Source organism: Python bivittatus, unplaced genomic scaffold (assembly GCF_059951505.1).
Source record: "Python bivittatus isolate LINGU-HERP-01145 unplaced genomic scaffold, Pbiv_v1 ctg000480_np1212, whole genome shotgun sequence".
Classification (NCBI taxonomy): Eukaryota; Metazoa; Chordata; class Lepidosauria; order Squamata; family Pythonidae; genus Python; species Python bivittatus.
The window spans coordinates 17,024,125-17,096,213 of record NW_028277075.1 but is presented as its reverse complement, the minus strand read 5'-3'; positions in this window follow the sequence as shown (position 1 = coordinate 17,096,213).

Below are 72,089 nucleotides of genomic sequence, written 5' to 3'. Positions count from 1 at the left end.
TAACTTTGGGCATTAGATTAGGGCTGTACGTGCAGCACTGAATCTGTTCTAGCAGCAGGGAGGAAATAGTTTTGCTACTAACAATTGGTTTCCAACAATACCAAAACTCTTCCTTATTTTCTGGAATTGAAACAAATGAAACTAGGAGGCGACTGTTCATATTCATTTCCAACTGTACCCAATCAGCATCCATGAGGCTGATAGAGTGCACCCTGCAGTTACAATGTCAGTAAATATGTAAAGTATTTTTCCAGATAAAAAAATTACATTGCTTTGACTGCTTTGAAAATGTGATATCCTAGAAGAAGCTGGGTTCTCTTGATTGAAGATGTGCAGACTGTACCCTCCAAATAAAAATAAACATATTTTAATGTGAAAAAGATACAGCCTGTCATTCTCAGCAGTGAAAAGTTTAAAGCTATTATCATGATGATGTGGCGAGAAAGGCATTTATTCACATTTTTCTTTAGGAAAAAAACATATCAATAAAGGAATAAGATAAAACTACAGCCTAATTATATTATACATGAAAGAAAGAAAAAAGAAAGAGAAGGAATATGGTAAACCTTTGAGATGAGATTAACCCCTTTTCTCATGACTTATCAGAACTGGTGAAGACTCGGTTATTTCCAAAAGTGTTTGGATACTGAAATATGAAATAAAGGACATTTGTAGTTTTGGAGGAGAAGTGGCTTTGTTGTATCTGACTTGTTATTGTTTCCTTATTCCTTGCTTTTGTAAGCCACTTCGACTCAGTCAGACTGAAGTGGCATAAAAGTCAATGAAACAAAATAAATAGGATGTATCATAGATTAGACAGTTCAACAAAGTTTGACCAGAATGCTTATAATTCTTTGGCACTGCCTCTCTGTCAGAAAGAGGGACTTACTGTATGCGTAGAAAAGAGACTTCTACTAATAAAGGGACTTATGTGCATGGAAAAAAAAAACTTTTACTAATTTCTTTTTGGCAATCCTCCAAGTTCTTCAGAGGTTCCCTCAACGCATGAGGAAGATCTTTGAAGAAGGAAAGAAAGAGTTTATTTTTGTTTATTGAAGAAAAAATGAAAAAAAATAATACTGATACAAATACACAATTAAAAGAATATAGAAAATATAGTAAGAAAGAAAAAAAGTGTAAGCAATAAAATACAGATGAATCTCAAATCTCAAAGAACTAGCAGACCTAAAATATCATATGGTTAATATATTCTAATAGACCATTAATAACTGAGTAGTATAAGACATTTCATATCCAATTTCTATCAAGTCATATATTTATTGAACTGTAAAAATATTTGGTTATCACAGTTGAAATAGAGAAGAGGAAAAATTAAAGCTTTAAATAATAAACAATGCACTGAAAGAATACTGTAAGTAAAGTATAAATTATATGTCAGATTAAAATATTATCTGTAAAACCAAATTTGGGGTGTGGCACAATTCCATGTATAGAATTGTAGTCCGGAAATGGTTTCCAAATAATTTACTCTTTAGAAATGAAATTTTTCTAGACATCAAAGCATATTTCCACAGTTTAATTAACCATTATTCCATAGAGTGGATCAGAGATTTTTTCCAATAAAAAAGCTTATAAATTCTCGCAGCTGTTATCATATACAGTACCAGTTCAGTACATATTGAAGAAATGCAAGATTTGGTGAAGTTTAATAAAAAATATCTCAGGTTGAAATGGAATTACAGCTTTCAAAATTTGTTAGATTCAAACTTAAAAGGGGGGCATTCATGAAAACAGCAATACCTTTTACTAATCTTATCCAATTTGAGTGGGTCAAACATAGAATGATACAGATGGAAAGAACCTCTTTAGGCATGGCACTTCCTGGATTTATGCACTGAACAGTGACTTGGACTAAATGGCCTAAATGGGCCCCTTCCAACTTTACAATTGTAATAATAAAATAAAGTACAATAAACTAATGAATGACAGCCAGTGTGGCGTACTGGTGAAGGTGCTGAACTAAGAACAATGAGAGTCAGATTCCAATCCACCCTTTGCTATGGAACCTCACTGAGTGATTTTGGGCAAAGCACATCAGCCCAACCTATCTTACATGGTTGTTGTTTTTGGAAAAAATAGGTATTTCACTGTGTTTCAACATAGGTGCTTACCAAATAAAAATACTACTACTGCTAAAACTAATACTAACGTAAAAATACAATGTGTATCTAATAAATATTCTTCACAATTCTCACCATAAATTACTTGGCTTAAATAATGGATGGACTGGAATCTGACAGACATACAGTAAGAATTATAGGACATTTGATATATGTATGTGCAATATGTTTTGATATGCATGATACAAGTATATGTGAGCATAATTTATATTTGCAAGCCAGAGAGAAATTTGAATTGTTACACTGATTGTAGCAGATTTGCATCTCAGCTTATAGCCTATTATATTCTACAAGTATTATGAAGGTTGGAGGGAGTTAAACTTTCCTCCCCAACTGGTTTGATTCTGAAAATCTTCCCCAGTGAAAAGGAACCTCCATTAGTGGCATGGCAGATTTTTTTTTTTTTAATGCTAAACAGGGAGGAAGGGAGATTTCAGAACCAAAGTGGCTAGAAAACTTTCATATCCCATGATCCCATTTTAAAGGGTTAATATTATATTAAGTAGTAATCCTTATAGTCAGCAATCAATTAAGACATATGAATTATTCTCAGATAGGGGCTTCCTTCCAGTTGAGGCCTTTGTTGATCCAAATTGGGTTGCTGTAGGTGCTTATTTCCAGGTGATTCTTACAGATATCCTCTGAAACATTAGCTAGTTTACTAGGCCATGCTTCATGTGAAAAGCTTTGCAGCTGTGATCCATTGATTGTATTTAAGTCAACATGAGTAGTACTGCAATTAAAGACGTTGATGTTAAGAAATAAAGACATTGCTCAGGCTGTTTCCCTGGCCAGTTTGCAATTTATTCAAGAGGTAGTTAAGATGAGTGGGGATGTTTTTGTCAGAAAGTCTTCAGCTGAGGTCAAAAGGCAAATACATTTTCTGTAAATGTTTCATCTCAGTGGAAATCAGTTTTTGTAATTGGTCCAGTTTTTGTGGTCCAGTGATTGGTTCAGTTAGGTCCAACAACTAAGGTTTTTGATCTTTTGGAGTAAATGTAATGCTTACCTACTTATTAAGGCCTTTGCTTAATTCAATTACTTACTATGAAGGTCCAAGTTTACAGTTCTTTTGATATCCTTTGTAGAAATGTTTCATGGTAAAGGTTAATTTATTAGTTATGGGCTTTCTAGCTTTCCTACTAACAGAACCTAGGAACCCTAAGACTGTAACATTTCAGGTAAGTAACGACTGTAGGGCTGTAAATGCTAATAGATACCATGAATATGCATTCATTTAACTTACATTTCACTTTGTTCATGTATATCTGATTTCATCTGCCCATTATAAATATGGAGTCCTGGAGTTGGTGTTCATGGATGCGCTCTGCCAGCCTTCTGCCTGTCTGTCCTACATAGTGTTTGTTGCAGTTCTTACACCAACTATCAGTCTTCTGACACGATGAAAACTCCTTAATCGCACAACACATTGACAGACTTAACCACAGCTTTAACTGGGAAACTGTCAGCATTTTAGACCAAGCTAAATCCAGAAATGCAAGGGAATTCTTGGAAGCTTGGTATTCAGACAAGGCAGCAATCAACAGACACATAGAGATAAATAGCATCTACACACTATTCAAAAGAGACAATAGAAAAGAAAACAAAGGACCAGAACATCTCCTCACCAGCAATCATCACCCAGATAAGCAGAGGTTGCCAACAGGCACACAATCAAGCAGTGAACAGTACCCTAATCAAGGGACTACCAGAGGAACAAAACAAAACCCTCACCAAAACTGACAGGAAACTGTCAGCATTTTAGACCAAGCTAAATCCAGAAATGCAAGGGAATTCTTGGAAGCTTGGTATTCAGACAAGGCAGCAATCAACAGACACATAGAGATAAATAGCATCTACACACTATTCAAAAGAGACAATAGAAAAGAAAACATCCACAGTATGGCATGCCACAGTATATAAACAGAGAGCAAACCCCATCCCATTCTAGCACTGAAGATGTTACCTAGCCAGGTAATGAAATGTTTGCAAGAAAAGAACCAAGCTCAGAGAACACCAGGGACTCCACAGTTCAACCTTGAGCTACACATATTCTCTTCCGTTATAAATATGTATATGTGTGTGTATACAATAATTATAGATCTAGTATATATACAATGACAACATGTGCAAGGGAATGCAAGTAGCATTTATGGAACCTAGGGCTATACAGCACTTCATATTCAAGGGAGAAAAGGTGCTCTGGAACCATAATCACACACATTCTGGAGTACCCTTTCCCCTTCAAATCCAAAACTTTGCACAGTCCTCATAGAAACCATTTTAATTCTGTCTTCAGCATGAATACCTGTTCATAGGGTAGAAGATGAGATCTCCTCATGCAATAACTGGATGCAATATATGCTTGCATTGTATGTGTCTTTTCAACAGAGCTCCAGGTTTTAATCCAAGATTGATATAGACATCCACAACTGCTAAAAAGGCCAGATGAGGGCTTTAATGAAGAAGACTAAATGTTGCTTTCTAGTGAATTGTAGATGAGTTAAGGATTATGTTTAAGCATATGTCTCTTGGTAATCTTGGTAAAAGCAACAACTCAGTTTTGCTAATATGGTTACAGATCTGGTATATCCAATTTGGATCAAACTGCCCTCATTTCTTAGCATTTCCATAAAGCTAGCTCAGCTGCCCTTCCCATCAAGAATAAAGTGAGATGGTAGTGTTATGATGTGAAGGTTGCTCCACTCTAGGATCTTACATCATCTTACAAGGATAGAATTCCTCTGGATACTGATAAATTAGTAACAGCAAAGCTAATTAATAAGATTGCAAATTCTTACAGCATACCTGCTACTGATATTTCTGTATTCCATCCTACAATGAGTTCTCAGGTTGACTTGCCAATAATCAAAATGATTATAAAAGCAATTTAAAAGTCCAAGATGTTTTGAAAAGAACAACACAAAAACAATCATGAGAGAACAGGTGAAAAAAATCAGGAATAATAAGGTCTTTTCCTGATCTCAAAATTACATTAAAGGAAGCACCTGCAGCTCTACCTTTTATAGATGGGAAGCCATATCTACCACTGAGAAGCTGGGAGTGTTCAAAACGCTTAACTCAAATAATTATAATAATATAATTAAATAATTCTAATAATTAAACTGCACTTTGGTTACACATGCATGAACACACGTGTGTAAATTTTAGATGGATAAAGTTAACTCAAAGTACCTTTAAATTACTGTCAAGGTGAACATCCATGTTTGGGATTACTGTATACGCTTGTTAATTTCAGAACTAGTGATTTCAGTCACAATGGAATAATTCTGTCTACAGATATTGTATTTAAATATATTACCTTTTGAGGAATATTACCAAGGTAGTATCTAACAAAAATAAAATTGGTTTACTCTTGTGATTTTCTTTTTCTTTATTGCTGTACGATGAATACAAAGAAAAAAGGATCTTTTATAGGCAAATACGGTGAGAGCCAAGTATTTTCCAATGTAAAAGATCTTAGCAATGATATGGCTTCCATCTATCACTAAAACTCAATTAAAAGAGTTTTCTACCTCCAACTAAAACAAACTGTTTACCTATATTTGTTCAATGTTTATTTCACAAGAGTTGAAGTCCCAGTTGTAAGAGTAACATAGCTTAGGATCTGGCATGGGTCAACAAATTTAACCTAAGGAAAAGAAACTAATCTTTAAGTTGCAACTTGATCCTCGCTTCCTACCCCCTCTCGTCAGTAAATGGATGCATTCTAAAGTTATTCATAGTTCACATTGTGTTTTAACAATTGCTGGATTGAGAATAAGAGGGATATGTTCTGTTCCCTTTGTTACAAAGTATTAAATTTGTCACTTTAGATTAGTGTTAAAGAGGAAACAGGAATTACATGGACTTATTTTACTAAAAATATTTGTAGAAGTATGTTGTCTGGTACTCTCCAAAAAGCAAACAACCCGCCTTTGTTTTATAGCTAACTGGTATCATTTTATAGCTGTACTATATCATTTATGGGAACATCAATAGGATTACACTCAACAGAGTTTACTTCTGAAGTGACCTTCAGTTGGAATGAGCTGTAATTACCAATTGGATCTTTAAATTATAGGTTGATTACATATATATATATATATATATACACACACACACACACACACACACACACATACACACACACATGCATGTATTTGGAAGAATGTGGGGGGAAAAAGGAAAGAAACTCTATTATTCCACTTGAATTTTAATTGAATTTTTGAAGATAGAATTTTTGAATTTCACCAGACCATTTTCAGTCTGAAATAAATTTTAGCTACTGCGCAGGAAAGAAAATGGTGACAGTTTTGCTGATTTAAAAAAAATTAAAAAGTTCTGCTTTTTTATTCATGTGATTTGTATGGTTAAGTAGCTGATTCATATAGCATGAAAACTTAATCTACTTAAAAATGAAGTTTAAAAAATGGAAGAAAATATATCATGCAAACACAACATTCAAGTGGAAGTTGCTCACTCGAGTGTGCTTTTCATGATTGTGATGATGGGCCATCAAGATGGTTGAGACTCTAAGCCAGTGTTGTTCAAACTTGGCCACTTTAAGATGAGTGGACTTCAACTCCCAGAATTCCCCAATTAGCATGGCTGGCTGGGGAATTCTGGGAGTTGAAATCCACTCATCTTAAAGTGGCCAAGTTTGGACAACACTGCTCTAAGCAATCGCATAAATTTTCTCCAAGATGATTTGTCTCCAGCCTGATCATTCAGGTCTTTACATTGCCATCGTAATTGAGTCTGTCTATCTTACTGCTGGTCATCCTCTTCTTCTCTTTCCTTCCACCTGTCCCAGCATTATAGACTTCTTCAGAGAGCTAGATCGTCACATAATATATCCAAAATGTGATAATTTGAGCCTAGTAATTTGTACATTGAGTTAGAACTCTGGACTGATTTGTTTCATGACCTATTTGCTTTCTGTCTATCCATGGTATTCTCAGGAGACTTCTCTAGTACTAAAGTTCATAAGTATCAATACTCTTTCTATCCTGCTTCTTCAAAGCCAACTTTTGCTTTGATAGACTGTCACAAGGAAAACCTTTGCTCGCTCTCTCTTCTAAACTTTGTGGGTATAGATACATCCCAGCATCTGCGTAGGTTTTCTAAGACCTTCACTGCTATTCTACTAAGTGCTAGTTTGATATGTGTTTCTTGACTTCTGGATCCTTTAATAAAACCTAACGACAGATGAATCAGGAAAGGGATTTTTAGAAAGCAGATGTAACCTGCACATGGACTGGAGCACAGCACTGGTGTAGGAATGGAAGATGCCCCTTCAGTTGTCTCTTTTTAATATTTTGAATTTTGTCCTGAAATACTAGAGTTAAGGTTTGATATCAAAATGCACATAGAAAGGTATAATTTTAGGAAATGCACATTTTAGGAGAAAATCCATTCAGAAGTGTTGTTGGTAACATTTTCTTTGCTGATTGATTGCAGCAGAGTAATAAAAAAATGAATAAATATTTAAACCACAATTTTGTTCCTATACTATCAGGACATCAGCTTGGAGAAGGTCAGGAGATATATATATATATATATATCAAGATAGATAGATAGATATCCTGACCTTCTCCAAGCTGGTGTCCTGATAGTATAGGAACAAAATTGTGGTTTAAATATTTATATATATATATATATATATATATATATATATATATATGCATGTGTATGTATTTGGAAGAATGTGGGGAAAAAAAGGAAAGAAAGTCTATTATTCCACTTGAATTTTAATTGAATTTTTGAAGATAGGATTTCACCAGACCTTGATATATATATATATATATATATATATACACACACACACACACATACATACACACACACATACATACACACACACATACATACACACACACACACAGACATATACACAAACTCACACACACACAGAGTATGTATATGTGTGTGTGTGTGTGTATGTGTGTGTGTGTGTAGTAAATATTTGTGTCTCTTGCAGGCACCAGAAACCTTTTTCCCTACATAAGCATGTTCTACAATATAGTCTTATATTCTGGAGGTGTTGAATCCTCCACACACCTGGAATGTCTTGTTTGGTGTCCAGTGAATTGGGACTCTATTTACACATTAGGGTGCTTGGTTTAAGAGGCAAAAAAGGGTACCTTATTTTTCAAAGCTTGAAAGCTTCAAAAAAAAAAAAAATCCAAATCTAAAATCCCTCCCAACATTCACTGTTAGCTCTGCCCATATCTGAAGTGCATCCCTTGTCATACTGTTGAAAATCCCTTAAACCAACAGAAGCTGTGCACTATTCATAAAAGAAGGAAGCAATTATAATTATCATTAGAATGAGTTTGTAAAGAAACTGAAAAAACTAGTCATCCTCAGCCACAGCAAGACTTACTGAGCAAGAACAGCAAGAACTGGAGGATCAAGGCTTGTCACTAAAAGCAAGGACTCTCCAAAAGTAATAGGATGGAGCTGTATGACTATTCTGGATTTGTAGACTTAAGGCATTTTGAGTAAGTTCTTGAAATTTCACTTATTTCAAGAGATAAAAGCCATTTACAGTCCTAAAAAGATAACACTGTGGAAATACTAACAACTGAAAAAAGGTTTTGATGTTTATAAAGACGAAAATCATTTGCTATTCTTCTTGGCAAAGTTAGATGTTTCATTCAGCTGAATGGGTCATAAAGCTGGTAAAACAAACAGTCACAAGTCTATCGCTAAACTATTGATTGGCTGATGAAAAAGCAAAAGCTGCAGAGATTAGGTTTTAATAAATGCAAAAATTTCTAGAGTTTTTGGATTTATTAAAGTTCCAAGAAGAGTTGCAAGAAGGTGAGTCCGACTCAGGAATTCTGCCCCAACTTGCTTGCTAACATTTCCAGACAAAATGAAGATTTCTGAGCTAAGATGATAGTTCAGGAACTAAAAAAAAAAAAAGACATAACAGTGCTCTCTGGCAATATCTGTCTTCAAAAATTATTTTGATCTCTACATCTTGTGCGCAAAGTAAAAGATTCTCATACACTAACTTTGTGTTTTTTCTATAACATCTGAAATAAGGGGAGAAGCTGCGTCTCTGAAAAGATATACATGAGCTTCAAATAGAGAATTCCATGACAACGGGTACAGCAACCAGCCTTAGAATTAGCAATTAAAATATTGAAGTGGGGGATAGATTCTGCTTTTTGGATCAACCGTCAAGAGTAAAGGAACAAGCAGTCAAGAAATATGTGACAGACTAGCACTTGGTAGAGCAGCCATGAAGGCCTTTGGAAAGGTATTCAGATGCCATGATGTGTCTATAATTACAAAGATAAGAATCATGCAAGCAATGGTATTCCCTGTGACATTCACTGAAAGAAAAAGTTAGACTTTAAAGAAGCAGAATAGGAACTGTATTGATGCTTTTGGACTTTGGTGCTGAAGAAGGCTCCTGGGAATACCATAGGCAAGCAAGGAAATAAACAATTGGATCATCGAGCAAATCCCCCAGGCACAAATGACCAGGCTTTGGGCACATTATGCAAAGACCCAGCTCTCTAGAGAAAGCTTTCATGCCAGAAAAGGAGGAAGGAAAGAGAAGAAGAGGATGACCAACAGCAAGGTGTGTGGACTCAGTTACAGTGGCAAAGGGTGTACCATTGGAGGACCTGAAATACCAGGTTAGGGACAGATTGTCATGGAGAAAAACTATCTGTATGGTTACTAAGAGTTGATACCAACTTGATGGCAATAATCAATCTATATATTTTATTTGTATGCATTTTTAAAGGTATGATTGTTGTTTTATTAAAATGTTAGACTCTGGTAAGACAATGGCAGATGAATATTCTGATGGCCAGGAAAATACTAAAGCACAAGAGTGTAAAACTTGTAAGATCAGTTGGATCCACACTGCTTTACAGAATCATAGCTATTTTGTGGCGATGAGGGATACAAAGGCTTGTCTCACTACCTCCATTGAATCTTCAAGCAACCATTCAGCAGAATGGTTAACCAGAATGTTCTGGTTAAGAGTTTGTTGACATTTCATCTTGTAAATCCTAGGCTAGAGCTTTTAGAAGATCACTGTGAGGATAAAATAATCCTCCTTGATGCCAGTTTGTTTACTGCTTTTACTACAATATTAGTTGAAGTTTTCTGTGCACCATTTGGTGTCATTGAGAGGAATCAGTTTTAATTTGTGAGGCCTTCCTTAGAAGGGTCATCTTAATGCATGGTCTCAACCCTAGTTTATTAATGCTGGCCAAAATAAGCTGATTACACAGCTCTGGAAACTGGCAAACATGTTATCAACTGAAGGAATGATGCCAGCATCCCTGAAAGAAGCAGTGCTAAGCTCAATTCTGCAAAAGCACTCCTTGGATCTCGGACTTTTCCCCAAACAGTGCTCAGTATACTTGGTCCTTTTGGGACAAGGCTCATGAGATATGCAGCAGCTAATATTTTAGGTATATACCTGAACTTATGGTTACATTGATGGACAGTCTTTTGAGTGAGGCAGTAAAAGCAGTTCTGCTCATTCTGTTTGATCTGTAACCACAATATCATTCAGGATTGTTTCTGTGGATTAAGGCCTCTATTTTACAGTAATTCCGTTTCAGCTTGAAAAGAGAGTTCTAGAAATAGAATTATACTGTATCACTACACTCAAGCTACAGGATACTAAGTGGATTTTCTGATTATGCACACATTGTGCAAGTTTGAAGCAACTAAACTTGCTATCTGCTATCTACCAACCAAGTTCAAGCTTTTACTAATAGCACATAAAGCCTTGATTAACTTGGAACCAGGGTTGTCTGTTTATAGACTTGGGGTACTGTTAAAGAACTTCAGAGGAGGACATGCTGGCCCTGAATGTCAATGCAGTGTACTGGTAGTCCTCAGGTTAAAAATGCCCAGTTTTCAGATGATCCACAGTTAAGAATGGAGCCTATTGTAGCAAAATTTGACTTAAATACACAGTGATTCAAGTTAAATACACAATGGTTCGAGTTCATTAGACAATACTACTTATATAGTATTATACAATAATACTGTTCTGGCTTACATACAAATTCGACTTAAGGACAGATCTTGGGAACGGAACTCATTCTTAAACTGGGGACTGCCTGTAATGGTTAATGTATTGGACTAGAACTAGAGAGACTTAGGTCCACCTACCCTCAGCTATGGAAGGTTCTTATGTGACCTTAGGTCAATCATTCTTTCAGCTCAACCTAATTTACAGGAGAAAAAGCGGAGCACACAATGTGTTTGTTTGTTTGTTTATTTATTTAATTTCTATAGCCGCCCATCTCAACTAAGTGACTGGGCAGCGAACAACGCTAAAACAATAAAAACAGTTAAAAACCATGCAAAAAATAATATATATGGCAGCCAAGAAAATTATCATGATAATTATCAATACAGCTAAGAGACAGGGCCCTTAACACATTTGGGGCCTCAGGCCCCAGCACACAGCCATATCTTTAAAGCCTTATGAAAGGCCAACAAGATCAGGGTCTGAAGGGAGGCTGTTCCAAAGGACAAGGGCTACAGCAGAGAAGGCACAATGCTTGAGCTCTCAGAAGACAGGCAGGTATACGTACCTAAGAAATAAGTAAAGTAAAGTAAAGTAAAGTAAAGTAAAGTAAAGTAAAGTAAAGTAAAGTAAAGTAAAGTAAAGTAAAGTAAAGTAAAGTAAAGTAAAGTAAAAGGTTGGCCTAGTGGTTAAGGCATCAGGCTAGAAACCAAGACACCATGAGTTCAAGTCCTGCCTTAGGTATGAAGCCATCTGGGTGACCTTAGGCCAGTCCCTCTCTCTCAGCCCTAGGAAGGAGGCAATGGCAAATCACTTCTGAAAAACCCTGCCAAGAAAACTGCAGGGACTAGTCTAGGCAGCCACCAGGAGTCACCAAAGGCACCAAATAGTAGTTGTTGCTTTTTAAATCCTTACCTTCAGGTTAAGATGCAACTTAAGATGAAATATAGTAACTGCAATTCATCTTGCCATCACGGGGATGACTGGGATCAGTGGCCATTGATTTGGACACATGTAATCCTGCTGTCCTAATATTTATTTTGATGGGCAACTTCAAGGTCTCTGTACACTCTTCTTATGATTCTCTATTTTTAAACTGCACTTGAGCAGAACAGCCCATCAAATGGAGACAAATTAACAGTATTTATTCTGATTTTAATCTCTAGCTGCTTTGTTTAAATAAAATGTAAATGTTGTATGCTAAGTAATATAGCATCTTGTTTACGTTACTATGTTGTTCAGTTGTCTTCAGTTCTACATCATGAATCATTCAGAAAACTTCAGTCCTTGGGGATTTCTATATTGCTCAATGAACAAATAATAGCAATTACAACTTCCATAGATCTGTTAGTGCTTTGCCATCACTGTTTTCAGTTTACATTAAATGGACATTGCCAAATCTATAATAAGAGATCATAATGCTAGATCCCATTGAAGATTTTATTTTAGGTTAATTTTATTTGAATGACATATAGATAAATGTATAGAGAGAGAAATAAAAAAAACATAGAGATATGTCTTCTAATGATAAAACTAAAAACTGTCAAGGAATGTTAGTAGAGGGAATAGAACAACTGTTCTGTGTTATAGGCATTCAACAAAATAATATCATGAAATGAATATGACTTATCCCCTTTTCTTTGTTATTAGTTGCAGCAAAATATAACTCCTGCCCACATAAGGCTACTGGATCATAAAAATGTGCATCATTAGCCAAGTTAAATGGCAGTGGGATTGCAATTTTCAAAAGAAAAATACAAATGGTCTGGTGGTATAATTCATAAACCATTACCGCAGATATATTACCATAATGGAATGCTCTGAAATGACTATCCTCATCCCTTATAGCTGAAAGAAATTTCATAGTTCAGAAAAACAAGTGGGAGGGAGAGGGAGAATGATGAGTAGAGTTTGTTGTATCAGCATGTCAGGCATAGTACATGTTATACTTCTTATTTTTCTGGTTACTAGCTTAAAACTTTGCTTTGTTGTCATTTTGATCCTTCCCTCCCTCCCTCCCTCCCTCCCTCCCTTCCTTCCTTCCTTCCTTCCCTCCCTCCCTCCCTCCCACACAAGAATACTTTTCAGCTGGTTCAGGCAGACACTTCACTCCATGTCACTACTACTAAATCTACATTCTCTAGTCCAGTGTACTGAAACAGCCTCTCATAGGATCACATATATTTTTAATTTATTATATAAAATTCCCATTCTTAATATGAATTATAAAACCTGAACCCCAAATCAGATTCATGTAGGTTTCACATCTACATTTGCATAGTATTACTTATGTGAGCTTTTTGAGTGATATCCAAAGTTAAACCACTTGTTCCTGAATAATTGTGATATAAGGCTAGATCAGAAAATTGTTCAATTAATTTTTGATAAAATTTGCAAACGTTCTCAAATGTGCCAAAATGACCTTGAGGTCTTAAAAATTCATGTGGGGTGAAAGAGGAAATGCAACACTGAAAGAATGCCTTTCTCATAAAGGAATTTCCCACCACTAGTGGATGTTGGGGCACATTATTTCTAGAAGGTATCTCTGTGATACAAACAAAAAACTAGCATGGAATTGATGGGTGCATGTTTTCTTTGCAGTTGTAGCTGGAAAGTTAGTTGCAAGGTTACAACTGACAGGTTCCTCACAGAAAGAAAATAGTACCATGAGTCATCACTGAGATCATATTTCCTGGAGTGATTTTATGCATTTATGCATATCAATGGATTTTTTTTAAAATCTGGTTTTTGTGTGGAACATAGTCAAAACAACTTACAGGCTGATCATTTAAAATAAATCCTCTCCAGCAAAACAGATTCCTCCAGGCATTGGGCTGGAATGATAGATGAGCCCAACATTTTGTGTAGCTGATTTTGTTATATGTTGCTTTGATGATTATACTATGATTATTTTGATTTTGTTGTCTGCTTGGCTTATAGAGATTTTATTGTATTGTTTTTGTTTGTTGCTGTTAACTGCCCAGAGTTTGTATGTTAGATGAGTAGCTATATAAATGTTTAAAGTAAATAATAAAAAATAATAATTCCTGTATAGTCCTACATACCAATTTGATTCATCCAACATATTTATGTTCCTCTACCTCTTATGTTCTCATCACTGTCCACCAAAACTGCTATTTATATTTCCAGGAATTGAAATGATAAGAATTTGAGGACATGATGAAGGTGAAAAGCTTACTGTTTTTCCATATACTGTATTCTTGTGATTGATAAGGGACAATGAAGTGGACCATCTGTGAACAACCACATGTCAGCTAAAACTTGGAAATAAGCAAAGCATGCTTTATTACATTTTATTTGCAGTATTTTTCCCTATAGTATTAATGTGAATAAATTAGCAACAACTAAATTAAAGACATCTGCAAAGAATACTGACTTTTTACAGCATGCCGTAAATTGTATCTTTTTAGAAGCCATAAAATATTCTTAGGGAGATTCATCCATGGATTATTGTTAGAAGACAGAGAAGCAATCAACTGTAAAATCAATGATCTTTCTTCAGTTTTGTTTTGTTTTTTAATAGTAACTTTATTTAAAATTACCATTACAACAATAAAAACTAATATAAACTAAAAAAATAAAAGAATAAAAAGAAAAAATAAAAGGTGCAGAAAAGAAAAAAAGAGAAAGAAAAAGAGAAAAGAAAGAAAAATAAGAATATAGTAAAGAAAAAGAAAAGAAATATATACAAAAATAATATCACAAAAAGTATAAATGATTTTAGTAACTTATCACCTTCTCTTAAAATATAACAAATGATCTCTTCTTCCCATATCCCATCTCTTATCTATAAACAAATCCATAAAACATAATCGTTTCAGTCCTGGTGTCAGTAAAAGTCCATTAAGTGTTACCAGAGATAACATATCTATTTTAATCTTCATCAAATAAGCCAACTTTATATTCCTTCCTCTTACTTCTAACAATCTTGATTTTTAGTCCCTTCAAATAATGTCCTAGAACTTGATTTCATTTTTTCTTTGTCCCTTCTCACAAAATTCTTCAAAGCTTTTAACAAGATTCTTTTGTCAATCCAATATAGGAAAATTATCCTGGTCAGTCTCTTGGTTTATTATTTGTATATCCCTTTTAATTGTTAATACATCAGCCAGTTTCTTTTGTATGTCCAGTGTAACATCTTTTTCCCATGTCATTCTTGTAGCCTGCCATTTTTAAATCCACTTTCAAATCAATCTCCATCTTACCAGGTAAAATTGGTTCCTCTTCCATAACATCTTTTAAACACAGCCTATGTATAGAGACTCTTAAAATTAATATCTGGGTCCATTGTTCAAAAATATCTTTCAATATGTCCAATGTTAAAATATTTTGCTTCATTCTGTATTTGTAAGACAAATTTAAGTGTTCTTCTCCTTTAATTATAATCTTTAATTCCTTCTAGTTCCCTCTAGTGTCCAATTTTTAAAGTCTTTGTATTTTTTTTTTAAGAATTAAAAATAAAAGCATTTTCCCATAGGAATGATTCTTATAATTAATTCCAAAATCTTATTACAAATTTATCTGGACCTTCGTCCATTTATAACTTTCTAAAATCAATGTTTTAATCACCCTTTTGCTGTTTATTAAAAAAAAAGTTTTTTAAGTCCTTAAACTTGTATTTAAAACTTCTTTCGCTAAGGACTGAAGGAAACTCACCCAGTGCTCTAAAACTTGTCAATCCAAAGGTTCCTAATAGCTGAAAAGCAGTTAACAAGCAATTTCCAACAGTGATTAGAAAAGGGAGTATGCAAACTCAGTGTCCTTTCAAAGGCACTGACTGTGGTTTGAGTGAAGATGGCTTTCCTTTGTCTCCCAGGGCTCTAAACCCATTGGAAACCACTATCTTGTGGTCTCCTCATGAAGAGCAACTGTCAGGAGCACTTGTAGGCTATCTTAAGTCCTCTCCTTGTCTGGAGAAGAATTATGAAGAACCGGTCTACTCACCAGCTCTTCATTCCGCTGTGGTCGTCAGCTCCACTTTTCACAGAGCCGTCTTCAGTCCGCCATTTCTTCCCTGGAAGTAATCTTTCTTCAGTTTTGTGAAGTTAGTGAAACTATGGAAAATTCTTTGCAATTTTCAAACAAGTCATAATTGCAAGTTACATACTTCCAGGGACAAAAGCATCAAAAACATATTTGCCTATTTTCATATACTAACCTTGCAAAGATAAGCTGCACAATCTCGGGAAAGATGCAGCTATTGTAAAGTTTCAGACATTTGTACTCTATGTTTGCACTCTAAATTATTTCCCAAGTGTTGCACAGGCCTAAGAAACATGACCTTGTGTTGAACAGGTGAAGCACTTGCTCCCCAGACATAGAAGCTGTCAGCTCATAGGCTTCTGTATGATCAGGTCTCAGTTTTAGTACAGTGCTCTTCATCCTGTCCAGATGCTGATTCAGATAACAAAGGAAAACCAAGCTCAAAGCCATCAGAATGCTTACAGTTTGCTTAAATTTTCTGTTGCAAGTGATAGAACACTATTTCTCTCTCTCTCTCTCTCTCTCTCTCTCTAGCATCTTTGCATGTAACAGGATGCACAGAAAGGTGAATGTGTTCTCTGAAAATAAAATATGTCACCATTTTTATTCTCTCTTCACTGAACCAACCATTTCTCCATCTGATAACAATGTCAAGCTGAAATATGGCCCTGAGATGATAATGTTAGCAATGCAGTCAGGCTACATACATAGAGCCACACGCGCATGCACACATTAAAATGAGATATAATCCATGATCAGAATGTCCTTTTGCAAGCAGGTGTCACCCCAATGTGTTAGGACTACAACTCCCAGAATTCTCAGCCAGCATGAGCTAGGAAAGACTGCCACAGAATATGCCATTATATACAAGAGCAAACTTTTGAAAATGTGTTATTGAAATGGCAATCATAGGCCATGAAAGTTTATCAGTTTTAACAGTAACCTCCCCCCCCCGCCGCATTTCCCATTGGCTACTGGGTTAACACATCTGGGCTGCAAAAATCCAGATGGCCACTATATGGCTTCACAATCACCTAATGGTTGTCAAGATTTCTGCTGGTAGATTAAGTTGTGGGAGAGAGTACATAGCTTTGAACTGGTTCTTTATCAATGCAATGGAAAGATTGATTAGTATGATTCTGTATGTCTAAGGTTTAATGAATTATTTAAAGACTGAGTTGTGGTTATATAGCCATTGTGTACGTGTATGTATATAAATAAAATATTTTTAAAATTTTGTGGAAATTATAATTATGTATATAAACACACCCACCTATACACATCTGTGTGTGTCTATTTTAGTGATTTTAAAATACCAGGCAGAATTGGATTCATACTTTCTGGTAACCCTTTAAAAAAAAATCTGTGTCTTGCTGAATAAGCTACAATTGGTTGGGTGCAAACATCACTCTAAACCAATATCAAGCAAATCATATCCTGGCATGGTTAAATCTGTGAATCTAGCCACTGAACAATTGTCTGTGCTGGAGAAGAAATGCTTTCAGGTATCTGCAGGAAACATTCCTAGAAGGATAGATAGTGTATTTGAAAAGAGACTTGACCAGCAGAAACTTTTTTTGCTAACATATCCTCAACACCCACCTGAATTACATTCTAATGTAGGCTTATGTTGTACTGTCATTATGAATTCATTATTAGGTAGAAATGATAGGCAAAGTGACCTTCATATTTGCCTATCCAATAATCCACTGAGAATGAAAATATTTCGTAGTCCATCCATACGCTCGCCACAATACTATGGTTGCTGATTTTTCTCTACTAGAGCACTCCATCTTGCTATTTCAATTACAAGTTTTGCTACACAAGGTATGCAGGCTAAAAATTAATTCATATTTTAGCTTATTAGGCCAAAAAATTATGGTCCAAACTTAGTCGTAAAATGACTTTAGGCAAACCATGATTTCTCCATCACAAACACGTTGATAATGTAAGTTAATTGCTTTGAGGAAAAGTGCTATATATATATATATAAAGTGTTACAGCTGAAATCATTTTGCTTCCAGAATTAGCATCAAAGAATTTGCTGGTGTAGGCTTATATTATTATATAGAATGTGTAGGCTTTTGTTGTTATTTATATCAACTAACAAACAGACCAGATTAAGCAATTTTAATACAAGCACCCTAACTATGGATGAACAAAAAATACAGAGAAAGTAAGAGACAGAGAAAAATCTCTGCCAAAGAAGATTGAAACTTCAGGAAAATGAGAAAAAAGAGGTGGGTTAGAGGAAGACGTGCTGATTTTTTGGCCTTAAGTCTAGTTTTTATCTTTTATCCTTAATTTTTGAAACATCTTAAAATATTAATAGCTGCCTTGAAAATTCAGTTGAATGAAAAAGCAGGATAGAAAATAAGTGAAAGAGATAGATAGATAGATAGATAGATAGATAGATAGATAGATAGATAGATAGATAGATAGATAGATAGATAGGATCTCTTGAACTCAGTGTAACTGTTTATAAACTCTGCTTAGAAAGTTGATTCCAAAATTAAGTGAGCGCTTCCAAATAGCTTCATCTGATATTGGAACTGTACACTGTATAATTTTTTATTAACTGGTGAGAACAGGGATAGGTAAACTTGTGGTCTCATGAGCAGATTTGAATGTTATATGTACTTTCAGAAAATATAACGAAGCAGACCTGTGCATTCACAAACTTATTTCCATGGACGGCATGGCCATTTGTAAAACACCCCTTTACAAGATACTGCTCCTACTTAGTCCCAGGATGGGTTCATCTATCCCAAGTTTACTTTTCTCTTTTTTCTGGGCTCATTTTTAAACATCATCAATGGAGGATGTGTAAGACTCTAATAAAAACGATGATGCTAAAAATTGCAATCTGCTTCCTAATGTTTCCTCTGCTTAATGATATTTTTGAAATGTAAAGATGGGTATCACATAAAATAGAAGACTACCTTCTGGGAATTTTAATCATGAGTTAATTGTTTAACTTGGGGGTGTTTTATATCGCCATTCACATGAATCTTCGCTTACCTTAATCTCTACTCTGATGTCTGCTTCCAACATTAACTTTTTGTGGTTTATATTAAAAAAAAAAACTGTGTCAGTATTTTAAAAGTATAATTATTAGCTAGTATTGTTTCATCCAATGGCAAAGCCAAATAAACAAATTTTGATTTCTGAGCTGAATTTTTATAATTCATACTGTGGATATAAATAAGGGTTAACACCAATCCAGATTTCTACTGGTCTACTGGATATTCTTTAATAAGTGTTACTGGTCAGGAAAAAAAAAATTTTTTCTTCAGATTTAGGAAGGAGGAGGGATCCTTCTAAAATTAAGCCTATATATGTATAGACCCACTTTGTCCTTATAAAAGAAAGGACATGAGGATTTAATACTGACAAAGAAAAATGTTCCAACTATAGTGATCAACTTTAAAGTTTAAAATTTGAATCTTACATACTAGTTCTTGACATATTTTCCTAAAACTTTTCCTTCAGTCCTCGTACCTGGAATGAAATTATCCTAGTTTTAGAGGATGGGCACTTTAAAAAGATGAATGTTGTATGTTTCATGCAATCTACTCTCTGACATTTCAAGCACAGGACATAGCACAAGCTGAGAATTTCATGCAGCTGTATATACTTCAGTCAATTCAAAGAATGCATCTGTTGGTTGCTTTACACTAAGGATGTGTAAAATGTTTTCAGGCCTAAATGTTCCAAACCCGAAGTAATCCCATTCTGGCCATTAAAATGGTCCATTCTGAGATCAGACCAAACCAAGACAAGAAGTTTTGGGTCAGGGCTTTGTGACTGTAAAATGTTTTGCACACCTATATATTGCATCAGAAGAAAGCACTTGTGAATAAATAATAGACTGCTGACCTTTTCCAAGCCCTGGTTTAAAAGTGACTCTGAGATTGGGGAAGCCTCTGGAACAATATGGGAGTTGGTAAATATTTTCATAAGTCTTGTCCAAACAATATTTGTATGATCACTAAAATGCGACTGACCACAATTATATAATTTTTCATGACACCTGGACATATAAAGACCCTATTACATATAGGGTCTCTATCCATACATTACCAATAGGACCTCCTCTGAGAGCTGTCTATAACTATTGGGGGGGGGCAACCACACAACAATGATCTTCTTTTTGTGTATTAAGTCACCATGCATATGCTTTTTGAACCTTGATGCAACAAGACTGCAGAATATATTCTTTAATTATTAAGGGAAAAGTACTTTCCCGTACTTTTTATGATTGCCTCTATGCTTTCTTCCCAAGCACAGAATCTATTGTAACACCACAGAATTTACTAAATTTACTAAACCAGAGAGACAAAGATACGATAATGTTTACACGCTGTACCTTTATCTGTCACTCAGAATGGAGCATGGAACAAACACATCAAACATATCTGAACTGAAGGAGCTGCAATTTTCAATTCAAATTCTATTACTGACAAATTTGTGTGACAGGATCAAGTAGGATCAAACTAAATAGCACAATAAAATAAGCTTAAGTTCAAATATTCATATGTAGACATATAAATTTGGATTGACCCACTTAATACATTGGGCTGGTCATGACTAATTTAAACATGACTAACCTTTAGTTTATGCAAAAGTTCTGCTGTTATTATTTTTTGGTTTGGACTATAGCAACTCTAAGTTCATCATTGACATCACTACATTTTGAGCATTCTATTCTGCAAGCATCTTGGAGATCACTATTCAGGTATGTATAGAAAAATTATAGGATATCACTATTTATACTATTCATGGAACATGTTATCCATAATAATTCTTATAATCAATAACTCTTGATCCACTACCTAACAGATCCTCAAGATGTTGGAATTATTTTTTAAAAAGTAACTCCTGCAATATAATGTATAATCTTTTACAATTAATGATAAGTAATTGGTTTAACATTAAATGTTTCACTCTTTTCCCAGATCTAGGGGCTCAGTTGTATTCCTCAACTGATATTTTTGTTATATTTCACAAGCTAACTTTGTGATCTATAATTATGTTTTTGCATTCATTATTTTTAAACATGTAGGGTTTTGTTTTTTTTAAACTTGTTAAATAGTGAATGACCTGTTTTGAACTACACCAGAATTTTTAAAAGGAAAAGCTATTCACACATGAAGGAGTCTGGTAAACGCTGTGATTTTCTGCTTGACTTGAAATTATTGTACTATCTAGATATAAGAAGATAATCAACCTATACTAAAATGTAAAAGGGTATCAATTAAAATGCAGACTAATAATTGTTTCTAGTATCAGAAAAGAATATTTGAAGAGATCCAGTTAGGAACATCAGTTACTCTTATTCCCACTGCAAGATCTTGATCTTTATAAAGCTCCTAATTGTATTTTTTTTCCCATAGTTGTGGTTTGGCTACATATTCCAGAGATCTTGACTGAAATACTGACGTTCTTTAAAGTTAATTCATTTTTATTCTTTACCCAGTTCCTTATTAGATGGAAATGTTTTTTATTATCTAAAGAGCTACAAAAAATAATATGATTTTATTTAAGAACATTTGTTTCTGACATTTAAATAAGGTGTCAGATTTTTATTTTAATATATACAGAGATTTCTTGCTTAAAAAGAATACCATATGTTTCCTTATTCAGGATACTCTACCCCCACTTCACCCTAACCCCCCCCCCATATTCATATGTGGTTTTTTTTAAAAAAAAAACTTTATAAAATAGTAAATTCTGGAGCATTTACCCATGTATGTCAATTTTTTGCCTGTATACAATGCACATTCTCATTAATGTTTTCCAGTCATTCTAGACTTAGGAAAAGAGTGTCCAAAAGTACCATATTTAGCTTCTATCTGAAATTCTCCCGAGCTGTCAATTTAGGTGTTAAAGAGACCATTTGTAAAGCTTGGCTGGGAACTGCCATTATTGACTGGAATGTGTGTTTACCATTACATTCAATGATGAAAGTGGAACATGTAGCATATGAATAAATGTCAGCAGATGTTTCTTTTAAATGGCCTGAATTCAACCTCCTGTTGTTTGTCTTGAATACAAATATTATAAAAGGGAAAAAGGCAGAAAATTTTATGACATAAGTGCAAGGATAGTTATTTAAAAAAAAAACCAAAAATAATTATCAGAGTCAGTAGAGAGTGAGGAAAGTTTAATTAATAGGAATAATTAGGTGTTGCTACTGCTTAATTTGAAAATGAGAGAAAAGGATAGAATAGCAGTTTGCTATAGCCTGGAAACCTACATTCTTCACTCCACAAGATCTGAGAAAGGTCGGCAGGATTTGTTACCAAAATTGAAGCTTCTGATAAAGTTGTAGTTTTGCACAGTTTCTACTTTTTGCTCAAAAAAAGCCCAAACAAACAAAAATAATCCCAAGAAACAGGTGGTGATGGAAGAAGGGCCACCATCACCCCCTCCCTCTGCTTGGAATGCTCTCAGTCACTTGGATGGAACGATTCCCTTCAGAAATTCTCACACTTCATGGGGCCTTTCAAAGATGTTCAGCAACTCAAGCACCAAATGTTTGCTATGCGTGAGAAAGTCAACACAAAGAAATACAAGGAAAAAATATAGAGGGCTCTTCTTTAGCAGTATTATGATTATGGTTTTAAAATATGGTGGCTTTCTCTTTTGTCAGTCTTGCTATTACTTTGCCCCAGTGTCCATCAAGAAATGTCACTTCATTTGGGGGGGGTCTGATTCAGTGAGATTTGCTCATCAAGTTCAACTAAGTTTTAAACAGAAATCATTGGCATCAATAGGCTGAAGATTCCTTTATGACTTTTAATTGTAATCTTAAGCAAATGCATGAGACCTACATCCAGGGAATCTTTGTCTTCCAGTAAATGTATTAAGAATTTGGGTCCTTATTTTTTAATTTCTTTTTAAATGTTAAATTTATGAAGAGACTACCTCCCCTTTTGCTGTGGGAACAATGAAAACCAAGGATGTCTACAAAGGAGATTTGCCTTAGTGAGCATCTCTGAAGATTTTTTTGCTGGAGGAAATGAAGAACTGTTCCATCCTATGGCTCCTGGAACAGTGCCCCAGAAATCACAGGATTTCAACTTCAATCATATTTCAGTTCAGGGTTGAGCAACTTAAACCCCAAGATTGCATATGGCCTCAGAATTCCTCTTTTGTACCCTTTGGTGTTCTCTCTGATTGATAAAAATCAATGTCACAGTTTCCTGCTATGCTGAGATTAAAAAGATGCATATAAACTTCATTTCTTGCTTTAAAAAAAGTGATTGTTTGCCTTCTTCTCATTTTGGTTGTTAGCCAATTGAAATGTGTGCATAGGCTTGTACTAGTGGGTGGCTGTCTAAAGCAAGCATATATGTTGGTGTATAAAGGATCTGCCTCCACTGGAAGTGAGGGAGTAGAGTGCTTTTGTGCTCAGGTCCCCTCTCCTCCCCATTTTTCTCTAGAAAGTGTTTGGCATCCTTTTTCACACTTTTTCTTTGGCAGAATGGATATATGCTGGTCATGTTGTAGATTGGAGATACTTTCTTCTAAGTGGTTGACTGTGGATCAAAATTGATTTTGATGAATTCATTTTTGGAGTCAACATAAAGCTCAACGTTAACTTGGGGAATCTCCTGGATCAATTCTTTTTGTCACAGCTAAATAAATGAATGAATTACAGTTATTCAGGGTCAGTTTTAGGTCATCACAATCTCCATTAAAGTTGGCTGTCTGTCTGATGGCAATGGGGAGGTCATAGCTACACCTTTGCAATATGTAATACCTTAGATCAAGTAACCTTGATCTGACCACTTCCCTGCCTTGTCCCAAGAGCAAGGTAGTACTTCACTGCACCTGAGTGAAAGAGACAGCCCAGTCTTGCTTTGGTGCAACATGAACAACCCTTAGGTTTTCTTTAGTATGTGGAAACTAATATTCTGAACCAAAGAGAGCAATAGTGGAAGAGAGCTACTGCTTTTAGTCCTGATAATGAGCTTCATTATGCATCTGATTGATCAAATTTGGCCTCATCCAGCATTCACATGTTCTTATATTCCCCACTATTTTACCACCATAGATGTGAGAGAGAAATTAGATTTGTCTCCTTTCCTTTCCTACTAACAGCAACTTGTAAATTTGTCTATATTGGAACAACTTGTAATTCATTGAAAATATGGTTTGACCAAACAAGATGTTTTTGGCCTTGGTTTGCTTGGGTATACCATATTTAAAACCTGTGAGAGTTCTTAGTTCAATTTAAAAAAAATGGTTTGTTGAAAACAGAAGTGGATGTTTCCAATCGTCCCCTCCCCTCCCCTCCCCTCCCCTCACATCTTCACATAACAATCTTCATGTATTTGTTATATTTATTTTGCCCCAAACTTGCTGTTTTGATAAGAATGTTTAATAAAGTTTTCAATGTAAATATCAAAACCTGTGAGAACTTGTTCTTAAACCCACAGAGAAGCAATATATAGATCTAAGCAAGAATTTAGCTACAGAGATAAAATATTGAACGAACTTTCTATCATCATCATGGTAGCTATTTCCTCACATCAGTGTTATAAATATATGTTATTCCAGCAAGTTTATGTATGAAATATCATACTTCATTTCTGACTGTGGGTCAGTTTATACAATAAAGCTGCCACGTTAAAAATTAGGAATAAATGGGGCTATACAGAGTTTCAGATATGGTAAAGTTCCACAGATGAATAGTCAGCCTGTGTTTTGGAAGCACATGATACAACTTTAGTTCTTGCCAATTCCACTCCATATAACCCACATCCCCAAAGGATCAGTCTGAATATACTAAGTCTTGTATATAGCAAGTTAGCATAAAGTAAAATTCAGTGTATTAGAATAATTGCAGACTGCCCTTCAGAAATACTGTATGGCTGTGCCCCTGATGACATAAAGTGAAAAGTACAGTGCAGAGCCACTGGAAAAATATTGATTCGAAATACAAATACCTTAGATACCATGGCCAGGAGCTAAAGAATTATAATACCCAATGGTGGTTGGTGTTTGTGTGCACTGATATATGACCCATAAGTCTCCAAGGAATGAAGACATTCTATGAAGTCAGTATATTACCAGTATATAGTCAACAATTTGCCTTGTTGACTATAAATCATTAGAAAACTATATGGAGAGGGATTTTGTTTTTCTCTCATGGACCATATGAAGAAATTTTCTTATTCTCTGTGTAGAGGAGAATTTCTGATTTCTATATTATTGCCGAATCCATTGTCAGCATTCAGATTTTCCAACAAAGATACATGATTTCTCTCTTAAGAAATTTGGACTAAATATAGCTGTATTTGCTTTCTTTTTTTCCCCTTCCCCTTCCCCTTCCCCTCCTCTTCTCTTCTCTGCAGATTTCTTTACAATCCTTCAGTTAAGTTTACTTGTGTCAAACAAGCCATTTGACACTTTGCAAGATCCTATTGCACTCTTGGGGTCCATTCTTCTTTTAATGTGCATGCATAACTGCCCTTGATGCTAGGGAGAGTTATGGATGCATACTGAAGAGAGAATAGATCTCTTAATCCTGCTTGGCAGGATTCCCCCACTAAGCTTTGGCCCAGCAGGCATGTGTAGTGTTTGGTGACCTTTTGCACTAGGCCAATCAATCCATTGTGAGCTAAAGTAAAACTTCCTTTTCTTGTCATGCAGCAAGGCAGAGTCCCATCTGGAATTCTTTGAAGTGTAGCATCAGAAGTCTACAATGTATAAAAACTATTTGATCAGTAATAATATTGAGTTTAAGGGGGGACAAACAACTTCCCCTCCTACCCATTTCCATTTGGAGGATTGCTTAAGTTATTTATAAACATCCCAAGGGATGACATTATTTGAAGAGTTTGACTAACATCTAGTTGCAATCTTTCCACAATTTCCAGCGTTACTGACCACTGTAAGTAGGATAAAACCTCTTACCTGCTTTATGTCAATAATAGGTTGTCCTATGGCATCTTCATGGGTCAAAACCAATTTTTTTAAAAAAAATACAACCTGACAGTAAAAGCAATTCCATTCAATGAATTTCAATCCTTTGAGACTTCAGAGGGGATGGGTTTGGGTGTTTAACCACTATTCATGATAATGAGGATTACTTAGTTCTGCCATCTGGCACTAATATGGGACTAGACTCTGAGTGATTTACAAGACAAGAGTCAGCCCCAAACACTTTTTGTATTGGAGTGTTTACGGCCAGATTACGAGTTACTTGTCTTATAATTGCTATAAAACATCCATTATGTTTGTCCATTTCTAAAAGCATTATTCTGTTACAGTATTACACTTTGTCCATTTTTTAAATAATTCTTTTACAATATCACAGTAATAGCAACATACATACAGAGAATATATATGAATGATAAGCTTAGACACAGAGTCATTGGGAGTTGGGTGGCCTATATATTGTGTGTATGTGTGCATGTGCATATATAAATACATACATACATACATACATACATACATACATACTTCCTGGAAAATACAGAGGCCCAGGATTATTCATAGAAAATTACAAGGAGAAGCACTACAAGAAAAAAACAGGGACAAAATCTACACACAGAGATCACATACAGCTGCCTAATAACAGTAACAACTATTCACTTCTGATCTTACAGAACTAAGTCAGATGATTAAATATAAAATTATTGCAATATACTCCTGAAGCAGTACATGCCATTTAATTGGCATGCCATTTTGGTCCACTATTTCTGCTGAAATATTGGAAGAAGCTAGCAAAATACTCATTTTACATCAACAAGGAAGACTTGGCCACCCACGTATTCTAATTCTTTAATTTTTTTAATGTTTGTTTGTAAACCAATTCATCTGCCAAAGAATAGTAGTAATTCTACGTATTTATTGTATCCATGCACAGTATATATTGTATGTATATGGTATGGGGGAGGGAAGAATGGGAACCTTTTAGTTAGATAGGATTGTATGATATATATTATTATTTAATAATGCAATAATAGGTAGGCAGGAAAGCCAACAGGGAAGACTTTTGAGAAAAGCTACCTTATCTTAATAATAATTATCATATCTCATACCTTATTTTATGACCTGTGAAACATCATTGCATTACTTATACAGTTGGACATGCTGAGATATATACTGTAACTGGTTCGATACTGTCTTGGCCAATTTCTTCTGGTGTAAATCTGCTACAATGTAATGAAGAGAAAATATAAACAGAGGAATTCTAGCTAAATCTATTCAGAAGTGACACTCTGATTTAAATGGGGCATATTCCCAGTAAAAGATGGAGAAGTACAGTTAAATTGTTTTTTCTTTCTTTACTGTAGGGTTTTGCACACTCATAAAAGAAATGAAGTAAGTTATTGTTCTCCGCAAGTCATCCTCACAAAGAAGAAAAGTTGAGTATTTATCTCTGTCCTTCATTGATTCAGTATACTGATCTCCCCATGGTATGCTCTGATTTATGGGTCCTCTTTGCAATGTAGATACAACATACACTCAGAGAAATTATTTAAGGCTTACAATTAAACCTCCTATTCTTGGTTTTGGGGGTACTCATTTGCTGAAAATATTCCAGCTGGAGTTAGATTCTCCACATCCAAATATCTCTATGAAATTATAGGTTTACATATTGATTTTCTTTTGGCTTGCCAGATCACTATTTCAGAATTATGAAACATGGAATGAAAGTGACCCAAATGTCTTTCAGTTCTGCTTTTCAGCATGAAATGTAGTAAGCTTAGGCAGGTAAAAAAAAAAAAAAACACCCTCCTCTTAACATATCTTTCTGTAATATTCACGGCCACTTGTTCAATTGTCAATGTTGTTTATTTCATTTCCCATGATGTAATGACAGCACAGTGTTATGAAGATAATCAAATTTAGTTCTTGGCTAGGTAGGCCGTGGGTAGCACTTGGTCTAATGGTAACGTGGCCCATCCTAGCCAAGGAAAGATCACAAAATTAACGTTTTGCAGCCCTTTCACAACGATTTCTGATAAATCACTGAAAGAGGACTTCTATTAAACCTGGTGAGCATTTTTGCAAATAGCCTATGCTCTTTTTGGTTGTGCCATTTTGCAGAAAACATGTATCTGTCAAGAAAGAAAGGGAGGAGCCATTACAAAAGGCATTTTTATGCCTCTTAAACTAAGAGACAATTTAAGATCTGCATAGGTACTTTGAATGCTGTATGTCCCGCTATTCCAGTTAAGCATTTTGGATAATGTGCCAGAAATGCATAGAATTTAATTCCCAGCAAATGTAAAATAAATTTGGGGGAAATGGCTTTCATTTCCCAGTCTTAGTAGCCTAGAGAATGTACTTGGTATATCTTTTTTCCCACACATTCAATCCCCCTTTTTCCTGTACCAGCTCTTGTTTGAAAATGCAGGAAATACATTTTTCACATAGTAACACATTTTGAATTAAGAGTGAAAGCTGCCAACCATTTCTCTTCCCATTAAGGAAAAGCAGTTTTGGAAGCAGCTTCAGTGAGCAAATGGTTCTTGTGACAAGAAGGGGAAGGAGTGGCACCCCACTTGACATTGTCTGCTACATTAAAGAGACTTCGTAGTTTGATCCCCCCCCCCAATATATTAGCGCATCATGAGAAGGATTTTACTAAATCTCCAACATGCATTAAACATGGGTACCAATAGACTGAAACAAACTGTTCACAATGCCATACTTGTTTTCCATACAAACCTCCGCACTGCCATTGCAGCCACCCACGTACTGCCTGTTTGACAATTCACTTATGCAGCAAGCATTTTGATGAATCCAAATTAAGGTTTGTTTTTTTTTCCCCTGACATACAGTGCAGCCATATAGTCTTGGATATGAAATATACAACCTTGAGATGAGTGACACTCTTTGGTTCGATGGCTGCAGGATCCTTCTAACATTTTCCACCCAAAATGAACCATCTGATCTGCTGTTCTTCTTTAAAACAAAAATTAAGAGCGAGCTTTCAGCAAATCCAGCTAGCGTATGAAAAATAAATAATAAAGTTGACAAATCTTTAGTAAACAAATTAGCTTGTAGGCACATTGTGGGCAATCTCTACAGAATCTTGTTGACTACCTATGAAGGTATATAATTTAATGCTTCTAGTTAATTCAAGGGTAAAATACAAATCAATGACAGTGCAGTATAAATAATAAATAATACTCCTCTTGAACTGCTGGGTTTATAATTATGTGTAAATGTGAAACTGAAATAAAAAATACGAACAATGAACAGAGATAAAGAACTTGCTGAGATTTAATACAGTTTTAGGGAACTGGAGGAGGGGGGAAGGTAAGGTTATGAAAACCAAAACTAAACTGGGCCAGTGAAATCCAATGGAAGTTGTTAAAACTCATTTTGTTCAGATGTGTTTTCCCTCAGTGGGTGTTGATTTTTGAGAAAGCCATTTTGTGTCTGATTAGACTTAGTTCCTCATTATGTCAAATGAGAAATAATAGTTTACCTCAAAGAAATCACAAAGACAACATTTATCTTTTTTTTTTAACCCAATAGCACCAAAAGTCTGATCCCCAGATTAAGGGATCTTTGGGGCAGACCCACTGAAAAGAATGTAGCTAATGAAGTCCAGCTGATTTTAAAAGGCACCCTCAAAGAACAGCTAAGTCTGCTTCTAATACTATTTAAATAATTAATAGAATAAATAATGTGGGGTCTTTCCACTGCTGCAAAGGGATGGAGTCTTTATGGGGCAGATTTTGAAGGGCACAATTCTGCAGGGTGAGACAAAGACGAAACTGTATCATGTCAGTGGACCTCCACTCATGTAATACTGGATTCTACCCACACGTCTTTGAAAAAAAGACAACTGAATAAATTCTAGCTGAGTTTATTAATGCTGTAGACTAAATAGCTTATAAAATAAATATGTATGCATCAAACTTTAGTCATTCTAAAGGAGTGATATAATTTTTCACCACACAAAGGACAATATACAAATCCGTCGTTTTAAAGACAGCACTTAGTCTTAAAAAGGGAAAATGTTTATTTTTCTTCCTTCTTCATGTAAATGTATTGAAGATTTGATTACTCACAGTGGCTTAAATGGAACTCATTGCCCATTTACCATATTCAGAATAATAGCACAGTTTTGCGTTCTTGGAAACATTGGTCATCCTTATGACATATATATACATGCATATATATCATATTTCCATTAATTTGGGGAAAATAATCACTTGGGATGAAGCTGAAGAAGTATTTTAAGAGTGCAGATTAAGGGGAAACAAAGGTTATTTTCAGCTTCAAGTGATGTTTGAATTAGTTTGTTTTCATTGTTCACAGGGACGGTACTTAAGTCTGCCTTTGGGACTACATGGCTGATGCCACCCTTCACTTAGAACATTTGCCTTGCCCAACATATTTAAAAAACAGAGCCTACGGCAGAGATTTTCTAGCTTTCATCACATAGGAGCCCATAGTGTGAGCTATTGATGCTCAAATTGCTGAGATTTCCTAAGGAGACTGCTTGTTTTTCTGCCCTGTTGTCACTGAAGTGCTTAAAGCTCTGTTTGTTTGTTTTGGTTCTGAATGGCTTTTAATGGATTAAACTTTAGAGCTTTCTCCAATGCTTCAACTGTTGATTAAAGTGTTCTGGCAGGGAGGAAGACTGCCACTTAGAATCCTAACAAAACAGAATCCATGCCTACACAGTGTCAGATAAACTGGACTGACTACAACTACTGTGCCTGTTTCCATATTGCATTCCTAACGGGATCTCCTTTGGACTACATTTACAATATTCTATTTGATTTCCCCTTGACTTTAAGAGCTAAGGCAAATGGGCATCTGTTTCTATACATTTAAAGGACTATGATATATTCCACTCCAATCTAATACATTGCATTTCTGCATGGCTAGGCAGCACCCAGCTGACCTTGGCTGCTCTCAGAACAGCTAAGCAGCATTGGACCTGGTTGCTACCCGGGTGGGAGACCAACAGGAAACTCCAGGCTGTGGATTACTTTGGGGAGTAAAACAACCATCCTAAAAAAGTATAATGGTTAATCTGCTATTTATTATTGCCAAGAAAACTACATGGATACACCCATGGAATCATGGAATCAAAAGTGATTCAAGAGAGATTTTACTAATTCAAGTCTACTCTGAAGTGTAGACCACTGAATTCCATGAAAGTATTCCAGTTAAATAAGACTTTGTTCCTCCAGGCTGTCAAGGTTTTCTTGGATGGTAGGTTGTCTCCAGTCCTGATAGGTAATGTGGGGCATTAAAGACCTACATACCAATCTATTTCCCCATTTTTTTTTTAGATTTTTTATCCTGCCTTTACTGTTTTTTATAAATATCTCAAGGCAGCGAACATACTTAATACTCCTTCCTCCTCCTATTCTCCTCACAACAACAACCCTGTGAGGTGGGCTGGGCTGAATGAGAGTGACTGGCCCAAAGTCACTCAGCTGGCTTTCATGCCTAAGGCGGGACTAGAACTCACAATCTCCTGCTTTCTAGCCTGGAGCCTTAACCACTAGTCCAAACTGGCTCTTTTGCTTGGTGTGTGGATACAAGTAGCATAAGCTTCGTCCAATCGCACAGGGCTTATTTTTTATTCTGAAGCCACCCTGAAACCAGATTGAAATAGAATAAGATACTCTTTTTATCAAAGGGGCCAGGCAGGTCTTTAAGAAAGTGCTTCACTTTCACAAAAACTCAAGCAGGCTTTCCACCCTCTGAAGCAATGCAGCCCCTTTGCTTCATGAAGCAAGGCAGGTCCCTCATTTCTAACAGCAAAGCAAACTGGCAGTTCCCATAGCCAGAAAAGCACTGCGCATGCTCAGAAGCCTCTTCTAGATATTGCAACTGCCAGTCAAGGTTGCAGTGCAATGCAAAAGGCCTTATGGGGACAAACTATTGACTCTCCAGCTTTGTCAAAACAAATAGTGTCACTTCTTCACCTTGGCACCGGAGCACTGCAATGCCTCCATGTCAGAAATCAAAACTCCTAGCCCCATCAAGACAAACTCTGCAGGCCTGAAGACTGAGACATCATCATATGCTCAACCACCTGGCCCAGAAATAGCTAATTAGAGATATTATTTGGTTCTAAAGTATTATTTGGTGTATAACATATATAGACAGCTTCTTTAATAGAGGTTTCATAATGGACACATGAGGGGGACGTGGTGGCACAGCAGCTTAATGACGCTGAAAGTTGCTGGCCAGAAATGGCTGATGCTTCAGCGGTTCGAGTCCAGCCTTCGCATTAAACAGGGTGAGCTCCTGTTTCCTCCCCAGTTCCTGTCAACCCAACAGATCGAAAACTCACGTGAGTAGATAAATGGGTACTCTCACTCCGGTGGGAGGAAAAATTCTGGCGGCGCCTTGGAAAAAAGGAGTCGGGAGCAGTTCCCGGTAAAACGCGAAACCGCGCTCGCCCGAAAAAAGGGCACGAAGCAACAGAAACCCCACCTCCTGCGCTCGCCAGCTGGGCTCTGCTCTAGGAAGGAGGCTCTGGCAAACCACTTCCGAAACACTTGCCTTGAAAACTGCAAGGACTCGTCCAAGCAGTCACTGCAGAGTCGGTAATGACTGAGCGCAGATAAAAAAAATGGACACATAAAGCTGGGAGACAGAAATTCTGCTTGAGATAGGGTTACCAAATGTCCAGCAAAAGGAGGACATGTCCTCTGTCCAGCAGGCAGTTTTAAAATCAAATATGGTCTGGCTTTTTGAGTATCTAACAAGCTATCTCTTCCAGGGCAGCTTTTGTCCACAGTTGAGTGCTTCCTTAATAAGTGCTAACTGCAAATTAATAAGGTCTGCTCTGTGACCTTAATTACTTGATTAGTCCCCTCTGCTGGCTTGTGTTGCCTGAAATTGACAAGACCTTAATCAGTTACACACTGAAGGTTTTTCCCTCCTAACTGGCTCTACCACATTCCTGCAATTGAAAAACCAGTCTTTCTGATGCTGGAAAAAGTAATTTTATATACATGTAGGCCTGAATACTTTTTTTTTTTTTTGCAGTTTTGTTGCAGATGCCAAGAAAATTAAACAGTGTTTTATCCTTTTCCTCCCATTTGTCCTCCTTTCCACTTGCCCATGACTTCCTTTGCCTGCTCAGGTAGCTGGTAACCCTAACCTGAGATACATTTAGTACTATTGTATCTATAAAAAATGCTAGGTCTGATTTAATCAGCCAAGAAAAGCAAGAATCAAACATAGGTTCATGGTTAGTCTTATGCTGCTAAAAATTTTGTTTATATTCTCAAAATGGAGAACTTGAAACAGTTCATTATAATATGATTGTCAGATATCAAAAGTCAGTGGTGTGCAAAACATTTTGAATTTGAAACATTTCAAATGTGAAATGCCCCATTTCCAGGTTGAAGGATTTTGAGTTTGAAACAGTTTTTCTGACCTTCTTGATGAATGTTCCAGGGCTGTCAGAAATGTCCTGGGTCATTTCAAGCCAGGAATACTTCCAGCAGGGCCAAAGCAACATGGGAAGGCATCCATTAAGGTAAAAATTCTATTTTGCACACAGAATTAAGCATTCCAAGCTTGAAATGTTTCCAACTTGAAACATTTTGTATATACTTTTTTATTAAGAATTTCGATTACAGTAGTAAAAACTAATATAAACTAAACTTAGAGAAAGAGAAGAGAAGAGAAAAAATGAATTAAAAAATGCAGGAAAAAAGAAAGAAGAAAAAGAAAAGAAATAATATAATAAAGAGAAAAGAAATATATAAAGAAGTGACTTCCAGCTTTCCTTACAAAAAGTATAAACAAATTTAGTAACTCTTCACCCCCGCTAAGGTTACAAACAGATATTTCTTAATTCCATATCCCACCTCTTATCTATAAGCAAATCCATAAAACATCAACTTTTTAATCCCGGTGTCAGCAAACAGTTCATAAAGGGTTGCCAGAACTTTGCAAAAGAAAAAAAAAAAAAAGCCTTATTTTAACCTTGATCAAATAAACCAACTTTATATTCCTTCCTCAAATTGAAATGAAATGTTTTGCGCACTCTTACCAAATGTACATAATTAAGAATTGCAATTTTCATGAAATCCAGATGAGAGTGAATGTGACCTTATTTGCAAATATGGAACAAAATGTCACACTGGCCACTTTGGTCTTCCTCAGCTTCTTCTGCACTCTGATGCCATACACTGTAACTACTTAGAATAGCTCTACCAGAAACTCTGCAAGTAAAAGGCAGAAATTAAATATACTATCTGACCACAATCAAAGCCATAATTTATCTAATCCCAATATTTCCTCTACCAGTAATCTAAGCCCTGCAGCTTGATTGTTCTGAGTTTCCTGGAAAATCAGGGACTCCACAAAGAGGAATTGCTAAAGAGAAATTGTGCCAAATACCTAGTATCCTGAACATGTCAGATACTGCATGTACCTCTGTATTTATGGGATGTGGGCAACAATATTTTGCCTTTCAAGATAGTTTCTAGATTCATGATCCCACCTGGAATAGAACTGTGTGAGCATGCTTGGCGATGTTTATAGCCTACTAGCAAAAATGGGCCAGAACAGTGTCCTTTACTATTGGCATAAATATTGTAGGTTATTAAGTCTATAGCCTGATCTATTTATCTTACTTATTATGTGAAAGCTTTGGCTAACCAAATCCATGACAGGCTGTACAGGTTAATGTTCATAGCATATGTAAGATTGCAACTAGGAGTATATGGAAAAGAGCATGAATTAACAAATGAAATGAAATGAATGCTATGAAATGTATATGTGAAACTAAGAAAAAGAACAGAGTATATCTGAATGAAGGTGGTTTATGAAAGTGAAGGTGTTGGTTTATTGATGAATAAAAAAATAAAATATATGACAAAAAGCATGAATTGATACAATCAAGGTTATTATGGGTTTCTATGAAAGTCATAATCCATAGGTTAGTGACAGCTGCATATTATCCTCCAGTGAATGGTGATAATGGAAAAACAAAGATAAGGTTTAGAGAAGATTATGCCACATTTTTGAATGAACATGATCTAAGGAAAGATGTTATGAATGGATTGAGACAGAGAAAGCAAAAAGTGTGAGTGGGTCATTCAGAGACCCAAGAATGAATGAGAACATTTGTTGAGTATCTGATTCAACAGTCTGTTTGTTCTGAAAACATGGTTTAAGTGTACATCTATTGCCATGTAAATATGATAAAATGATTAATATAAAAGCATGATTTATTTCATTATATATAATGAAAGACTGACTGATAGATTATATGAATTTATATGGCCACCCACTTGCCATGTGACTAAGGGCAGCTAATAAAATTAAATTAAATAAAAACAAATAATATAAATAAAGATAAGAAAAGTGAATGCAGAAACTGCAAGGAACATTAGTTTGTTTGGTGTGCCTGGGAAAATGTTTGGCAGAATTCTGATGAAAGGGTGCGAGAGGGGACAAGGAGCAAAACCTAAGAAATGCAGTGGGGCATTGTGCTGGGCAGCAATGTGCGCTAACCATATTTTTGCTTTTCAGCAGGTCACTGCCTAATGTACAAATTAGTGTATTCTTTGTTGATTTTGGAAAAAGCATATGATAAACTGGATTGTTTGAATAATGGAACATTTTGTGCAACACTGATTGTTGGTTGTTGAATGTAATAGAAATAATGTATGATGGAAGGAAAGCATGCATGAGAATAAATTGAATGCTTAGTGAGCAAATTTGAGTAGGGAATAAAATAAAGGTGTGGGATGTCCCCTTGATGGCTTAATATACTTGTGGATAAATTTATAAGGAATGCTTGTGGTGATGCAAGAAGTATGCTGATTGAGGATTTGAATGTGTGAATATTTTGTTAGGGATAGAAAGCTGGGTTGCTGGCAGAGAACCTGAATTATTTGAAGCAAATATTAGATATATTGCAATAGAAGGAGTATGTATCTAAAAATTAATATATCAGAAAATACAAGGTAGTTATATTTGACAGGAAAAGTGAAGCAAACAGTTGCAAGTGATACATAAATGTTGAAAAAATAGAGCAAAAAGATGAATGTGTGAAGATGGGGAAATGTTGGAGAAATTTTAAAATGCAGAAATGATGGTAGGAAAGTACTGTATAGGATGTAGTATTTTCAAAGGAATTAATGATTGAAAGAGGCAAAATCTATTTTCATTACATGGAAATAAATAAACTAGATAAATGCAGTGGGAATGGATTACTTAAGAAATGTTATAAAATAGGAAAATTTAGGCCCAAGAAAGAATGAATGAATGAATGAATGAATGAATGAATGAATGAATGAATGAATGAATACTGAATGAATATGGACTGAATGAGTAAGAGTAAATGAGTATAACAGTGGAGTCCTTGGGGTTCTCTGAGCTTGGTTGTTTTCTTGCAAATGTTTCATTACCTGGCTAGATAACATCTTCAGTGCTAGAATGGAGTGTGGTTTGCTCTTTGTTTATATACAATGGCATGCCCTGCCAGTGTTGGTGGGGGTGTTCCCCCCATCCCAGTAGTTCCTTGATTAGGGTATTGTTATATACCAAAACCCTAATGAAAGAACTACTGGGGGGGACACACACACTCCAACATTGATAGGGCATGCCACTGTATATAAACAGAGAGCAAACCACACTCCATTCTAGCACTGAAGATGATACCTAGCTGGGTATCAGTTCAACCCTGAGCTACATATATTCTCTTCTACTAGTACAGGTATTCTCCAGTTTAAGAATGAGTTCCATTCCCAAGATCTGTCCTTAAGTCGAATTTGTATGTAAGCCAGAACAGTATTAATGTATAATACTGTATAAGTAGTATTGTGTAATTAACTCAAACCATTGTATATTTAACTCTAATCATTGTGTATTTAACTTGAATTTTGCTACAATGGGCTCTGTCCTTAACTATAGGTCATCTGTAAACTGGATGTTCTTAATCCAGAGACTACCTGTACTACAAAATAAATACGTTGGAGTGGGTGAAAACTTCAAAAGAAGACACAGAGCTAGCCTCCAATTTTTTGACATCTGGGTCAGATAAGTCACCCCCATGTCTACTTACTTGGCCCTAAACTTCAAAATCTCTCCATTCTACTTCTTCTAGTTCCATCCCTTTTAATATATTACTGAACTACCTGTGTCAATGAGGGAGAACTAACATTTCTTGAAATCAGTGTGGATGGAAGAAGGAAAACATCTGTACTGGACCTGACTATTGGAGTCACACTGAAACATTGCTGTTGCTGCTCCCCTCAAGAAATTGTGGAGGTTATGGGGAAAAAGTTGTATTGCTGGTATCTTCTAGGATAGTTTGGGAAGGTAGTTTGGGAAGGCACAATGTGGTGACAGGAAGCTGCAGGAGAGACAGTGACCAAGCTGGAAACAGCAAGTTTGGACTCATAGTTGCAGTGTCTGTAAAAGAATTGATGAGAGCAGCATGGACAGGATCAGAGGGATGAGAGGACTAGATGTGAGGAATAGTTGGAAAAGCAGTAGAATAAGAGCAGTAACCAGCACAGAGATGCTGCTATAGCAACCAACACAACAGAGAGCTGGAAGTAGGAAACGGGAAATGGTAACAGGAATAATGTGAAACTGATAGAAAGTAGAAGCCTTGCAAAAGAAGAATGGACGTTTTGATCATACATTTCTGTGATACTAGTGAGTGGCAAAAAAGGTTCTCCCCAGAATGAAAGGGGGAGCTCATACATCTCAATACTGCATGACACATGTTGAAGGATGCACTTATAGTAGGGTGGAGTGCTATGGAGAAGTTTGTAGAACACTGTGATGATGTGAGAGTGGATTCTCATACTGACAATGGGAACAATATCCAGGTGCAGGCTGATCCGCCTTCTCAGAAAAGACAAGCTTCAACCCTGAAATAATAGGATAAAGAAAAGGAAAAAAAAATAGTTTTGAATTGCATATATTTAAGGTTCACATTTAAAAGCCAAAGTACTTGTTAGAATTCTTGTACTTAAAGTTTTTCTAATAAAACTGATTAATCAAAAGTCAAAAAAGGCTTGTTCCTTAAATGTTTATTTCCAATCATTATTAGTATCACTAATTCTGATAAGTTTTTACTCCTTTTACCGTGAAGATAAACTTGTTTAAAGATACAGGCATTTTTAGATCCAGACCATGGCAAATCTGATTAAATTAAGAGCTGCTTTTAACAGCTCTGTCACAAGGGCTTGTGAAATTCCCAGACTGTTCCAGGGTAAACACAAAGTTCAGGCATATATACCTGATTTTCAACTTCACTTGAGAGGTGTGGGCTGGAATAATTTGTGGCTGACAGTTTAAAGAGGGCCTATCTAATGAATTGCAAGATGAACTAGCTCAATAAGGCATGCCAGGCACCTTAGAGGAGCTAATTGAATGCTGCATTGCTATAAATAGACTAGAAGAACTGAGACAGATGTCTGAGAAGAAGGAGATTACACTCTTTCTACACCTTCTTTTTTTCTTTTTCTGACTGCTTATCTGCATCTTCAGAAGTCAGCTCCATGGAACTGGCTGCAAACAGAGATATGCTTGCTCTCTGTTTGTATTGTGGACATTCTGGACATTTTGGTCATGCCTGCTAGCTATATTTTACTGCCTAAATCCTTAGTGAAATATTGTTCTTGTACAATAAAAGGCTATTTTATAAATTGCCTCTAGCCTGAATTCTTGCGAAACAAGTTAGGCCTCCCATTCAGGTGCCTAGAAAAGAGCTGTCAGGCAGTTATGGGGAGTGCAAGTATATGTCTCACAGCAACAACATTTTATCCTGCTTGTTATTCTTTGCTCCCAAACAAGCTCAGAGATTCATCTGTGGATAGAGTCCTTTGGCTATGAAAGCTACCAACCAGAATGAGAAATACTCCTCCTGGCTGGTTAAAGGTTCCAGGAAAGGGACCTGTGGTTGGATTTCTGCATTAGTAAATGCATCTTTGAGGAAGGACATGGTTCCACCAGCATTTAAAGTGGTAGGGGTTCACCCACTCCTCAAGAAGTCATTGCTACATCCAACTGAGATGGACCATTTACATCCTATTTCAACCTCCCCTTTTGAGGAAAGTGTGTTAAAGTTGCCTTGGAGCTCAAGAGGCTCCTGGAGGAAACAGATTATCTGGATGTCTTTCAGCCTAGGTTCAGGCCAAGATATAGTATTGAGACAGGTTGGTTGCATTGGTTGATGATCTGTGATAGACTCAGGATTGGGGAAATATATTAGTCCTGGTCCTCCTTGAACTATCAGCAACTTTCAATGCCAATGATGCTGGTATCCCGCTGGCTGGCTCTGGGAGTTGCGAGTGGGAGGCTGGTTCTTCTTCCCCAAGGTCAGTTCCGGTGCTGATCAGAGAAAAACAATCTAATACTTTGTGCAGTACTTTGGGGTTCTATTCTCTCCCCACTTGAAATTAATTTCTATATGGAACTCCTGGAGGAAGTATTGTCAGTTTTGCCCCTAGCTGACCAAGTGATTCTGTTAAAGTACTTCCAGTGTCTAGAGTCTGTGGGGGGTCTGAATGGGAAATAAAATTGGTTTGAGGGAAGTTACACTCCCCCCCGCTCAGAACTGGTACACAATTTGGGGTTTCTCCTGGAGTCACAGCTACTGCTTGAAGAGCCAGTGGCAACAGTGGCCAGGAAGGCCTTTGCACAACTTCAGGTAGGGCACTGATTGCATCCGTTCCTGGACTGAGAGGCACTGATCATGGTCACTTATGCCTTAAATATCTCCCAGTTGGATTACTGCATTCTACATGGAGCTACCCTTGAAAACCATCTGGAAGCTGCAATTGGTCCACAATTCAGCAATGCAGGTAGTTATATACAGTTTGTATCATGGTATGTCCATGTAACACCACTACTTAACGAGTTGCAATGACTTCCAATAGGCCTCTGGGTACAGTTTAAGGTGCTGATTATCACCTACAAAGCCTACATGGCACAGGACCAGGTTATTTGTGGGACCATTTTTTCCCATTTGTATCATGGCATCCCATATGCTCTTCCAGGCTGCATATGCTCCAGATCTCTTTTTTGTACCAATGTCATCTGGTTGGATGTAGGAAACATGCCTTTCTCCTGGAGATCCTGCCCTTTGGAATGTTCTCTTTCCCAAGATTCAGTTGGTCCCAATCCTGCTAGCATTTTGTCCCCACTAAGGATTTCACACTAGTAATGTGTCAGATAGAAATGTCTATTTGTGCTGTCCTTGCTGTAGCCTGTGTACAGGGAAGTCCCTCAAGTATTGCTGAAGAGGGTTTATAGTCCTGCTTAGACTTACCAGTCACTGTTTCTTACACCATCACCACACTCTTCTCTTCTCGGGAGCATGCATAGTTACTTCCATTTGAGATGGAGATATGGATGCAACAGTAGCTTCCAAGTCATCTTCACCCTGACTAACTGAATAATCAAGCAGATAATCTCCTCATGACTAACATCCTTGCTGGATATATGCACATCAGTGTCTGTCTATCCCAGCAAAACTCCTTACTGCTTAGAGAGAAAAACTTCCTTTGCTTGCTTTCTTTTTTTTGTCCAGAGGAACGTTTTCTTCCTTCATTCATCACTGTTGTTCTGTGCCAGATATACATCCTGGCTGGGTAGCAGGGCCTGAGTGATGGAAAATATCCATATCTTAAGGATGTAACTGGCTCCTACTAGTATCTCCTCCTTGGTCTCTGAACAGTTGACTGCTTGTTCTCAAGTGGGTTCAGGGAAGCAGCAGGAAATAGGAAGCTCCCCAAGAAGCTGGTATTAATCAGCCCAGGCTCCTGGGGATGGTAAAGAGGTAAATAAGAGGCTCCCTCTCCTTTCTCTCCCCATAGCTCCTGCTGCTTTCTATTATTCAAGCTTGCATCTTCTCCTGCCTCCCTGTTATGTCTCTTCTGCCCTCCTTCCTCCAGCACAGCACTCCACTATCTCTGTGCATCTACAGCAGAGAAAATATATCTACACTAGCAGCAGGCTCAATTTTACACACTCTGTGTCCTAAAGGCACCTGCTCAGTCTGGCACCTGAGGCAGCCATCTTAGTTTGATTTCTGGAAAGGCCAGTTCTAGTGAGTGCTGAAAAGTGTAAAGAAAAAAACAAGTAAAAGTATAAAGATAGTGCATTACCGGCTTCTTGCAAATCCACATGGATTTCAATTTTTCTAAGAAAGGGGACATCAGCCTAAGCTTCAGAATCTTATAGATTGATTTCTTTATTAAATCAGGACCTTAAATTATTGACTGCTGTATTAGCCAAGAGGCTCAGCCACACTGTCACTTCCTTTGTTCATCCAGATCAGGCTGAGTTTATACCCAGGAAATCCATGGTGAAGAACTGTGCTAAATATTTTGTATCATGGTACAATCATACATAATAATACATACCCTCACTACCTTCACTTTAGACAGTTACAAAGTGTTGGATACAACACAACATCAGTATATTTCACTGCTACTTGACAAGTTAGGAGTGGGAAGTGAATTCCTTCATGTGTTAAATCAGCTTTATTCCACCAATTGTCCCCAGGTAAGGGTTAACCAAACAGAGTCAAAAGCCATCCCTGTCTGTCAAAGAACAAAGCAAGGGTGCCTACTGTCTCCTCTTTTGTTCACACTTGCTACTGAACATTTAGCATCTAAGCTGAGACTAGATAATAATTTGAAGGGATATCTAGGCATATAATATCTGCCTAAACCTTATGCAGATGATCTGGTAGTTGTATATGATAACCCCAAGGATTATGAACCAGTATTATTTGTCATTTAGAATTATTTCAAAAGGTGGCAGGCTTAAAGGTAAATATGCATAAATTGAGGTCTTGTGCAATGTCTGAAAATACAACTGGGTGTGAGCAGGTAATAGGACTGAAGATATGCCCTAGCTTTGAAATATTTAGATATTCTGGTTCTCAAGAAACTTAATTAAAATGTGATTTGTAATTTTAGCCCAATATGGAAAGTTATTAAAAGAGATTTTTCTTTGTGGAAAAAAATGCTTATTCTCCTAGGGAGAATTGCCGCTGTTAAAATGAAAATTATGCCAAGAATTTTGTACTTGTTCTACTGTAAATTATAACTTAGTAGAGAAGAAAATTTTATGTGCTTGGCAAAAAATTATTAATATCTATAGTTCCCTTGAGAAGAAACCTAGAATACCAATCAAATTGCGACAGCAAGGTCAGAAGCATGGTGGGTGGGGAATTCCTTGTGTAGAATCTTACTTCCATGCCTTTCAATTAAAATACTTTATGAAATACATTATTGTATGGCAAAGCACAATGTGTAGTGGAGAAAATAGATGTAACAAACAAAATGGAGGCTGTACTGCTGGCCTCCCTGTCTTTTGGATGTGACCAGGGTCAAACTGAGCTCCTCTCTTTGCCTAGTTCTATCAGACCCATACTGACCCTCCCTGACCTGGACAAGTCCCTTGCAATCCCATCTAAACCAAAGACTAGAAGCCTCACTCACCTGCTCACAACACAGCCCAAGGGCAGTCCTAATCAGGGAATTGGAACAAGGTAAGAAGGTGAGAAACTCAACATTCCAACCTTACTAGGGGACAATCCAACATTCTGTCTCCTTCACAGTCGGCTTCCCCAGCACAGCTGCTGCTCCTGAGAGGGTAGTTTTGCCTAACAATAGAAATAACCCCAGGTACATGGATCTGCTTGGCTTCCTCAAAAGTTGCCAGAAAGTCAGTTCCCTAGGATTGCTTACCCTATAGCCCTCAACTTCTACTGTATATAACATTGCATGTTTTTTTAATATGGTTTTTTTTACGTGTTTTATATGCTTTCATATTTTTTAATATGGTATTTTGGTTTTTTTGGTTGTGTTTTAATTATTGTAAGCCACCCAAAGTCATGCATTTGAGATAGGTGGCTATATAAATTGAATGAATGAATGAATGAATGAATGAATGAATGAATGAATGAATACATAAATAAGTAAATTTGCTTTCTCATTGTTCCTCTTTCTTGTAAAATTGGACCCAACAATAATTGAACAAATGGTTGGCTATTTCTCCTCAGTGTTGTGCTCTGTTCTTCTGAATTTTCTATGACCAATGGGCTACACTGGAACTGCTGGAGAAACTCAACAGCACTTATTTTCTATATTAAGGAATTCCAACAGCTGAAATACAAAACAATAAGAATCTCTTTTTTAAAATGTACTCTGACCATGTGATCCAAATATTAACCTAAATTAATGCCAGAAATATCCCCATTGATTCCTATTGATAAACATCCAGATTTTCCCAGTCTTGTCACAAGCAAGATTGTCTAGATTTAAAGATGGAGGGTATTACTGCCTGAAAGACTTTTATTATAAGGACAAATGATCAAATTACCACACATCTAAACCTCTCTTCAAATGACTCTCTAATCATCCATACTATTAACAACACAACTACCGCTATACTAATGACCAATTCTGAGTCACTTTTTGCTACTGGGACTGAAGAAGTTGGTCTTTCCTTTAAAAAAAAAAGAAAAAAAAGTGGGAATTAACTAAGTATATGTGCAAGGTCTCCGGAAGAGGAGGTTGACAGGATGGTGTTTAAGATGAGGAGGAGCAGGAGGAGGAGGAGAAGGAGGAGGAGGATTGCATTTCCAATATTAGCAATGGCACTGATATTGTTAAGAGTATTAATCGTTCTTATTATGAATAAAACAGCAGTCTGGCCTTATCTAGCCACCGCCACCACTAGATATATTCTCCTGTCCATTAGTAATCAGAGTGACAGTCTCAGTCTGATCCTTTAGTAGGGTTATCGTAGTTCAATGTGTTGTGAAAACTCAGCTTATGGTTCAGTACCCAGTGCAAAGTAATATTTTTATAATTCTTGCAATTTTCAAGGATAATATATCAAAATAAATTGTGGTAATCTATTCACGTAGCTTCTTCTCATACAGCTTGATTAATAAACATGTTTATGTAATCATGGTTTTTCACTATTAAATTTGTTGAGGCAGATTTCATTCATAAAGCACTTGTTATGGTTGTTCAAAAATTACTTCTTTGGACCTTGTGTGAGCACAGCACCTCTCTGCTTTTCTTTAAAGCTACCTACCCTTTTTTCCCTTTGGTTTCCAAGAAGGTCTGAAAAAAAAATGTTTTTCTTTAAGAATGACAATACAGGTTAATCCCTTAAAGCACTAGCATCTTTTTTTCAGAAAAAAATCAGGCTACTTTAATAAATAGCAGAAAAATGCTGTGGGAATGAAACATTCTGAACTTCAGGATGAGATTTACAGTATGGTGTTAATTTATGAAAAGGGTTCATAAAAGATTCCAGTTATTCTCCTTCCCCTTACTCTCAGCACATATCCCACAGACATACATTAATCAATTCCTGGACAAAGTTTTCTGTAATATAATGAACTAGAAAAATCTTTATTGTGTTTCAGAATTCAGCCCATTTTAAAGATAGTGTAAACTGATGCCAATCATTAGTCACTTACAGCACTCAAGCTCATTCAAATAATGACAAAACAATTAATAAACAATAATCCCTTATAGTAAACTTCAATGGAGAAGATAATACAGTATATCCCAATTTCATCTCCCTCAAACTTCTTCCATCAGCAATATCAAATATAGGTGAATGACAAATTCATTGTAAAGGTCAATAATGAAATAACTAGCTTTCTTTTTTCATAAAAACATAAAAACGTTAAGGGTATTAAAAAGTGTAAAATACATCAAATATGTTGTGCTATAACTAGTAAATTAACACACGGTGGTTATTCATAATACGGTTACTGCCACTTTGTGAGTGGAGGAGAAAATAAACATCTCAGGATGTGTATTAACTCCTTCCTCTAGTCTTTCTTTCTATTTTTGATCCTGACTTTTCCATCCTGCTGGTAAAGTAAAAGAAAACTGACGCAGCTACTAAACTAATTGTGAAAACAAAATGGATTTTTTGACTGAGAACTGGGGAGATTTTTCTGCCCAGAAAACTTGAGGAAAACCCATGCTAATGTGCAAACATTCAGGCAAAAATATATGCTGATGGGTCTAATTGCTGCTTTAACAGCATGTTAAGTGATGCAGAATTGGTATTTTTCCTGGTTATTTTTTTTCTCTTCATTACACCTTTTAAATCACATCCCTGTTCTATCATGATGACTTCAAAAGAAGCAAACTCTTAATTTGCTGCAAGCAAACAAACATGCTTCTGTAAGCATTCCTAAAAGCAGATCATAAAGTCCAAGCATCAGAGTCTAATTCTTCTTAATAACATAAAGCTGTAATATCTAATTTCTGCAGGACAGCATTACCATTGTTGGGTTTTTGTAAGTCAGGGTCACATGCGCCAGGGTTGGGGAACCAAGATCGCCAATAAATAAAGGAATAGTTGACCATGTAAGCTTCACCTTCCTTGGAACAATGGGCGCACGAGTACATATGCACACATTCCTTTTGCAAGCTCACAGGGTCCTTCAAACATGCACTGCACACACAAATTCATCAACTGAAATTTAGATTTAAAACTGCTTCCATCAAGATCATCAGAGACCACTTAAAATGCTTAGTGGGGGAGTCAAGGCAGAACTGGGCATTGGATAGAAGCAATGCTTCCCAACCAGGATCAGCTTTAGAATGTCACCACAGTTAAGCTATTTTCAAGCCTTGAAGTTGAGGATCAGGTTCTCTCCTATCACTTGCTCAGCAGAGGTGAATCTTTTTCTCCTCCCCTGCCCTGAGGAGAGAGAAAATGCCCATTAAGAGTCTTGCGGATCACATGGAGAAGGCTCCGGTCCCGTGCACATACTCCACTCATGATCTAGTATGCCTTTCCAACGTGCAGCTGAACTCCAACCATATTTCAACATACATATGCTAAGAATTTCTTCGTCAATAATGTGTCCTGGAAGATCTATCCATAAATTTGTACATACCACAGCTGCTTTGGGAGAGAAATAATTTATTATAGATAATAAGTATTCTATCTATATGACATTTGCAGGGAATCATAGCATATAAACTGTAATATAAACATACATAATTATGGTGATGATATTTTCTCGGAAAAAATAAAGGACAAACCTGAAAAAGGGGCAAATCTGAAAGAAGCTCATAAGAATTTAAAAAAAAATTGTTTATGCTTATAACTTTGCTTTATTAAGGAAAATTCAAGCGCAAAACTAAGAAAAACTTTACAAAAATGCATATTCTAATAAAAATCTAAAATCAAACAGTATATGTAAATTTATTTTAAAAGACAGTTCAATTTACATATTTTTCACAGGAATGTGAAAGGCTATGCATTCAGTGGTGCCATTTATACAGTAAAAGTTAAATGACCAAAATAAAGGACAAAAGTGAGTTTTTGAAAAATAAATAAATCTAAAGGACAGTTTTCTGAAATAAAGGACATATGGTCACTGTATATATAATGAAAGGAATTTGAATCAGAAATAATGTCCATATATATGTGTTTGTGTGTGTGTGTGCACGCACATGTCTGTGTGTCCGTGTCTGTGTGCCTGTGTATATAATAATATAGCATGTATAGTATTCCATGGATATTTTGGAAATCAGAATGCTAGATGAACAGCTTTAAAGCAACTTGGGATGGAAAGGGACTTTTTACTTGTCCTGTGATTTGATGACCCAGCTGGACAGAGAGGCTATTCCACAAATTAATTTGGAACCACTCCACAAATTAATTAATAGTCATTTTCTCTTGGGGTGGGTAAAAAAAGTAAAGATGGTGGCTGCTACTATACAAAGACCTACCTCTTTTTTACATGCATTGTGGATGCCCCTATTTTCTAGGCAAAGTGGCTGTACAGGTTATATCCAGGGCTTTTTTTCCACATATTTTATCTTGTTTATTAAAAACAAAGGTGTATTTTCAAAAAACATCATATCAATAAATGGACAGAATTGCTGAAGTTATGCAAATGCTGAGATAGGGTGAGATTGGCACCCAGAGTTTGGTTTAAGATGGGCATCCATATAAATGTTTTAATTAAACAAATATTAATAGAAAGTTAAAGCATAACAGGCAAAGTACATTGAGTTGTTTTTATGATATAAAGGTTATACAGTTTATACAGGCTATAGCCAAGGCTTCTGATATAGCACCAATCAAAGCCTTGAGTCACTACATATTTGGACATGCAAGATGATACAGCCCAACTTGATACAGGAAGAAATTATAATTTGGTTTAGATTTGAGGTCCATTATATTTTGTTGGAGAAAAATACAGGAGAAAGTATGAGAAACAAGAAATACACCTCATTCCTTCCTAATTAGCAAAAGAACACGTTCTTGACTGAACTCTGTCATATCTCAAAGTGTTTTGCTTATAAGTTTCTCATTAAAAGTATTCCTTGCTCAAACACAGTAACCACATAAAGAATTGATTTTACTACTGAACCTTTGCCCGTCATTCAGTTGCAAAATCAATGCATTTGGCTTAAGAAATTCAAGTTGACTCCTAAAGTACATGCACCTGTTTCTCATTTGGAGCCAAGTCTGAGCTCAGAAAAATAAATATATAAATAAATAAATAAATAAATAAATAATAATAATAATAATACCACCTGAAGGTGTATGGAAAAATACCATTTGAAATAGAATCGCTGCTCAACACTGGCTGAATATACAGCCAAGATATTGCAATTGAGTTTGGAATGAAAAAATGTGCCACCCTTACTATCAACAATATATATATAAATATGATAGATAAACAAACAAGGGAAAAATAGTGAAAACTAAAGGAATCAAGATGCCCTATGGAAATAACATCAAGAGTCTGGATGAAGAAGATCACTACAAATACCTGGGCATCTTTCAAGTTGACAACATCAAGCACATTAAAGTCAAGAAGAAGGTTAGTAGTGAATACATCGTGACAGTGAAGAAGATCTTAAAGTCCAAATACAGTGGAGGAAATACCATCAAGGCAAGTAATACCTGGGCAATTCCAGTCATTAGATACATAGCTGGAATAGTGGACAGGACTCAAGCTGAACCAGAAGCCCTGGATAGGAAGACCAGAAAAATGATGAAATAAATCATGCCCTTCATCCACCCAGCAACACTGACAGACTCTACTTACCAAGGAGCATTGGTGAGTGTGGAATGTTACAAGTACACCAGACAGTTGAAGAAGAAAAAAGGACATTGGAAGAATATCTGAAGGACAGTGAAGAAGATGCACTGAAGCTAGTACACCATGAAGGCTTACTGAATACAAAAGAGACCAAACTGGCCTACAAGAAAGACCAAATAAAGAATAGAAAAAAGACATGGCACGCAAAGTAATACATGGCTAGTACACCAAAAGAAAGAAAGAAAGAAAGAAAGAAAGAAAGAAAGAAAGAAAGAAAGAAAGAAAGAAAGAAAGAAAGAAAGAAAGAAAGAAAGACCTGGCAATGGCTAAGAGCAGGAAAGTTGAAGAAAGAGACAGAGGGGCTAATTCTAATGCTCCCTCTACAAAGAAGCTGAAGAAACAGTGGACCACCTAGTCATCTGCTGCAAGATGATTGCACAGACTGACTACAATCAATGGCATGACAAAGTAGCAACAATGGTGCATTGGAATATCTGCAAGAAATATAATTTGCCTGCAAGCAAGAACTGGTAGGACCACAAAACAGACGAAATAATAGAAAATGAAGAAGCTAAACTGCTCTGGGACTTTAGAATTCAAACAGACAAGCACCTGCCACACAACATCTCAGACTTAACAGTTGTTGATAAGAAAGACAAAAAAGTCTGGATAGTAGATATTGCAATACCTGGAGACAACGGAAGAGAAGAGAAAGAATTGGAGAAAATCACAAAATACAAAGACCTGCAAATAGAAATAGAATGACTGTGGCAAAAGAAAGTAGAGATAGTACTAATAGTAACAGGTGCCTTAGGTGCAATCCCAAAACATCTGTAGCACCACTTGAAGACCATCAGCATTGACAAAATCACCATCAGTCAATTGCAAAAGGCAGCTTTACTTGGAAAAGCTTATATCCTGCGACAATACCTTTCACACCATCAAACGACAACATCTGCCTATCCCAGGTCCTTGGGAAGGACTTGATAGGTGGATAAAAATGCCAGATCCAGTCTAAACAACTCACTGACTGTGCAACGAACAATAATAATTTCAGATGGGTTAATTTGGGCATAAGGAAACTGGTCTTTCTAGTATAGCTCTTCAGGAACAGAATTGGAGGTTCTTGGCTTAAGGTGATTGAGATCATGAACAATTTTGAGTCCAGAGAATTCTTCTGCTATTTGCACATAAATAGTAACACATCTGCCATATTTTGAAACCTCTTCTGAAAACTATCAATGTCATGTCACAAATTAACCCTTCACCCTAATATGTTATTATCATATCATATCATATCATATCATATCATATCATATCATTATTGTTATAAAATTAATCTCTCTCTCTCCCTCCCTCCCCCATCTCTCTTTTCTTGTCTAGAAGATTGCTGGGAGTAATGACAAATCACTGTTGCCAAGAGTCTGAATCAATTGTTTTTTCAAAGGCTTTCAACACTAGGATGAGGACCTAGTGCTCTAGATTTATATTTAATATAAAAGAAAGCATTCTCATATGAGTCCTAGCCTTTATTTTTCTTTTCCTATTTCTTTTCCAATTTTCCCGAGTTCTAAATCACCCATTATAAGATTTTGATCATCTCTTTTCTGGGAATAATGTTTATTCTTGGATTCACTATAATGTCTCTATTTTTATCTGTAGCAATGACACCCAAAGAACTATATCTATATAATCTAGATGGCTTTCAGCATCAGAAGGGAGGGAGGGAGGGATATCAATTCCATGAAGCCATGTGGAGAATGTCAAAAAAACCTCTTAACATATGCCACGATGTGTGTCTTTTAGCTAGCATCAAAACTTTCACAGGACAATCCTATCCATTCACTGGAACTTTCTGACAGTTCAAAATCTGTTCTAGTTGCAGACTAATTGGGAAAAAAAAGATATCTGAAAGAAAACTGCAGAGTTCTTATACATTGTATATTTACTCATATTTGTGAGGCCTAATAGAACCAAGCACAAATTGTCTGTCTGTGTGTCTGTCTGTCTATCTATCTATCTATCTATCTATCTATCTATCTATCTATCTATCTATCTATCTATCTATCTATCTATCTATCTATCTATCAGAGTGGGTGACTGCAAATTTCATTCATTCATTCATTCATTCATTCATTCATTCATTCATTCATTCATTCATTCATGTATGAGTTAAAGCCTGCTTTTCCTTCTCCATGGATTCAAGATGGTGTATATAGTACTCTAAACATTTATCCTCACAACAGTACTGTTAATTGTATCAGGGCATCTCTTTGGATTGGCTTACCCTGGAACAGTGACTCATGACCTCATCATCTCATGGTTAGACTACTGTGACATGTTCTGTGTGGGGTTGCCACTGACGACAACTCAAAAGCTTCTAAAATATAGCAGCTCATCTACTACCTGGAGGCAGCAGATTTAGTAGTATAACACATTACAATGCTACTGGTTTGGTTCCAGGTGCAATTCTAAGTGCTGCTTGTTACCTTTAAAGTCCTACATGAATTAACTTCATGTCAAACTAAGCAAGATCAAAGAAGCAAAAATTACCCAGACTTCAGTAAGGTATATTTAATGCTAGTATTAGGGTAAATGCACAATCTTGGAAACGGCAAGAACAATTTCCAACTGTCATTTATCAGGGAGTCCATTAAGGTAGAGTCTCAGGACATTTTGAATAGTTTCTTCCCAGGTTTCCTGCCCCTTGGACTGAGCTTCCATTTATGAGATAAGTTACCAATGGACCCTGTACCATCTCTTAGTTGTTTAATATCCTTTTCCTTCCCTTCTCAGCTTTCTCCAGTCTCTCGTCTGGTGTTTACAGCCCCATCCTATGCATTCTCTAAGGCAGTGTTCCTCAACCTTGGCCATTTTAAGATGTGTGGACTTCAGCTCCCAGAATTCCCCAGCCAGTTGAAGTCCATGCATCTTAAAATGGCCAGGGTTGAGGAACACTGTTCCAAGGGAAGAAATGCTGAGGGTGATGGGTTCTCAATGACATGTCTTCTCAACAGCTGTTCCTGCCATTTTGAACATCTTGTCCTGGGGTTGTTTTAACTGGCTGACTAGCCAATGTTTTTAAACTGTTGTATTGTTCTACATGGTATTGTAACTATCTTGAGTCTATAAATAATTTTGTGTATAAATAAATAGTGACTGAAAATTATCCAGTAATCTTCCCAACTGACTGGGAATTTAAACCTGGGTCTCCATAGTTTCAATTCATCATACCAACCATTACAATACATTGGGACATAAGAAAAATAAGTCTAAAAGGAAAGTGGTTTAACTTCTACCTCTTCAGCTGCACTGAAATAGGATGCAATATGTGTGACCGTTATCAAAATGTATAGGATGGAATATTTCCAATCTGTTGTATGTGAGGGATGTCAGACATGATCTCCCAAGTGAGGGGGGGGGGCGGTAGGGGGGTGCCAGGGGCATCCAAGTCTCTATATCCAAAAGTCTCTTATTTGCATTGTTGTTGAACTGGAGGGAGCTCTATTGCAATTGCTAAGAAGTCAAATAAGTTGTCATTATTTGAAATGAAGTGTTTCACAGCAAATTGTTCTACTTTAATTTTTATTTTTGGTCAATTCTGATTTGAAAAATATGTCAGTTGCTGTTTTTATATTCATATTTAATATGACACTTGTTATTTGCACTGGATATTATCATTTCATTGCATGACCTGCAAGTGATGTTTTATTTCATATAGCAAAATTTGTCCATTAAATATGATTGTCACTTTGAAAAAAAACCCCACAACTGGTGCCAGCTTGGATTCACAGGGTGTGATCCAGAATTCGAACAGGTGGCTTGAGTAGAGCCCAGGAATAATCGTTGCAGCTTTGGAAGCTGGCAGCACATGCAGGTGTCCAGTAGAAGCCACAACTGACCCAAGACTTACCTTGTATCATTTGCACAATGACATAAAGGTATATATGAGGTCATTTGCCTCCTTGCTCCCTCTTGTGGATGCCCATGGCAGCATTCTACAATATGGGTTTGCTGACAACTTTGGACTAAGAATGGGAAGTTATTTCTGATTACCGAAGGAGACTTAGGAGATACTGAGCAGATCTCTAATGGCATTATTAAAGCTAAACCAAGAATTTAAAATATGGATATTGTTCCTATTTGACAAAAGATTTCAAATCATATAATGTAGAGATGAAAATCTAAGAAATGCCATTTGTCACATTTAGGCTACTTCAAAATTGTATGCTATCAAGAAACCCATTTATTATAAATAATAGAAACCAAATTATTTTCTCATTGATCTTTGGGGGGGAAAAACTACATTTGCTGAAGTTTTAAAATACATTTTTGTTAAAAAAGGCAATGCTATTATTTCAAGACAACTAAAATAGAAAGTATTCAGTGAGTGCATTTTCAAATAAGAGCTGGCTTTCTTCATTCTAAGGACTCTTCCATGGACTTTAGCCAAGCAGGATAATGTATTGTTGTAAGGTTTCCAAAATGTCAAAGCATCAACTGATTCCCCGTGACCTATTGTCCCAGTGCTTATACCAGTGTATTTCTTAGAGTATATTTCATTTCACACAAATGAATACAAATGGCTATTCCTCCGTGGCTTCGGCCATTGATGACCATCACCTAAGGTTAAAGATAACATGTTGGATTCATAGTTGTCTTTTAATTCAGCGGTCTTGAACCTTTGACCCAAAGGGGTGTTTAGAGTTCACTAGGGTAACATTTAAATGTACTGAAAGCCCAGACCATGACCTTCAGTGTGTAAAAAATGAATTGACTCCTTGCTACCATATTGTTACGATCAATCAGTGGTGTTTAGGTACAAGATGGCATGAGAAAATCTAAGGCCTTTGAAGCAAGATCACTGTTTTCTCTTTCCCCCTTTCTTTGCATATAACATAACATATTCTTGCTTTCTAATTTGTTATAAGCCTTTAATGCTGATCCAATGCAATTTAATTTTTATAGCTACATGGATTACTCTGTGCATACGCAGGCATGAGCACCAATACTTTTCCGGATAAGCAATTATTTTCATTTCACTGACACCTTCAGCTATTAATTCTTTCTTTCTCATGAAATATAATTAAAAGGTTTCTCCCTGCCTTTTCTTTTTTCTTTTCTTTTCTTTTCTTTCTTCCTTTCTTCCTTTTTTCTTTTTTTGGTCTTCAGAAAAGTGGGAGAAAGTCCCTCTGTGAATTTCGTATCAAATAAAAAACGATGTGATATAAGGCCTGTAGTTTATAGAGCTGTATTTGAGTACATTTCAATGGAATGTTTGTTAAACAGGGGGGAAAAATCAGCCTGCCATTGTCAGCGGTCTAAGAGAATTAGGTGATGCAGGAACAAGAAGAATCTGAGTAGCTTGCATTTAATGAGCACTTACTGGTCCCAAATAAATTAGACAGATTTGTCCTGTTTTATGAGCAAGATCCTGTTTTTCTATCGCCTGCTCTTTGTGCTGGTAGTCAGGACGGATCTGGCTCTTTGGATACTAAATAAGCAGCTCATTCAATTGGTCCTTTTGCCTAAGGTCTGCTTGCACACCAGTGCCAGACTCACAGGCTCTTTGTGCGCTGCCCTCCCTGCATGTGTCTGCTCTCCCCTGGCTAGTCAGGGTTTTTTTGTCTCTGATGCTTAATAAGCTTTGAGCCTGGTAGTCAAATGTGGTGGGAACGAGGACAGGACGAGGGTCCTTAGTGAAGGTGTTTGTTGTTAAATAGAACAATTCAGCTGTCTCTTTAGAAACCGTGACAAAAGGAAATGCTCCCTGCTGAAAATTTTCTTAGCCTGTTGCACAAAAGATGAAGTTTGTTTAAGAAATTGCTGCTAAAGAAAGCGTCAACCCATTAAGGTAATTATATGGAACCTGTGCTGTATAACAGCTTAATTGATGTTAATGTTTGTCTAATTGGTGATTGGGAGAGTGCAAAGGACGAAAGGTCTTCATAGCACTTTCAGTCACGGCTTTGAAAGGGGTTCTTCTGGTTTTCACAGTTATAACAATGCCTGTGCGTCTTTCTCAGATTACGCCTTGTTTGCAGCCCCTTACAGCATTCTGCTCCACTACTTAAAGCATAAAATAAGGGTGAAGAGCCATTGTCTAATGCAGCCTTTTTCAAAGAGTGTTTCTGACAGGGATTGTTCGAGGAATCAGGCAGGAGAAGAGGGAGTGGAAGAGGTGAAAGCCACTATCACCCACTTGTGTCACATCCCCAATGAGCTGCAAGAGCGGCCTAATTGCTGCATCTGGGGTTTTTCTCCCTCCCCCTCCAAGCTTCCATTCTCCCCAGCAAGATCCTTACTCCAATGCCACATGCGCTAGTGAATCTCTCAAACAAAACAACACACACACAACCTTTACTGGCATTTTCTAAAAGGGGCATCAAAAGAACGGCTAGGGAAGACATAAACCCAAGAACAACCAATAATAACCCCTAAATAGTAATGGTCATAATAATCACAATGACCCAACAGCCCATCTTCTGGAGATGCTCACCAGAGGTTTCATAAAGGAACATCTGCAATCATGGGATGGCCAGAAGAGAAAAAGGGGTGGATAAACACATAAACACTGAGTACTGTATACTAAAGACCAAGTCTTTAGTGGAGGAGGGGAGACCATTCCCCTTAATATGATTTCTTTATTGCAAAAGCCTCATGGTAATACCTGAATGTGTGCCTAAGGAGGAGGGTTCAGCTATATTTATATTGTGCCCGTCCAGAAAAAAAAAGAGAAACAAACAAAGTGGAGCTCCCCCAAGTATCTCTTCCCATTGGGGCCATCCTCACAGGCATACTGAAACAAAATCGGACTCTGTTCCCTCCTTCTGAGATCTCCAGCGTCCAGAATTCTTGGATTTACATGCCTCTCTTGTGAAAGATTGATATTTTCATCTGTCGTCCTTGGTCTTTTCTATACACATGCACAGACAGTGTTTCAGGCTGTGGCTCTAATGAGGAAATGACGACTTTTATCAACCTTATTAAACATACACCCAGAAGATACCCATTTTAATAAGGGGCCAATTACTATGTGTATCTTCCCGAGAAGGAACATAGCTTTTACCTTGTTCTTTGGCTCTCCATATCTCTAATTAATTGAATCTTGAAAATGCTGGACTTTCAGCTTAAGAAAAGCACGAAGAAGGGAACTTAACAACACTGCCTACTCCTTTATGTCTAGAAAGGGCTGAAAAAAAAAAAGACACCTGTAATGCTAAAAGACCCAAGCTTTTGTCCGTCTCTAATATTACTTTTCTGCCTAATTGCCATCACGGCTACGTACATTAGGCCTTTTTTCAGCAGGGTTAAAACAGGGCCAGCGATGAATGGAAAACTGATTGTACTGCTGTCAAACTTGAATGTGAGGCTTATTCTAGAGATAGAAGTATGAGGAAAAGGACAGAGAATTGCACTTCATTAAAGCTCTACCAAGCTGATTGGAGTGGAGGAGGTAATTGAGATTTAAAGTGGCATTCCCATCACACTGTCCCTTTTTCAACTTAACAACTGTCATTCAAGCCACATAGGGCAACAATTGGCCAGATTTCCCAGCTCTTCGGAGTAATAAAACAGACACTCACCTTCTGGCTATTCGCTTTACTTACTTTGTTCTAATTTCCAATTCATGTGTCATTAGTGAACGAAGATTGACAAGAAATAGCTTTGACCTCACAGATTTGACCTTCAACCTCAGAGACCCAATTCTAGACTGAACTTAGGTTGGAGTATGCTAAGAACACCTTTCCGTTGCAGAAGGGTGAATGGCAGTTTTTTTTCCCCCACCATGATTTGTACCACCCCCTGCTTGCCACTACATTTAGACTATGAGACATGTCAACTGCCTGTCACAATTACAATAGACACAGCAAACCAGAATTTCCCTCAAATCCAAGGGGAACTTCCTGAACAAAGAGCAAATTTTTACTGCACAGATTTTTGAGACCTCCAATTTGTGCCAGCATAATGAATGCAGCCCACAGACAAATAGGTAGTTGTTAATTATCCCAGCAATTTCTTTTTTTAAAGTGCTAACAACACAGCATGCTAAGCCTTCATATCTTACACTGTTACCTGATGATCTCATCACATTTGAAAAGATGGTATCTCGGGGGAAGGCGTTATTATTGCAAGTGTTCATGACAATACATTGCATGGAAATAATCCCATATATTTATCGTGTTTTAAACATAAGCACTCGTGACATAGTAGAAATATAGACTTGACTATACCTTTCACAGTGGACTGAAGTCATCTTACTTATGCAGAAAGCCTTGAAGTGTAATGTGATCGTTATATTTACCTTGGGCAATTACCCTAAGACTTGTATATACCAATTTAGTGTCATATTACTCATCAGAGCAATTTGTGGATGAATAATAACCAAAGGGCAGGACCTATGACCTCAATAAGAACCCTCAATGAATTTTATGCTTTTTCATAGCTGCCTTTCAGAGTGCAGCGGAAATTTGATGCCAGCATCTTCATTGTGTCTGATGCATTGTTTCTGTTCCTTCATATTTTGTGAATAAATATTTGGAAGATTTTAGTATTCCACCACCAACAAACACAATAATTGCATGCATCATTTCATTTATTATTGGATCTTTAAGAACTTGATCTTGTCTTCTTCTTTTTAATTTCCTGTAAATCAGTTTGAAAACACACGCAGGTTACTTAGTGCATCAACATTAGCTTAATGAGATGTGTAATCATTTCACTCTTCCCCCACCTTATGATATTCATTCTTCCACATCAAAAGAAAACAATATTGGCAGTCTACTTCATTGACTTCCCTCTAATGGGATACACAGTCATTTAGTTTTCTTCTATAATATTCACATGTCTATTACAAAGAATATTTGCATAACTCATTGTGTTGCACTCTTGTTTTCTGAATTCCCCATTCATGTTGCTGAAGAAAGCGAATAAAATGTACTCTATTTTCTAACAGAAGGAGGTATAAACTTCTGTGAAGTCTCACAGTTGTCACCATGTCATTTATAAGTCCTGCTAAAATCCTCTACCTTTCCCAAATTTAAGTAGATTTCAAAGCGCTTGCTTCTGTTCAAAAGCTAGCAATTAGCATATCAATACAACAGAATCATTTCAGAACAGTGCACATATCCAGCATATGACATGGTAATAGTTTACTAATAATTATAAAAACCCATGAATTCTACTGAACACACAGTACTATTCTGTATTAAAACTGTATCACAATGGTGTGAAAAACAGGGCTTTGTGTTAATGAAAACGCATTATTTTACCATTACTCTGCACTGTTTGTATACTTATGTATTACGCAGTTGCAGTATTTCTTTACATCCACCAGAACTAACCCTGGTGTGTGAGTATTTTACACACACACAGAGAAACACAGAGACAGACACACACACACACACACAGATGTGTGTGTGTGTGTGTGAATATATGAATTTCCTTTTTCTCTGTGGTGTACGTTTTAATGTTTTCAAAGGTCAATGAAGGTCAGGACTTGTGGACTGTATCTCAACAGTGCATTTGTGGTCATCAAAAGAACTAGGCATCTAACCACTGGTCCTGCTGTTGAGGTTCCTTTTATCCTGCACCTGTGACAATTATTCTGTGTTAGTGAAGCTAACAGGAGTCAGGTTTTAGGTCAGGGATCAGAGCACTGCCAAGAGGAAGTTATTCTTCAGTCCACTAAATCTGTTATCGTTTTCATCTAATGTGACATCCATCTGTCAGTCAGGGAATTTAGGCAATTGTCCTATTCTGAGTGCTGCACTTTATGCCTCAAACCATTCACATTTTCCTACTTTTCCCATAATTACATTTTTCCACTTCTGAAAACCCACGTGCAAACCAAATTCAGATTCTTCCCACTCAGTTGTTCTAAGGACTCGGAGATTTTCCACCAAAAAATGGTTTTGCTTCTGAGATTGAATGATTTGCCTGAAAAGTTTGATGCTTGCTTAATTTAAAGATGATACTTGTTTTTATCATTCAGGATATGAAATAAGCTAAGGGAAGTATATCCAGGAATTAAAAAATAAAGGTTTTTGGTATAAAAACTACTACTAGTGTAAAGGTCTAATTAAAAATAAAATAAAACAAAACAAGGAAAAAAATCTGAAAATGTGCTCCCCTCACATTTATAAAGTTATGAAAAAGGTGCAGTCTTGCATAATTTGTAAAATCTAACTGCAGTTTGACGTTACAGATATGAGGAAAAAGTACACATCCTTCTCATGGGGTAGAGTGACCTCATTCATATTTCTTATTTCTCCTGTCTGTCAAATATCTGGAGGCATTTTTTTTCATATTTTACTCACAAAGACCAAGCTTGCAAAGCTTAATATGATTATGTGGTTATTAAAGATGACTTGGTGTCCAACTATAACTTCTATAATTTGCTCTGTATCACAGGCAGGTTCATACGCAGAACAAGCTTTCACAGGACTCACTGATGTGGAGAATCAATACAGTGATTAATTTGGAGAGCACATGTAATGATACTAAATGTATATGTGTGTATTTCTTGTTCCCAAACCTAAGCCTTTATCTATGCTTTTTCTCCATACAGTTGAGTGGGGTGGGCAGATGAAACAAGTCCAGAACTTAAACATGTTGCACTGCCAGGATATTCTTCTTACCACATGCAAAGCCTTAATATAGAACCAACAACTTCTGGTTCTATTCCCAGCAGAAATGACAGAGAAAGCCCTAATTACAGTCTATTTGCTAACAAGCTGAGCATTTGTTCACACACTCACCAGGAGCTGAACTTGACATGAGGGCTTGCTTATGTACAGTATGTATGTATGTATGTATATATGTATGTATGTAGATACTGCCCATTCCAGTATGTAGATACTGCCCAGCTTCTATTTAAATTACAAGTCTAGAAGATCTACAGTAAACTTGTTATTATCAATGTTTAATTTGTTTACTTTGTATGCCCCTTAGACCTAAATAGCTACTACTTTTGTAGGATGTTATATTTCATTGGATGCTCTTTAGTAATATCTGCAAGTCTGATGAGTAAGTGATCTCGTTCATTTTAAAATTGCAAGTAGTTCGTTCTTATCTTCTTTACAAAAGTATCCATCCATCCATCCATCCATCCATCCATCCATCCATCCATCGATCCATCCGAGAAGTCTTTTTGGAATAGCAATAGTAAATCTCAATATAGAATGTACATTCTTTACATTTGTATATATAGGAAGCTTAAATGTGGGTGGAACATTATTATTCTCTTCAAATTCACTTATCATGAAGATAATACTAAGCAACCAAAGGCAGGAATAGAGCTTACAGACTCACCTTCCAAAGACAAAAACTAAAACAAAGCCCCCGTTCAAAACAATGTTTAATTATAAGCTGCAGAAATAAATATATAACAGTATAATGTGTGTTACAATATAGTATTCATTATTTTTCCCACATCCCAACATCATCCAAAGATGGCCACACTGCTTGCCTTCTAAAGCTGGAAGCACTTTAGAAGACGCTGTCTGAAGACAAACCAATGCTCTGTTCAGGTTCTCTACAAGTTACTGAGGGAAAAGTTGGTTCTGACACTGACCTATGCACATCCATTACATTAATGCTGAATATGCTTTAAAGGCCTGAACAGGACTGCTGTGATTTGGGGAGTTAGAAGTACAGATAAATGTTATATCTCTCCCAGCCTAAGATTTGTTTCCCCTCTGAATCATTCTTGATTAGTGTGGATATTACTATCATATTGCTATGAATGTATTACTTCCTTGGCTGAATATGAAAGAAAATATAAATTACATATGAATTTTTTGTATACCATGCAATTAAATTTAAGGACCTGCATCATTACTTGCATTGCTCAAACCTATCCTACCTTCCCATCTTTGCATCTTTTGTGAAGCTTCGCCTTCTTATGTGTCTTCATCTCTCAGGAACTTGGATGCCTTCCAAATGTAAACTGAGACAGACATCCCTCAGAATTTTAAATATTTGAGCTAAAACGATAGGAAACTCTTGTGCCATTGTGTGGGAAATTATATGTTTGCCAACTATGTGAAACAAGACCCTCTTAATGACTCTGAAGATTTTAATGAAGTTGTGTGTGTTTAAGTATTTATCCCACCGTGTGATTTAAATAAAACAAAAGGACACTACTGTTGCTGGAGTTGGTTCACCCTCACCAACAGCCCTTGTGACACCAAAGATCACCTGTAACCTGAGTTAGTTCAGTAAAGTTTCCCAACAAGGAGAAAGACCAACATCAAGGAGCAAAGAGATGGTGTCAGTTTCAATGACAAAGTTCTGCATAGTTAGGAAAAGACAGCTTGGAACATTTTCAAAACAGAGACAGATAAATGACTCCTCTGAAAAGGAAGTGTGTAACTTTCTATGACCTGTACACAAAGCTTTCCCTTTGCTTTTCAAAATAGAAGCCCAATTCTCTGCCTCTCTCAACTAAAACAACCTCTTATATTTACTACTAAAGACATTATCAGAAGTAGATAAGTATTTCAAAACAGCATGTCATAGCAGTTACATTATTTTAATAATGATAAACTCAGTCCTGTTAATGCGATCCATGTATATTTTAAAATTTAAGCAAAGTTAAAACAAAGAGAAAGCACTTTTTCCAAAGCTCTAAACCTGGGGTGGACATATTCTGAAAGTCAGAAGATCCTAGCCTTCTGATATTTTGAGGGCCTAGAAAGCCACATGGTGACCTATTGACATCACCAGTGAAACAGTGACTACAATTTTGCCCTTTTCTTAGTGTTCTTGGGGGGAAATTAAGGGTTGAAATTGGAGCAGGAAATAAGTCTCAAAAGCATAGCCTACCCTTCTTAAAATGGGGACCATACTATGACAATAATATGTCTCCATTATTTTTACTCTCATATTTCTCTCTTGCATTTTCAATCTATTCCCTCTGTCTATTCATTTCTTTGCAAAGCTACAATATTATATCTGTAGCCGCATGTCCTATTTTCCAGGAGCAGGACTCTATCTGAAGGTACCCTCTTTTCTTTTCTGAAGGGCTGCCTATTTAAGCACAGCTTAAGATAAAAGTCTAAGAAGGAGGTCATGGCCCTTCAAGTTCCCTATCAGGAACAGATTCAGCAGGACTCCAGGTCACCTTATCATCATCTTTCCAACTATGATGAAAAGTAGTGCATTTCTATTTAAATTATAATAATCACTCCTAAATTTGCATATACACATAAAAATTAACATAAAAAGGATGGTTTCTGCCCTTTTTGATAATGCATTCTTCTTTTGGGATAAAATGTAAGAATTTACCCTAGCTCATATAGATTGGGGGGAAAAAATGAAAATCTGATGTGTGGAGAGTCAATTTAAAACCTCTGTATTTTGGTCTTACATTCAGCCAATAAGCTCTCACTTTTCTATTGTTTCAAGGCCTTCAAAAATCATGTTATTTTTCCCCCTCCAAGATATTATTTTTAAGTAGCAGTGAGACTATGAAAGCACTAAAACCATCTTTTTCTTCAGCAGTTTTGCAGACAACCATAAAATTATGCGAAAATTGCACATACCATTATCTGCAAGATATATTTTTCATTAACACTGAAACCGGCATACAAACTATAGCTGGTGAAATGTAGCATGATGTTCTTTGTCTTCAGAGAATGTGATAGGCAGTAAATATAGTTTTCTAATACCATTAGAAGCTGTTTTAAAAATCCCTGTTCAAAAGTGAGTGCAGCACTTCTAAAACATGCCAAGACTGACAGCCTTTGAGATAAAGTCCTCTGTTTATCTTCACTGCAGGAACAGATTGTGTGAGCATACACTGTACTGGTGTGTTTAAAAAACTACAGTACACCACAATGGCTCAGGTTTTAACTTTTATCAGTTATCTTATATGCCTACATGGGCACATACAGTACATACTCAACACATACTTAAAGGCCAGAGAAACGGTTAATTTAATTTATGTTCAGAGGCATTTACTGAGTCTATGGTTCAGTCACCTTTAAGGCTGGAGGCTGCATTGTACCTAGCTTCTTCATTATGTGTGTTGGCAACAATGATCATATTGATAAAAACATTGAATAGTATCCAATAGTACTCTTCTGTGAGTGTGACACTTCTACAAGTATCACAATACTTTCATTCTGCATTTTCATAACTCATTACAACTTCATTGTGCTAGATATTACGTGTACTAGCTATTCAATTTGATCTGCTGGTGCTGGTGCAGTCATGAATGGAATATGGAACTACTAGTGCCTTTTATACTTTTTCCACTAGTATTTCACTGGATACAATCCAAGAGCAGCTTATAACTAGGAAACACAATATGCTTTCACAGGTTGGAACATCTGAGGTAGAATGTGGAGCTACATAGTTATACTTGTTCACTGATGTCTTGTAGTGAACTATTCATTATGCATATTAATAAACCAAATTCTGATATGATAGGAGATTTAAGTGGTATTTATATACCATTTCTAAATGTTTAGGTCTGGGTGTAACTTTCAAACACATGGTAGCCTTTAAATTAAAACTGACAGACTACTTTTTTTTTTTTTAAGAAACTTATTTAAATGTTTATTTGTTTGCTTATAGGCTTTATAAGATTATCCAACTCATAATTTAGGACTTTGGTCGGCTCATGTCAAAAAAAACCTAAAAATCAAACCCCAACAAATATAAAACCAGTATAAGTAACTACAACCATATGCACACATAATTGAGATGGTAATTACAGTCTCTCCCTTTTCCAAGAGAGGAAGCTCAGTTATTATCCTAGCCCAATGCATAGGAGGCTAGTAGGGCAGGGTCATCTACACTTTTGGGAGGAGCTTGTTCCAAAAGGCAGGTATGAGAACAGAGACAGTATGGCTCTTAGGTCCCATTAGATGGCATTGTCCCAAAGAGAAGACAAGGAGCATAGCTACCCTGTGTGGCCTAGTAGGACAGAAATAACAAAAGATAGTTCCACAGATAACTCAGCTCTGTGCCATGTAGGTAATAATCAGCACCTTGAATTGAACCTGGAAGCTTATTGACAGGCGGTGTAACCCATGGAATAGTGGTATTACATGGGTGTTGTGAAGCACACCCATTATTACCCAAACCACTGCATTCTGGACCAGAGACCCATGTGGGATTATTTTGAGGCACAAGGCAGGTTGTCATCCAGAAAAAGCCATCAAAATTCATCAGGCCTAGTTTACTACATTTTGAAGTAAATGAAATAATGTACTTCTAGTCTAACGAGTTCTCAACCCAACAATACTAATACCATAGGGAGGGGCACCTAAGACAATTAAGTCCAGAATCTAAAATTACTTTGCTGGTGTTATGTCTTTAACAATTATTTAATGGCCTTCAAGGGCAGCCTCATGTAGAACATGATATGGAGGTCCAACAGGAAGATGACCAAGGCATGTGTAGGGCCTTCTGATCCAGAAACAGGTACAACTGGTACACAAGATGGAACTGTGCAAAACGGGAGTCAACTCAAGCAGAAGTAATGAGGTTCTCCCCAAACTGCACACATGCTCTGAGTAGGGAAGTACAAATCCTCTGATTTCAATCCTGGGGGCCCAAAACCCACAGCCACTCACCCTTGCCTGGATTAAGCTGAAACCTGGTTTTCCCCATCCAGGCTCCCACTGCCTCCAGACACTGGGAAAACACCAAGACAACATCACTTAGTTGGCCAGGGTCAGAGAAGTACAACTGAGTATCATCATCATACTGATGATCCTTCGTCCTGTGCTGTCACCCAGCTGCTTCATGTAGCTGTTAAACAAAAGTGGGCAGAGTGGGGACCCCTGAGGCAGCCCACAAACCAGGGGCTTAGGACTAGAAAAAAGAGAAGGTTATGCTACATAAGGACTTTCGATAAGTCCTTATGTAGCATAACCTTCAATAAATTTATTTTTAATGCCATACTGTGATACTCTTGGTTTTTCTTAATGTTTGATTCATTTGAGATTTTTGTATCAATGTTTGACAAGGTTTCAGAGTTGTGGATTTCAGGTTAGTTCTTATTCTGCACTCCCAATGATTTGACTTTGGGACTGCTAGTTTAGAGGGTATCCAGGTTTAGGAATGCTGGTATTCGAGCTGCACAGCTACTGCTATATCTACTGCAAACATATATTGTCCCCAAATTAATCAAATATGGATTTATTTATTTATTTATTTATTTATTTATTTATTTATTTATTCAATTTATATGGCCACCCAACTTGCAAACCATGGCTCTGGGTGGCTAATAAAGAATTAAAACCAAAAAACCAAAATCAACAAGGTAAAAAACAAACAGAACAAACTGTAACATAACTGAGGCCAACACACAGTCATTCAGTTCCCAACCATTACAGGCAGGCTCATTTACAGTAATCTGATTAAATGAATCTGATTGGATTATTGGACAATGTTCACCTTTCTGAAAGAGTGGCAAATATGTTAATGTAATTCCCCACAGTAGCTATCATGCAAATGGGAAGAGAGGAAAGTTTAGGCTACATTGGTTGACAAGACCTACATGAAGAAAAGTTTATTTTAAAAATCTATTTAGTGGTGGCATCTGCAAGAGCAATTAACAACATCAAAATAGTAGGAGCAACCAGGCTATTAATGCCCCACTTCCTTTAAACATGCGTCACAAGTATCACATACACATAAAAAGGGGCAGGGCTTAAATCACTCAGTCATGACTTACTAGTTTGAAGGGAACCTGAAATAGGAGCATCTGTAAACAATGCTAGACACATCAACCCCTCCAACTTTTATCATCTGTAAGTGGGGTGAGAATACCTTGACCATACCTAAAAGGAGTATATGCCAAGATCAAGAAACTATTTACTAACTTCATAGGATCTCTTGGTTGACTTAATGGCAAAATATACTTTTAACTCTCACTTAGGTAGACTAGAATGTGTAGATTAGGATAGCCCTGATGAACTATGGAAGCTAAGTACGAAAGTTTCAGGTTCATATTCTGGGCTGTTAATCCAGCAAGCCCTGGAGCTTTACCTCGCTGCTCTGCAGGATGTCATGACCTCTTCTGAGAAGATTCTTCAGAGAACGTAAAAATATAAACCTACTGAAACATGTAAATCTTCTGCCCAGAACTCTGATCTAGAGTCACTCAGATTATCTGAATTGTGCTGCTAAATTGAATATCCACAGAAGAGAGCTACTGAAGTGTATGTCTTGGAATAGCTGACTGGTTGACAGACCTTCCTAGGGTACAAACTCTTCACTGCCTACAGCCTAACATTCTCTCTCTTGTCTTTAACTTCTGGGATCTCAATTATGATTCTGAATGGATTTATGAACCACTTTTCTGCATGCCAATCTGGTCATAAAAGAAAAGAGGTTTCTATATCTGGAGATATCAAAAGTATTGTTTGTTTGTTTGTTTGTTTCATTATGACCATAGTGTGAAATTAACTATTAATAATAAAAAATGTTAGGGTATTCTTTTTGACTAGCCAATAAGGCTGAAGTTAGAGCAGCTTCCCTATGCACTTGGGGCTTTTGCTGGTTAATAAAATAACATGTACATAAAATCATGTTATGGAAAAGGTACACAGAGAATATATATATATATATATATTTCTCCTTATCTCACAATTGTAAAAATCAGGGAGCCAGGACTAATAAAGGAATTAATTAAATTGTGAAGTTTGTTCCATCAAAAGTGATGGTGATAATCAAAAGGTGCTTTTTAAGGGGGTCTAGAAAAATTCATGGAAAATCAGGCTGAGATGACTGTATGCTACCTCTAGAATCAAATCCAGCTGGCTTAGAACTAGTAATGGAGAAGGCTTCACTGATGCATTTAACTGAGTGATGCAAAATGCTAGACCAGGTATATCATAGCTTGATCAACAGGATTCATCTTAAAGGTACAATTCTTCTTCCAGGTAAAATGCTAAAAGTCTGGCAAAACTACCATTTACTTAAGGTGGTTTCTATTTCTCTAAAAACTAGTAAGACTTTTTCTTCCTTATCTTCCCTGCTGCCACTGTGTACACAACAGGTATGTGTGGTAAGACAGAAAAACTGTTGGTGATTTTCAGGTAGAAAAGAAGTTATTATCATTATTATCTGGCATTGTACAATATTACAGAAATACTGCAGTACCAGTATTTCTGAAACTGCAGTTCTATCATGCCTACTCAGAAATTTATTCCGTTAAATTAAGTATACCTAAGTTTGTAGTTTAGAGCCAGTTTGGCGTAGTGGTTAAGGTGCCAGGCTAGAAACCAGGAGACTGTGTGTTCTAGTCCTGCCTTAGGCAAGAAATGAGCTGGGTGACCTTGGGCCAGTCACTTTCTCTCAGCCCTAGGAAGGAGGCAATGGCAAACCACTTCTGAAATCTTGCCAAGAAAACTGCAGGAACTTGTCTAGGCTGTCACCAGGAGTCAACACTGGACTCGAAGGCACAGTGTCTATCAATGCTGTGAGTCTTTTTGTTGTTGCTGCTGTTATTGGCAAAACAAAGTTGTATTTAACTTGTAAGGATTTATGTACAGTCTGATATCTAGCAATTATTTAATAAATCTCACAGTCTGTACTAACTTTATATAATCTGTTTCAAACAGCTGTCAGCCAGTTGACTCTGGATGCGCAGAATCTGAATGTGCAATGTCAACTAAATAAAACAAATAATATCAGATCACCAAGATACTACCTTCATTTAACTATGCACTGAAGGTAACAACAGATTTCCTAGATTCAGTCTGGTAAATAGAAAGTCAGATGACCTCTGGTCTGAAATTCCTGATATCTTTGAAGATGATATGAACAAAAACATCTCAAAATGTAAAAAAGCCAAAAAAGGTAAAATGGCTATCTGCTGATACATTGAAAATAGTGAAAGAAAGGCAGAAAGCAAAAGCGAACAGAGTCAGAGGAAAATGTACCCAATTAAAGCCTAAGTTCAAGAGAAGACCAAGAGGCAAAGAATTATATCTAAATGTGCAGTGCAAGGAAATTTAGGATATCAGTTGAATGGAAGTACAAGATATTTATTTAAGAAAATTATAGAAATCAAAGGAACTCTTTATACAAAGATAGTAAAAGATAAATAAGTCAAAGATCTAGTGGAGAAAGAAAATATAAAAGGAAGTATACAAAAAACAATACCAAAATTGATAATGCTTATTATGAAGGTTTAATTATTGAATTGGAGCCAGATGTTATGAGAAGTGAAGTTAAATGACCTGTAGAAAATATTGCTAGCAACAAAGCTGCAGGAATAGATAAAAACCTTTCAAGATGATTCAGTTCAAGTGTTACCTGCAGTTTTTAAATGGGTACAGAAAACAGCAATAGCCAGGTAACCAGAAAAAATCCATTTATCAAAAAATATATCAAAAAATAGCAGTGCTAAAGAATGTTCAAAATACCAAACGATTGTAATTATCTCATATGTTACTAAGTATTGATCAAGATTTAACACTGCATGTAATAAGAACTACCAGATGAACAAACTGGTTTTAAAGAGGCACTGGATTCCAAGATCACACTGCTAACATTCAGTGGATAATGGAAAAGGCATGGCAAATGCAAGGAGATGTCCATTTTCTGCTTTACTGATTATACAAACACTTTTGACTATGTAAACTCCAACAAATTATGAAAAGCCCTTAAAAACATGGGTAGGCCTGGACACCTATCCACCTATGAAAGAATTTGTATTATGACCAAGAAACAATTCCAATGGTGCTTAGAACAACTATATGATTCAGATTGGGAAAGCAGTGTGTCAAGATTTATTAATTTAACTTATATGCAGAATGTATCATGAGAAATGCTGGACTAGAAATGAGAATTAAAAATGCTGGGAGAAACATCAACAACCAGAGAAACACTGATGATACCACCTTTGATCAGTAGTAGCAAGGAAGTCTTGTTGAAGGTGAAAGAGGGGTGTGCATAAGCTGATCTATTGCTCAATATTAAAGACGCAATGCCAACCTAATACAAATTAGGTTAGAGAAAATTTGAAATGCTAACTACTCAGAGAAAAATTTGAAATACTAACAAATTTTTATCTTCCTGGGTTCAAAAATTCACAGGAAGGATGACAGTAGCCATGAAAATACATAAAATATTAAAATAGAGATCACACTAACAATAAAGATACATTGATACCTTTGAACTACAGTTCTGGATAATATTTTTGGAAAAGAAGAATGCGACATTAGATCAAGAAATCCAAACTTTTCATTGGGAGCACTAATAATTAAGCTAAAGCTGTAATATTTTGAATGTATAATGAAAAAGCAAGAATCACTGGAAAAGACCATGATGTTTGGGGAAAAAGTCAATCAAAAAAGAGGCTATCAGAAAACTGAGTGGCTAAATACTGTATTATCACTGATGACACACACAAGAGTGTACAAGAATTCAAAGAACCAGTTCCTGAAAGACAATTCCAGTGAAGTTATATTCAATGGATCGTGAAGATTCAAAAGTGACAGAATGACTGAACAACAACAATGGCCATTATAATATCTTAGGACAGCATATGCCATTCATTTGTTTGTTGTCTGACTACAAATTTCCTTTTGTCAATATCAGGCTTACCACCCATTATGTTCTTTAGGTTAGCCATGTCAGATGGAAACTTTTTTTTCCTCTCCTTCTCTAATAAAATCATTTATTGCACCTATGGGCAACCTGCAGCCCAGCCTTCAGATTATTCCAATATAACTCTGGCTGAATCACCAACCTGTTGCAACTCCGCAATTGAGCAGAAAGCAGGAAGGAGTACTGTTATGGTGGGTGGGTGGGTGGGTGGTACATGGAATGAGCCTTTCTAAAGTGATGTGAATTTGGTGGGCAAGGAGGAAGCTGGCAATCACCATGCCTACTGCTGGTCCAGGCTCTGTGCACAACTAGAACAATGTCTATTGATATGCAGAGCTCAGCTCCCAGCATACTTTGCCTGGTAACCCACCCACTCATTTTACAGAATACCACAGGTAATTTAAAGTTTCTGGTTTTCACCTGAGTAGCCTCTCAAAGATGCTTCACAATTTACATTTTCCATCACAAACATTCATCTGTCAAAAATGTTGTTATCGTGTCAAAGAAAGTGTTTATTTCACAATGTATTAATGGCTTCCCAATGCACCTACCCAGAATAAAAAAGCATTCACTGTCATTTATATATTATGAAGTATATATTATCTTCCTGAGGTATCTTTGGGCAGAAGTAGAAGCTCAAAATATCAGCTTGGATTTTTACTTCTCTTATAAAACAAAAACAAATGAAGAGAATATATGTAGCTCAGGGCTGAACTGTAGAGTTCTAGGTGCTCTGTGAACATGGTGACATTATCATTATCCAGGTTTTTCCACCCAAGTTCCACTTCATTGACTATCTTAGACCAAGCGTATGAAATCTGGGGTCTTATCAGACTTCATCATGGAAAGAGGAGGAAAAGAAGATAACTCTTGTCTTATAGAATATCTAATTCTTGTCTTGGTAATGGGTGAAGCCATCCCAAGTAACATCAAGGCTCCTCCTTTGTCAATCTTTAGGGTTGGTCCAAACATCTGTCTCCTGGTGTTATCCTGAGGGATGCCTACATCGCTATTATCATGTTTTTGCCTATCAGTTATGAAAACATTTGTATATAGGTATTAAGTACGTATTAACTCTCCCCCCACCCCCAACACTATGTTATTTCTAATATTTAAAATTCTAGGCTCCTCACACATGCAGTTGCATGTCCACTGGCAGGAATAATTTCCACCTATGCAAAAAGATGTCACTTAAGAGAACAAGTTCCCATTAAGGCAACAACTCCTGTGCTGCTCCTGTCATTCTATTTGAGCAGTAAAAGCTGGTGCCGTCTTCAGCCAAGGAAAATGTTTTCTTGACTGTAATACTGAGCAGCACACAACAAAACCTGCTTATCTTGTGAGATGACAAGGGTATTGCCTCCCACGCAGTTCTGTCCAGGCATTTGATGTGCTTTTTTTTAGTAGCCCATAATTACATTCTTTGCCAGCCATAAGGATCAAATTGAGCTGTACTCTTGGATTTGTAAGGTGGGATAATGAGATGGGCGCTCTTGACGAGCTGAATGTCCTAAAGGTCCGTTAGCCTGTTCTCAGATTAATATGGTTATAATCATGGAATCTGAATGGAATAGCATTATCTCCTGTGAATGCAGATTGCTTTATGTTAAGTTAGATTGTTAAGAGATTTGTCATCAACTTTTCTTTCAGCCACCTGCAAGCTCTCTAGATCTGTATCTGCTTTATTACACAACCTTGAATCAGAACTCCTAGAGAGCCCCCAGTCAGGGAGACAAGGTTTGATTGCAAAATGTATCCATCTGCAGAATCCCCAATTTCTTTTCCCATTGCTATCTACAGAGAAAGTGTTGCCACAGGCTAACCAACCTAATGTTTTGTTTATTCACATGCAGAATGCCACTCAAACAACATGCCTGTTTAATTCTGAATGTAATAAAGATTTGTAGATCAGGCTGCAGAATGATAGTGAGGCAGATTATAGACAGAATAATAAGATATGTATTGGAGCTACATATTATTCTTTGATGAGTCCTGCACTTTTTCTTTATCTAACTGGTTAGACATTCATAATGTTACGTGCACTGAGTAGGGGGTTGGACCCGACGGACTAAAACAGTGTTTCTCAACCTTGGCAACTTTATGATAGGTGGACTTCATCTCCCAGAATTCCCCAACTAGCCATGCTGCCTGGGAAATTCTGGGAGCTGAAGTCCACATATTTTAAAGTTGCCAAGGTTGAGAAACCCTGCCCTAAAGGGTCCCTTCCCACTATATGGTTCTACACAATCTTTAAAACAAAATAGAGATCAAATGGACAAATCTTTCTCCTATCTTCAGCGTATTTCAAGCTTAAATTGTTTCTTTCCCTTTTATAAAGAAATGTGTAGATTTCTGAGAATTGTTTTCAACAACTAAAGAACACTAAATTTTCATCCATCCTTAATGAGTGATGAATTCCACTTTCTCTTGTCAAAAGTGAGGAAGTGACTTCTTGTTGGATCAAAGAAACTCAAAGTTGTCTTTCATGCAACACATGTCTTCCTAGATATATTTTAAAAGAGTAAGCAGCAACATTAGAAAAGAACCTAAAAGCAAATCTATAAATGCTACAGGAACATATTTGCTAGAAGGGTAGGAACTAAGGATGGTTGCATATATTACAGGAAACTGTGACAAACATCTCTGGAAGGCCTCTCAGAAACAACGCGTTTGCCAGTTAGCATCTTAGGACACATCAACACTTTATATTTTAAAAAATCACTAACTGTCATGATTTGAGATGCTGGCAGAACTTGCTTTGGAATGACCTGTGGGACTTATAAGTCTTGTCTCAAACAAAAAGGAAGACAAAAAAGAATTTCCAACCTACAAATCCTCTCCTGTCCACACCCTTAGTTTCCCCCCTTCCCTTTTAAAAATCCACAGCAGTAGCTCTCCAGTTAGTAAGGAAAAACTTCCTTTTCCTCCTTTCCATCGTCAATATCCATTAGTGAAGACTCTGCAAGCCCCTAGAAGCATTTTAAAGAAAGAATAAAGAGAATGTTCTCTCCTTTCCTCTCCCCTTTCCTTGGCAGCATGATAAATAAGGCTTTGGAACAGAGAGTGGATATTGGTTTTATATCCTTAATACATGAATGAATGAATGAATGAATGAATGAATGAATGAATGAATGAATGAATGAGGATTTGGGTTTGGGATTGATCATTGGAGTAGAATCCTGGATTCAAAGGAATAAGCCCAGTATTGGCTCAGAAGAATAAACAAAACTGTTTCCAGTAGTTTGGAAATATACTGGATTGTTTTTCTAGTCCAGCTGAGAAGGTGGAAGTACTATCATTC